Genomic DNA, 72089 nt, shown 5'->3' on the forward strand with positions numbered 1-72089 from the left:
TGAAAGGAAACGACAACAATGCTTGATTTCTAAGAATGTAACAACAAATCGTTTTGCTTCAAACTGGTCATTCGAATTAGAATAGTTACCAAGTCATAAAATGAAAGCATCTGATATGGTATCTCTGTTAAAGTTTACATTACTTAACATTTGAAGATGATCTTTATATTTTTTTTCTAAATAATAAAAAAAGGAACAGAGGTTGAAAAAATTTTTTGGCGCCCAAAGGCGTCAAAATCATATCATGGGGTTGAGATATGCGCATTTTCGAGTCCACCCACATGAAAAGAAAAGAAACAATTTGTGGTCCCACAAGGAATGTCCCATGCGGTGTAACTACTTTAATTTTTTACAACAAAGAATTACAAGGACTATATAATATTAAAAATATTAAAAACGATCACAATTAATATCAATCCCAATTTCCCAAATCAACTTTAATATAAAGTTTATAATTTATAAGAGTCATAATAATAGAAAAAATGACAGTTAAATTTTAAAAGAGAGGAAATAAATTTTTTTTAAAAATTAATTATAAATATTAATTCAAACAGTTATAATTTTAAAAATTTCAATTGCAAGTAAGATATTTAAGTTTCAACTATAACAATTAATTTATTTACAATTTATTTTATACAAAATTTTATCAATGACCTAGCTGTTGTTGATTTATTCTTTTTGAGACTTTATTATATTTTTTAAATAATACAATTATATAAGGCCTACTGGACCGTAACTAATTATGTTTACAAATTTAAAACTTTATCTGATAATAAAAATGTGCTATAAATTTTAGCAAAATTATTTTTAAAATATTCAAAAAGTAATCAAAAATATTTGTTTTAAATAAAATCTAATACGAGTCTTGCGTGTTGCAAATAGTATGAGAAACAAGCTGCTTTAATATAACAATGTGATAAACTTCTTATATTATTTAAACATTTCATCATATTTGGGTTGTTAGATGTGATTTACTCTTGCATTTTCTGTCAGTAGCTCTATATAATAGCTTTCGGGTCCTTTTGACTATATGAGGCTCTTTTCTGCCCTCTTCCTCTCGGTTTTCCCCTTCTCCTTCTTCCGTAGCATCGTCTTCATGTTGATGTGCAGGTAAACAAGTAATCAGGCGATTGAAGAAATGAAAGAGGGAGGAAGGAAGCAGGGTGCAGCGTCACCGTGTGCAGCATGCAAACTGCTTCGAAGAAGATGTGCCAACGACTGTGTCTTCGCTCCTTATTTCCCTGCCGATGAGCCCCACAAGTTCGCTAATGTTCACAAAGTCTTCGGTGCCAGTAATGTCAACAAGATGCTTCAGGTTTCTTCATCTCCTTCTTGTTTCCTTTTCTTGCACTTCATCTTTAATTCATGATCTCTTTCGGGGGATACACTGATATTGGTAATTGATCCCCACGCTTAACATCGGAGCTCTGTTTCTGCAATATGATGCCTTAAAATTAATATTACTTGAGGCATCAAATCATTGAAAGTTGTATGGCACCTGTGCCTATTTCTAAGTATCCATCAGCGACTTTGTGCTCTTGCTCACTTCTTCAAGTTATTTTGCTCAACCACGAAAAGTTCACTTTATTTAGTTCCCTACATATACATCTTTTATCAATAATTGAAGATTGAAGATATGGAGTTAGTTCTGCAAGCCCGAGGTAAACGGTGTAACATCTTTTTTTTTTTTTCTTTTTGGGGGATATCAAAACGGTGTGACTAATGGTTAGGAATATACTAGAACTATTGATGGGCCGTGGGCCGTTTCTTGCATTGGTATATGTTTATTGTATTTTTGTTGAGTGAGAAACAATACAGACTGGATGCATAGTGAAGAATTTGATAATACAAATCTAAAAACTGTTCTTGTCCTTTTGATTTGAGGGACATAATTAAACAGCAAAAAGATGCTTCAAGAAATAAAATTGTAATACTAGCTAGGTTTTGTATATTGGACGGCTATGGCGGGCCAAGAGAAAAGACAGATAATAACAGATACATTTGAAAGCAAAATACAGAGAGACAAAAGAGATGAGGTGTGATGTGAAGTTTGAACGCACCGTAGAACCAATAAATGTGTTTTCAGTCTTTTCTACTATGTCAAGGGTTACCTGAGAAAATGTCCTGTGTTAGTAACAATTAAAGTGCAAGATTGTTTCAGTTCATATCCGAATTTGCTGTGCAATTTTACCGAAAACTTTAGAAGATTCCATCCATAAAATATAATAGCATATATAATTGTGCCTTTTGCTAAAGTAAGAAAGTAGTCCATTCTGCTTCCACAATTAACTCACTCTCTTGTATTCTCTTTGAATAATTGCTTTCCTTTTTTCTTCATGTAACATGATGCATCACGTGAACCTTGCTCGTTCTGTCAAATTAACATGGTCCTAGTCCATTATAAATAGCCATTTCTGTTTCCATCACAGGAGCTACCAGTGCATCAAAGAGGGGATGCAGTGAGCAGTATGGTGTATGAGGCGAACGCAAGAGTGAGAGATCCAGTGTATGGGTGTGTTGGGGCCATCTCTTCTCTTCAGAGACAGATTGATTTGCTTCAGACCCAATTGGCCTTGGCCCAGGCAGAGGTGGTCCATCTTAGGGTTAGCCAATCTGCTTCACTTTCCAACCAGGGGCTCAGCCCAACTGGTAGTGACTCTCCGCCACCTTCCAAGCATTTTGTTGACATGGAATTATTGATGGACCATTCCACTTATTCTGATTCAATGTGGCACTGCTAGTTTTTTCTTCATCAAAGAAGTTGATTCCCCTCACTTTCAGGAATAGAAGAGACACAATATGCATGATGTGTTTGACCTCACATATTGTGTTTTTCTCTTTTACTGAAAGTGAAACCATCAATTTCTTCACAAAGTTTAAATGATTTAAATCAAATCTTTGCTAGTATTTTAGTGGTGGGGATTACAACAAATAGCCGTGGCGGAGGTGTTCGCCCGCTCAATTAAATTGATTTGGAAGAGCGGAAAAGGGTTTGTGGTTAGTTTATGATTAATATATATATATATATAGTGTAAATATATATGACTTAGACTTGATATGAAGTTTAGAAGCATATCTTGCAGTGGGATTGTGGACTTTTTATGGTAATTTTAGTGTTGTTTATCAAGTGATGTTATCATCTGCATTCTTGAAGCAGCAAGCATTTACCTTGTGTTCCCCCCCCCCCCCCCAAAAGAGATTGGCGTGCCTTTGTTCCCTGTCTATATTCTTGTTAATTCAAGGCAAAGAAAATGCCATTTTGAGGTCCATGAGTCAAATATTTGGGATTATCTTGTAAGGAAATTATGAAAGCACTTCATTCTTCGAGATCGAGACTGATTGTTTTCACAAAATATTCACGCATCCTATCTCTAGGTTAAACGCCTTAGAACTTTGGATGTGTGATTTTCACTACGACTCAATATTTATTTTTATGTTTTTAATATATAAAAATAAACCGCATTATTAATAAATGATTGACGATATTCATTCTCCACACGTTGTACAAAATCTCAGCCCTCGCATCTAGTTCACATTAGAAACAGATTCTTATGATCGCGCATATGTAAGGAAAAAGAATTAGAAAAGGCCATGGTGCACAGGCATGTGTTTTTATATCTATTATTTTTTATTTGGAGGCAATATTTTTTTAAAAAAAATTAAGCAGCATGGTGAGGTAAAATGTGTTTCAAAATTCATATATGGATTTTATGGGGTCTCCCTTTCATTCAAGGCAAGAAACCATAATTTAAGATCAGTTTGTGAGTTTCAGTCTGGTTCCCAGGCATTTCAAGTAGAATATACAAATCAAGCACAGAAACATGGCACCATCAATCTAATTTTTCATAGTAATTTCCACGGCATTATAGAAATTAAAAACGAAAGAAGGAGAAAAATCAGACAAACGCAAATGCGTGAAATTACGCCTACACGTCCTTGGCGACAAGTTCACCGTTCAACCACTCTCTGTAGGCAGCGACGGGCCAACTGAATCCTCTGAACACCAACCTGGTAGCGAGAGGCACGTCGATGATGATCTCCTTTTGAGTCGGTTTCTTTTCGTCCCGGATCGCAATCAGGTAGCTCCGACCCACCCATCCGATCCAACCCGCGATGTACAGAAACAAAATCCCCGGCGTGATGAACTCGCCCCAGTGCCTCTGGTCTCCGTTCACTATCAGGTGGGGCAAACCGTCTGACCCGCACAGAAGGCCCTGCTTCCCGTAGTTGTCGAACCTCCGCTTCGTCTTCTCGATCGTCGCCTTGATCGCCAAAGCCGGCGCGCTGTCCGGCGCGTAATTCTTCAACGCTGACTCCAGCTTCTTTATCTGCTGCTTCTCGCGCTTGGCGAACTGCTTGGATTCCTTGCAGGGGGTGAGGCCGGATATGTCGGCGGCGGCGGGGAGAGGGGCTGACAGGAGGATGGAGGAGAGGGCGAGCGCGGCAGAGAAAGCCTGAAGCGTGGATGCATCAGAGCTTTTCTCAGAAGACGCAGAGCAGACGATTGTGGCCGGTCTTGGTTTGAGGGAGGGTTGGGAGTTACCCAACTTGGGCTTGAAGGAGTTGAATTTGGAGAGATTGGTTGGGATCGTGAGAGACATTTTGTTTCTCTCTTGGGAATGAAGCGCGAAGGAAGATGGGGAAGAGGTTTGAAAAGACTAGGGAGAGGAAGAGGCAGTGGATAGAGAGGCGAGAGAGGAGTTTAAGATTCTCTGGTGAGAAGTGAAGGAGGAGGAGGTGGATAAGGTGATGCTGAACTGGCGAGCTGGTATTGGCTGTGGGCATATCGGAGTCTTTGTTCTGTTATCTGTGTGGTAACAGGTTGGAATTTTTAAGAGGGAAGGGTGGATAAGAGAGAGAGAGAGAGAGAGAGTGCTTGTAACTTGCAAGTCATAGGTTCACGTGTACAAAAATCTGATATCACATTTGTCCATAAGGTTGCATCCGCGTGCCATCCACGAGACCACGACCTACCCAGATTGGATATTTTACTATTATATTTTAATCATTACTAATAAATTTATACTACTCAAATTAAATTTGTATAATTTCAACCTCCTCTAAATTTATGCTCAACTGGGCAATGGGCACTAAAGTAGTAAATTTACTAACAATAGGAGGATGAAAAACAAAAGATACGAGTACTAGGAGGCTTGAACGCTTATTGCCAACTTGTTTCGAATATAACAATGCCATATTAACCATTCATAATTTAACTACACATTTCTTATGTTTCTTGCATTTATATTCTTTAAGATGAGCACCATCAAAGCCCAGGAGATCAGATTACAATTCTCAATGACTTCCATTTCAAGCACCATTCATCTATTAGGCAGGATGACTCTGAGGAAGCTAATTACTTAAATAATTAGCAACTGTGCATCAACCTTCACTGTCACTCCCAAAAATGAAATATCCAGGCTCCTTAGACATGAAATTGTACAACACATACAAAGGCATCAGAATCGTCACTTCTTTAGCAACCCTCTGCCACAATGAGCCTTCAAATAGAGGACAGACTAATTCTTCTCACCAATCGCTTTCCTCTTCTGCTCTTCAGCAGTTCCCCTCTTCATAAGAAACTCCACCCTTCCAGTTCACATCTTCTGCAACCTCATCATGATAACTTGGGTCAAGCCACTTTTTATCCCCGGGTTGCCCGCCTGGCGAATACATTGCCTTTCTCTTGTGCTTGTTCATCAAAGTTGAGGAATCGTCTGTTATCTCCTCTTTCAGTTTCGCTTCTTTACATGACTGCCGCTTCCCAGCCACAGCTTTCCCGTCATCAATTTCCTCATTTATCCTTCTACAATCTGCGCTATCGCATTCAGATCCATATGGTCTCCCCTCCCACTTATTTTTCTCATCCTCGGCAGCCAACTCTACACCATCCTCTAGCTCCCTCTCAATAAATTCATCCTCATCCATTACATCATCCTTCTTCAATGTAATTTCCCTTCGTGCTTTCCTTCTTTTTTCTAATGCAGCCTTGACCTTGTCTTTATCAATCATCTTAATTGCTTCTTTGGGTGACTGATCAATAGAGCCTTCTCGATACTCTAAATTTCGAACAACGCTGCAGGAATTGTGCAATGCCAAATCCTCCCTCCTTTGCAATTCTGCAGCCTCATTTGTATCACCAATTCTATCTTGGTCCCCTGCACCTATTTGCTGAGTTCCCATGTTTGATCCACCTGCCAATTCTCTCTCTTTATCATTCTGTGGCAACCCATCTGAAAGCTGAGAATCTCTAATTTCCACATCCAACTTGTGATCAGTAATTACACTTCCCATTTCTGCACTCCCATCATTACTTTGGTTTTCTGTGCTTGTTGGTGGAACCTCACATGCAGGTGAGTCCTGATGAGCGGAATGAGATGGTATTTGTTCTGAAACCTGCTCCTCACTCACAGCAGGTTCTTTTGCCGCAGCTCTTGTGCCTACTCCAACACTCCCTTCTACTTCACTTCCTTGAGATGGTGGAGCTTTATTCTGCTCATAGAGTTCCAGCATTTGATTGCTAACCTCTGGAAGAAAATACAAAGCAAGCAATTTATGATCCAAAATCATTCATGCAGCAAGACACAAAAGGACAGCCCATCATTTAACATCAAAAAACTACCCATGGCATGAAACTGAGATTTTTTTTTTTCCCCTCTGAATGCCTAACTTGATCAGGTACGAGGAGTGACTATTCAGATTTCAGTTCTTGGCAATCTGGTCACTTCTGTTTAGGCAGAATCAGTGGGAGGCATGAGATATATATGATGGCTAGAGACATGCTTACATTACAAGCTTTCAGAAAATTCAAGCCACACAGGAGTGACTGAAATTATCAAAATGCAAAAAGCCATGGGGATTTAAAAAGGCTATCCAGTTGGGTCAACTTGATTTGTGTGCAAACAAATTGAGGGGATGACACCGACCCTCCAATTGGCGTGGGGTGACATCAAACTCTTGCCACCAAACCTTCTCACCATCTGATGGAAGCTTCACTTTTAGGAACTTGGCAGCAAGGAAAATGGCACCTGCTGCAATATGATGTGGCTTAAATTGCAGGCAGAGCGATGTCCTCAGCCTGAAAGCCACTTTCTAGTGTGTGAACAAAATATAGTGGAAAATAATTAAAACACACTTAACAACGATTAAAAACAATGGCATCTTAATCATACCCATCATTGACAAAATTCCATGCAACTTGTGCAAGGGCACTCTTTGCAACATTGAACTTCTTTATGGCCTCAACAAGGGGCTTGTAGGGATGTTGAACATTGAGATCAAAACCTAACGTGGCAAGCACAGACCTCTCATTCAGTAAAATCAACTCTTTCTGCTGCTCGTATACTTCCTGCATTGTTTATGAACAATAACATGCAAATATAAATAGTATAACAGGCATAGTCAAATATGTGTCAAAAAGTGTGCTAAGGAAACTAAAATAGGTGGAATTCGATCAACATTCCAATAAAAAGGGTACAGAGAAAGAACAAATACTGATAGTAAATGATAGAATTCCTATCAAGCAGTAACAGGAAGGTGCATCAGTGAATATCAATCAAACGCTCTTCTGCTTTAATAACTTCATGACATACAATAATTTCAATAATAAGATGCATCAACCATGTTAGACCAAGCCAAGCAGTTCACAATAGAAAAAATGGATAAATACACTAGAACCTGACTTTTAAGGAAAGCCAGCCTTGCAGCACAAGGAAAACATAACTATTCCAATGTGGAAAATCAACAGGGAGAAAATAAGAAGAAAGAATGGCTTGGGTTAAGGGCAGGAACAAGATTCCAGAAAATTCATCAATTCAGAATGATTAGTATAGAAACGAACTGGCTATAGCATTGCCACTATTCCGTAAAACACCTTCTGTTTTATCCTCTGTGCAGCAGCAGGATCTTTTTTGTAAATAATCTCATAAGAAACAATAATGACATCCTTTAGTGGTCGAGGAGTCTCTTCAACTTTCCCAGCAAGGAACATACAGACGGTTGCAATAATCTGCAGAAAACTTTAATCAAGTGTGAGATTCCAATAAAGTACACTATCAAGTTTTTACTACTTTAACACATATTCTTAATGTAGAGCTGAATTAAGAACTATTATGAGGTCTGTAAATTTAAGAGAACATCTTCATTGCTCAAGCAGTATGCACAGATTACTATTAATACAAGTTATCGAAAGTTGCATGATGCTTCACCAGAGATCCAGTATCTAAATTGAAAAAGTGAAAATGTTCAACACCTTTTGCAACCAAAACAAGAATTTATAACTAAACCTACACCAAAAATGACTCTAGTGGTTCAGTATCTTGTATGCAAGATCACTGTCAATGTCAATGAGTCCAGAAATTAGCAAGATGACAACTATTACTAGGTCACATGAACATTTAATGAGAAGTGGAAAATAAACCCCAAGAATTAGAATGGATTACGGCTATACTTGATTTACATCAAAGTTACAATTTCCTGAAAGCAAATCAATAATTAAGGGATCCAAAATAATGATGAGGTGAAGATGTGTTAATGAATATCAAACTCAAAACTTTGTTTACGAGAACTGGAAAAATTGATTGTTCTTAACCAGATAATGCAACCAAAATACAGAATGAAAAATGATTTATTACAAATAATTTTTTTTTGTCATCTTTACCCATAAAGAATGAAATTGGATGCAATCAATCAGGAGATTTATTTCCAAAAAAGCATAAACTTAGAAAGCATTCAACAATTAGTTGAATGAAAAAGATCATCAAAATATTTTGTAAAGTTAAACAATTATATTAACTAAGCTGTCAACAAAAATGATATAAATTTGTGAAATTCAGAGTATATTTTGTCACTCTTCAGTATAGCAAATGACTTTCCTTCAGATATTGGTACCACACTTTTGGTATATTGACTATAATAGTAATTTCATATAGTATGAAAGATAGTTCTCTTTTTTCGAAAATACCATTTAATAACCATCCAGAAAATATTAAGCATCTGGCAGAAAGGGAAAGCAATGCAATTAATATGTATAAAAACGTTACAACTTAATATACAACATGGGCCGCTCACCAGTAAATGTATACCACAGACCTGTTACTCACTAAACCACAAGCACAAGCATGTCATACCAACATAAAGCACATGGTAAAGATCAGGAGAGGTAAAATGCACAGTATCAATTTGAGAGTGAAACAACCCACCCTTCTATCATTCTTTGCATGAGATTGTTGAAGAAAGAACCGATGACAAAAAACTATGGCTGTTGCTATAGTTACCTGAGGTCTGCAATGAACAAAATTAACACCAAAATGTGAGTCTCCAATCAAAATCCTAGAACTGGATATCAATATCCCCAACATGGCATAGATCCAAATGCACCAGCAAATGCAATTTCCAGATGCTACACCTCCCTTTGTCTAGGCAAAGACTCCTGAAGTTATATAGCTATCTCAGAATAAAGAAAAAAGAGTAAAAGAGCAACCTAGTTGGGGAGTCTAAGTGTGCATGTTCTTATGGGACTTCCTGTACATGCATGCAATCATAGATTGAATTAGCGGGTGTTTCAAACATTTAAACAGTCTTATTTGTTGAGAAAGGTTACACTAAACATTCAGAGGAAATTTGCAAACTTACACTTTAAGCCTCATGCCTTATGCGCAAATATTCATGATAATGTCTGTATCAGCGAACTTACACTTTAAGCCTCATGCCTAAATCTTGTAAGAATGTGCAGTAAGACCGGCGCAGATATGTCTCTTTCTTCAAGCCAATTCCATCTCTTCTGGATGGAGAATATTCCTCTATTTCTTTCCTAGCCATGTACCAGCGACCTGCTTCTTCCCCTTTCTTGGCCATGGTAGAACTTTCAAAAGCACTGCCATCAGATGTTCCATTATTCACTGACTCCATAGATAAGAATCCTGCCATATGTACCAATTTTCTTTGCACTGAATTGAATATATGTGAACAAGCAAGCTCTAATTGGTCCAAATTACTTCTTCAACACTGTGTAGCAAAATAATTCTGCAGATCAAGAGAATAGAACTAGATGAACATAATGTATCTGAAATTCAGAGTAATATAATACAACTGAAATCATATGATATAACATTTCTTCTATATTAAGTTTTAAACCAAAAAGCATGAGGGTAAAAAGAAGTCTAAGAAAGCAATATCTTAATGCTCAAATTAGTTTAGACTCTCTATAGTCTATACAGTTTCCTTGAGCAAATACTCAAGGTTATGAATGCAGAAATAAACAACTTCTCATTTTCATTAACATCTCCAGAGCTGATCCAGTATATCTTAAAGCTCCAAAGTCCAAATTCCAACATATAGCAACTTCAGGAAAAAAAGAACCCCACAAATTTAAAGGAAGCTCAAATATCAGTCTCTCACTAAAATAAGGAGAACCATAAAATAAGCACTATAAAATTGCAATTACAGAATGCTACAAACCAAACCTGACCAAACGTGAAAAGATCTAAACATCTACTAAATGATTCCAGCACTGAACTCCAGTCAAAGTGTCAAACACAACAAAGCAAATGACATAATGTGCATCTCCATTAATCTATATTTGATCCTTTTACACACTGCAGGGGGGATCTTTCTATTTTTCTACTCTAACTTTTATTTGTCACAATCAAGTTAGACTTTCATACTTGGATTTCCTAGAGTTTGCTTCAAGAAGAGCAGAGGAAGGCCAAAGAGAACACTTTTGGAAGTTATTAATCTAGACCTCTTAATTAATACTATTTATAAAAACTTAATAAATGATAGAGCATGATAGAGTCATATAATCTATGTAATTGACCCCACTTAGTGGAATAAGGCTTCTTGTTGCTGCTGCTGCTGCTGCTGCTTAATAATTTGAGCACTAATGTCAAGTTTTATGCAACCAATTGTCATTTACGTCAATAGTTCATGGCTTCTTGCATAATATGCATGAAGTAGTTGCCAATTAACTGAATAGCTGCTGCCTATTAGCAGCGCTGTCGGAGAACATGTTTTACATTTCATTATGTGCAATGTAAAAAGGTCAATTAATGACACACACACACTTCTACAAAAGACTTGATACATAATTATCAAAGCGTGAAATCTGAAATGTACAATATAATCTGAAATCTGAAAAATTAAAAAGGTCAATTAATGACACACACGCACTTCTATAGCTTACTTTTGGATAATTCTTTTGTTCCGTAAGTCATTCAAGGTTTATATAGCATGTCACAAGGAATTGGTTCTTATATCTTCTGATGGCGTCAAGGAAGTAACATTTCAATACACTCGACATATTATACAGTGAATGAAATGTATACCTTTTACGTGCACACCATGCAAGAACAAATTTCAGAAAGTCTCTTGATAATAAATTTTCCAGCTGTCTGAAGTAGTGTCATGGTGAGACTTTTAGGGAAAGTACGGTTCAGGATGAGATCTCTATGAAAAATAATTTTACCACTAAAAAAGAGTGGAAATAAAATCCTTGAGAAAAATTTGCCGCCACTGTATAGAGTATAGATACCCGCTTTATTTGAACAAAAAAAAAAGTGCAAATTAATCCTTCAAGCTCCCCCCTTATGAAGAGTATGATTATTAGTGTGACTGATCCAAGTCAAAAATCCTCTTTGCTTGGACCATAGTTTCCAGGGCATTGAGAAATTGATGGATACCGATATTGCATATACTGATATACCCTGCTTCATAGTATAGGATTTTGGCTCTAAGTTATTTTCTTTATTCCATTACTTCAAAAGGGAAAAGTAGATAAGAAGAAGACAAAATGCGCAATTTAAATTGAATCCAAAACAGAGAAAGCGGTGAGCGGACAGAAACAGCAAAAAAAATTGAGACCCTTTGTCCAAATGTAACTATAATCCCTTCCTTATAATCAGTGTTGATAATCAAATGATCTTATTTGGAAAACAACGTACGAAAGAGTGAACCCTACTTACAAAGAATCTCCATACAGTAGCCCATGCACAAGAGTAGGCATATCCCCTTGAATATTTACTTCATAATTATCACATAATCCTGAACAAATTCTCGCCTAAAACATTTCACTATTTCTGGGTAAGAAACGCCGACCCATTACCCAACCCAAAAGGATTTCAATAAATTGATTCATTAAAGACTAAGATTTCCGGGAAAAGATGAATAACCGGCCAATTTCAGATGGAAATGCGATGCATGAAACAAGATAAGTGATAGATCAAACGCTTCAAGCAAAGCAAAAAAATAAAGAAGTGGGAGAAATAGAGTGAAAGAAAAAAAAGTTCAGCAACTTACGAAGGCAGTAAAAGAGAGTCAGAAGGCAGAAGAAAGGTCATGTCCTGGGATGCGAGTTTCGCAGTCTTCGACTCTCACCGCCACTCCCTTTCCTCAGCGATCCTTGCAGCAACCCGAAGCTCGCAATCCCCTTGCTTTCGTTTCTTCACTCACTTTGTATTGTGCCTGGCTTCCAGACTTCCCGTTGTTTTTTTTTTTTTTCCTGGCTGCTAAATATTTCTTAGTTTTCATTTAGTTGTAGCTTGTTACTTGTTAGGGTTGCTATGCTATCAACGTACTCCCTGAAAAATAGTATAAATCATTTTCTAAATTTTACTTCTTTTAAAATATAAGAGTGTTATATATTTTTTAGTTTACACTTTTATTTTATCAAATAATTAATAAGGGTATTTCAAATAAATCAAATGTTATATTTTTTTCTTTCATAAACAAAGGCAAGCTGAAGCTTAAGAAAAGAAAAATGAATTACAATTAAAAAAAAGTCTGCAAAATAAACCTACACATATGGCAAACTTTGCTTATCATTAAAAAAAAAAAAACAGGGGTACACAATCATGTGACACAATCGAAACTAGTTCAGCATCAAACGCAAATCCATGAGCCTAACGAGCTAAAAAGTACGTGCAACTAATCAAAATCCTCCACGTGAATAGGATACGAACCTCCCACCTGCATACAGCAGTTCCCTAATCTCAGAAGTATCTTCCCTCAAGGGATGATCAAGGGGAGAATCTCATACCAAGAGGTTAATGGCATCAAGGGAGTTAGAATCAGTAGAATCTTGGAGAGGCCCAGTTGTCTACTTTACGTCAAAACCCGTTCTAATGGCGAAAACCTCTGCAGCAGTAGATCCAAAACAGCCCAAATTTCTCTTGAAACCTGTAACCCAAATGTTAGGAGAATTTCTAGTAAGTCCCCGCAGACAGCATGATCATGGGTCCAAACTGATCCATTAGCATCCTCCTTTACAACATCATATGGTGGGGGTTTCCACGAATGGTTACCCTTCTCAGCATTCTGGAAAATTTTATGTTTCCATTTGACATTTGCATCATCCTCTGATACAAGATGTAAACAGCTGTGGATAATCTCTTTTAGCTGATTCACTTTATCCCTCCAAAAAGTTGTTGGCTACCTTTAGGTCTAAATCATTCAACAAGCATAGCTAAAGACCTTAGCCCAAGTCCAAGACTTCACGAACCTACGCCTTGGCTTATGAGAAGCATTCCAACAAAGCTAACCCTGCAGATTGAGAGAAAAACACACCAAAATGATTAGAATTAGTTAAAGCTTTCCACATATCTCTTACTTTTATGTTGTCATAGATAGTATGAATAATAATCTCCTCACAAGCACACTCAAAAGGGCAAAGGTTCGAGGTTCAAAAGCTTCCTTAACCATTGCGCAAACCTTGCTTCCAATTACCTTTCCACTGGGAATCAATAGATGAGTCAACATTCAACATTTAGTATCTTTAATTCATTGCAGAACATTAAAGGATTGATGACTCAATTCAAAGCCAAGAAAATGAAAGAAGCCTTAAATTCATTAATAAGGGATGTCCTATATGATCAAAGAGTCTTAAAGACAAATGGAACTAGAAAATCCAAGAAAAACTCTTAGTATATTAAGTCTATTCTAAGATATTCAATTCCATGAGTCCAATTAGTTTAGCTAATATTTTTTTAAATTTAGGAAATTAGTTTATACCCTCTTGAACTTTGAGATAGTTGCATATAACTCCCTTCATCGTTAAAAGTTTAAAATTAACCCCCTAACTTTTAATTTTGTTTTTCAAAGCCCCCCACCTTTAATTAATTCTATTATATTATTAACATAATTTGCCATGTCAGATAATACAATACACATAAAAGCTTACATGGCATCTTATATATGCAAATAATAAATATTTAGAGATTATATTATTTTTCATAAGGGCTAAAATGTCATTCAACTTTAAAAAAGAAAAAACCCTCGCTGCCCTTTATCTCCCTGTCGTCGTCACTAATGCAAAACAAAACTCTTTCGGCGTCGCATCTGGCTACCCTTTCACTGTGGCATCTTGCTGAACAAAACCCTCACGACCTTTTTTATTGTGGCATCTCGCTGTCATACATATTCAATTCAAGAATAATCAAAAGACGTGCTGGAACTTCACTCAAAAATAGAAAAGACGTATTGGGAAGCTATTTGCAAACAAGGTAAAAGGTAATTAATTTTTATTTTTGTTCTTTTCCACTCCAGCATTTGGTTTATTTGTAGATAACTTTTTATATGTATTTTTATTTTTTCTTTTTTCAACTATTTACAATAAAAGGTAATTCATTTGGAACAGTACATTTTTGTAAAACATCATCCTTTTTTATTCTAGTTTGTTGGGGTTTTCTAAACTTGGAATATGTTACTGGTATATTATAAATGGAATGTGTGCTGCTTTAAGATAATAATTTTTTTGCTATTAGCAATTTATATTGATTTTGTTAAAAAGTAAAAAGAAAAAGAAAAACTACTTGTAAAATATTTCAGTAGGTAAATAAACTTTTAAAGCTTGGATAATTAGATATCATAGGTTTTTAATTTCCTTTTATTTTTAAATATATCAATTAAGTTATCATTTCCATCTCTATTTTGCATGGAATTTTTCTTTAATAATATACATGTTTTTTTAAAAAAATGTAGGTTAGGTTATTGAGATGATGACAACAATCTTGAAAGAGAATATAGTTGAAAGGCAAGAAGATCCAAAATATAGGGAGGATCAAAGAGTTATTGAAGAAGAGGAACAATATGAGCGTGATGAGGAGGAGCGGTTAAACACTCAAATTGATTTAAATGGGTGTGAATTTTTTGAGAGCGATAATGAGCAGTTTGACTTATTTTTTAAAAACATTGATAGAGATTAGCTGGCTATAGAAGTTAATCAATGGATGCATGATAACCAAGTTGGAGGGTCATGGAATAGAAGTAAAAGGAATGAAGATGCACTTATCATAGATGATGCACATAGTGGACCAAATTTTGATTATGATGATAGTGATGAGGTTTTAAGTCCAATTGGATCAAATGATGAACGGCAACTAATAAAAGAGCAATCATATAATGAGTTTAATGAGAAGACTGATTTTAAGAGACCTATCAATCTTCAAGTTGGTATGAGGTTTGCAAACTTTAAAGTTTATTGGCAAGCATTAAAGCAATATGCACTTGAGAATGGAATTGAGTTCAAGTATATAAAAAATGAAGCATCACGAATCAAAGCAAAGTGCAAGCATAATTGTGGATGGGCTATGCAAGCATAATTGTGGATGGGCTATACAAGCATAACTGTGAATGGGAGAGGGAGAATAAATGGGTGACTGCTAGATGGTTGTCAAATAGGTACATTGAACACATTAGAGACCAACCAAATTGGAATGTTGATGCATTTTTAAATCAAGTGCGAAGAGACCACAATGTTGAAATTTCAAAATTTCAAGCATATTGTGCAAAAAGAATGGCATTAGATGTGCTTGAGGGTCATGATGCAGAGCAATTTTCCAAGGTATATGCATATTGTGGAGCAATAATAAAATTTAACCTTGAAAGTACAATGAGAGTCAAAGCACAATGGTATCTATTTAAGCGACTTTATGTGTGTCTTGATGCATGTAAACAAGGGTTTATAATAGCATGTAGGCCAATTATATACATAGATGGTTGTTTTTTGAAAGGTAGTTTTGGAGGGCACCTTCTATCTACAGTTGGAAAAGATGCAAATGATAACATGTATCCCATAGCATATGCTATTGTAGAATCTGAGTGTAAAGATAGTTGGAATTGGTTCATGACACTTTTATTTAAGGACATTGGCTCATACCAAGATAAAGGATGGGTTGTGATGTTAGATATGCAAAAGGTATAGTATTTATTGATATTAATAACGTATTTCTATTTTTTACTAATAATCATTGATTATTTAATTAATTTGCAGGGATTGCAAGAAGTGCTCAAGGGGATGGCATGTGAGCATAGGTTTTGTGTTAGGCATTTATATGCTAATTTCAAGCTCAAGTACAAGGGAAAGAATTTAAAAGATGAACTTTGGAATGCATGTAAGGCAACAACTAAACAAGAATTCAACCATCACATGAAACGCTTAAAGGAGCTTAATCCCAATACTGCTAATTGGTTAGATAAGTATGACCCTAAGTTATGGAGTAAGCATGCATTCTCAATAGATGCAAAGTGTGACATTGTATAAAACAACATTGCTGAAACATTCAACTCTTTTATATTGGTTGCAAGGGACAAACCAATTATCACAATGTGTGAAATCATTAGGAGGATGCTAATGAAGAGAATGGTTGCAAAGAGAGAGGGCATGGAGAGATCTCAAAATGCAATATGCCCTAGAATCATAGGTAAGCTTTAGAGATCAAAGAACGACTCGAAGAATTATATTTGCGATATGACAGGTGATGGGAGATTTGAGTTAGAGAGTCCATAGAAGAGGGAGGTAGTAGATCTTAACATTATGACATGTACATGCAAGGCATGGGACTTGATTGGCATACCTTGTGGCCATGCTGTGGCTGCAATTTATCAAATGAGAAGGGTACCTGAAGATTATGTTTCTACATATTATAGGAAGGACTCACTTATGAGAGCTTATGCTTTAACCATAAGTGCAGTGCCAAGTGAAGAGCATTGGCCACAATCTATAGTGCCTCCCTTACAGCCACCAAAATATAATAGAGCACCTGGTAGGCCTAAAAAGGCAAGGAAGAAAGCTCTAGATGAAAAACATAACCTATCAAGGATAAGCAAAAGAGGGGCTACCACAAAGTGTGGAAATTATAGGAAAATGGGTCATAATGCGCGCGGTTGTAAGGCTCCATGTAATTCCAACAAAAGGATGTATAAGAAGAAACCAATTGCCACGGAGCAATCAAGCCAAATAGAACACACACTGGTATTCTTTTGTTACTTACAAAATTGATTTTATTTTACATTTTAATTGAGTAAAGTAATAATTATTTCTTTGTTATTTATGCAGGATAGCCTTCCTATTAATACTCAAGGCTCTAGCTCATCCTTACTATAAAGAAAAATAGAGTCTCATGTTGAGTGCCGATGAATGCTTTTAATTATGCAAATTATATTGTAGAACTATTTATAAACAATTTTTTGTATTTTTTATTTGGATAGTTGGGGCATTGATAGCCAAAACATGTTATTATCATTATGAAATTTTAAGTATTTTCTTTTGTATTAGTTTTATCCATTTTTTTGTTATCAATAATGTTTAATTTTCTTATATTAAAACATAAATTTTTATTTATATAATTCTTATCAACGACATCTTTTAAATTTTTTTCATTTATTTAATATAAAAAGCTATTTTAATTAATAAAATTAATTTGATTGTGTTAAATAAATAATAAATAATCTCTTAGATTATACTAATGTAATTAATATTCATATTTTGTCGGTCGGATTGTGTTAAAAAATATTCCATAGAAAATGTCAACAACTCCCATATGAATATTAAATTCTGACAAAAAAAAAATATTTTATATGATACTGGAAAATAAATGAGCATAATTACAATTTTGTCCTTCTTTAGATTGTGATAAAAAATATTCTTGAATTGAGTGAATTTCCAACACATCTTTTTATTATTCTTGAATTGAATATGTACGACAGCGAGATGCCACAATAAAAGGGCAGTGAGGGTTTTGTTCAGCAAGATGCCACAGTGAAAGGGTAGACAGATGCGACGCCAAAAGAGTTTTGTTTTGCATCAGTAACGACAATAGGGAGATAGAGGGCAACAAGGGTTTTTTCTTTTTTAAATTCGAATGACATTTTGGCCTTTATGAAAAATAATATAATCTCTAAATATTTATTATTTGCTTATATAAGATGCCATGTAAGCTTTTATGTGTATTATATTATCTGACATGGCAAATTATGTTAATAATACAATAGAGTTAATTAAAGGTGGGGGGCTTTGAAAAACAAAATTAAAGGTTAGGGGGGTTAATTTTAAACTTTTAAAGATGAGGGGAGTTATATGCAACTGTCTCAAAGTTTAAAGGGATTTTATGCATTTTAGCCTAATTTTAATTTCAAATGTAAATTTAGGAAAATTAGTTTATTTTATTTTAATTTCTAATAAGGATAAAACATATTCATTAAGAATGTGATATATCCATTTGGAATCCTAGATTAGCTGGGATTATGTTATTCAGATTTTTAGAAGTCTATTTAAATAGTTAAGCCATTTGTCTATCTAAAGTAAACCATTGAATATCATAACCTTTTTTTTTTTATAAACTTCTTCCAAAGATATATGCTTTTTTTTCCTTGGAATGGAAAATAATAAATTAGTACCAAAACAAATTAATGATTCAAAATTAAAAACTAAAAAAAATATCTTTTTGAATCAGATGGTAAGACTGGTGTTGACGAGCAATGTAGTCCTTAGTATGGAGAGCTTTGAAGAAGTCATTAGCCATTTTCTTTAAAAGGGAGGGATCTAAAACTCAAACCCCATTATCATTCTTTAAGGAGGTGATCACCTGGCGCTTCTTTTTTATAGTGGCATATGCATGAAAAAATTGAGTATCCTTATCACCCAATTTAGCCATTTGCACCTTGATTGTTGAAACCAAAAGAGCTCTTCTTATAGCACAATTTTATGGTATTCCTCCTAAAGTTTTTTCTCCAATCTAAATAAACTATTTGCTAGATTGAGGTCTTTATATTTGGCAATTCCTTCCAAGCATTGCAAAATACTTTGCTTCTATTTTGTGAAACTTCCTATAGAATTCTCACTTCGGATTAAGGTTTCAAATTGAAACTTAAAGACACCATATAACTAACTTTTTTCCCAACCAAGAATTATTCACCACATCCTTAAAATCATCTTCCAATGTCTAGGTAGCTTGTTATTTAAAATGTTTCACGTGAAGAGGTCTAAAAGGGAGAGGCTCATAGATCACTGTAATCACCTTATGATCAGACTTAAAAGAGAGGCCATGAACCATCTTAGTTGAAGGAAAGGAAGCAACCTAGGTAAAGTTACAAAAAACCTAATCAAGTTTCTCACAAATCCCTTGCTTACACAAATAAAGTAAAACAACTACCAAGGCTCTAAGTTCTAGAAGACTTGTATCCAAGATGCATTCAGAGAAGTAGACCTCTCGTCTTTATCTGCTAGAGAAAGTAAGGAGTTGAAATCACTTAGAACGATCCATCCCTCAACAATAGTATCAACAATAGCCTATAAAGCATTTCACAATTGACCATGTTTTAGATAATTTATTTCTCCATAAATAAAAGTAGGGAAGAAATATTCTTAATATGACAGTAAAAAATTTTGTAATGCAGCATTTAGGCCGTAGATGATACATATTGAACAATAAAGTCACAGTCATTCCAAAGGAGCCAAATGCCCCTAGCAAACCCTATTGCTTCAACTCATATCCAGTTATTGAAACCCAATTTTTTGATAATTTGATCTACCCTAAATTCTCTACACAAGTCTCATATAAGTAGAAGAGATCAATACAATTTTTCTTTAAAATATCTTTTACAAAAATTGGGAAAGCACAACTACCAGCTCCCTAACAATTCCATGATCCGAAAACTTTAAAAACAAGATAAAGAATAAAAAGTGAGAATAAACTAACTTAAATATGGTGCAAACCAACATTACATCTGCGTCCATTGATAGCCTTACCCAACAAGTTCAGGGCATCCTCCATGTCCTCTTCATCATCATTGTTAAGGGGGAGTATAAGGTCAAGGGGTTTCAAATTTAGTGGTTTGGACTCCACACTAGAAACTGGTCCTTTCAATTTAGACTTTGGACCTCCTTCAACAATATTCTTCTCTAGGCCCATTTCAGGTATCCTATTATTTAAAATGGCCTTATTGGGCACCACGCGTTTCAAATGCCCGCTGACCATAACATGTGATTGTTTGGCTTGAAATTGGGCTTAGATGCTTAATCTCCTTGGACTGGATAATTTTGGTCATTAGTCTTACAAGTAAACTCAATTTGGCCCTTACTTTACAATAGATTCACCATGAGTTTAATTATACACCAATTTGTTTTTTAACTTTTTTCCTAACTTACTTTTCGAGTCCCTTCCAATCCCTCCTTTTGAGGCGTATCTTTCCTTTCTAGGTAGATTACTAGCTTCTTACGAGGATTTTTTATAGCCTCTCTTACCTTAATCATGCCAATGGTGGGCCCTTTACCCAAAAAATTCTCATCCTCTAGATTCATCTAAACCTTAAACCTCCAAAAGGATGGAGTTGGGGCTTCCTTCTTAACAATCTACTACACATTTTGTTCATACTTCTGCCAATTCCATCTCTGTTTGTCGATAAGTTTCTTTTTAATGGCATATGATAAAGATTACATTATTCAACACCCTTCTGCCTATGGATAAACTCCAAACTAGTACTGCTTTTCCAAGGACAAATTTCCCAATGGTGACCATATCTTCCATAAAGAGAAACATATGACATTTAAACCTTCATATTCAACATTGAATAGGTTACCTGTAGTAATGATTTTAAGGCCAAGTTTTTTCTACAAGTCCAGTTTTACACACACCCGAGCATACCTTCCACATTCAACTTTTGCATCATTAGCCATTAAGTCAACCAATGTGTTTAAGTCCACTTTTAGGGTTTTTCTCGATCCTATCACCCAATCTAAAGATAAATCTACTATTATAGTAATGTATAGGTACATAAGTAATATGAACCCAAGTTGCAATATTACCTAGTGGATTTAGAAATGGATCAAAGTAGGGGGACCATCTTTGAACCTATATATAGTGTTGTTTTATCATCCAAAGACCCCTATATAACACCTTCTTATAGTTCGTCTGCCAATTATCCTTGTCCGTAAACCTCACTACAAAATAGTTGTTGGGAAGATCTACCAATTCAAATTTTGTGAAGCCCCAGAGTTGTTCGAGCAAGTCTTTTAGCTTGCACACATTAAATCTCACACCCAAGACAATAATAATCAGAGCATATTCTATGGTCAGTACCATTCATTAAACTCTTCTTGTGAGATAGGGACTTTGGGATAAACGTCCCTCAACTTTTTAATCTCCTCAGATGGTTCAAGGAGTTTCAACATTATTTCCTCTTCCTCCATTAATAAATCTTCATTATCTAGTTTCACAAAGCCAACATTGGCTACCCTATTGAAACCTAGAAGAGATTCCTTATATGAGAGTGGCTTCATTTCACTCTTCATTAGAGCATCTTGCACTGACGGTGGGGTTTTGTTTTTGGAACCCCCTTCATCTTGTTCAACACTTTTATCCTCCATACAATAGTCTATAATGGCTAGAGGAGGGTTTTCAATTTTCTTCTTCTTTTTTCCTACCATCATTGTTAGGGATAGAAGGACAATCTAGCAAAGGTTTCTATTGACTAGCATCGTCCATGCAAGCTAAGAAGTTTGAGGCACAATTTTAAAGAGAGAGAAAGTCGTAACCTACTCAAAGCTTTTGAAAGTTCATATTATATTTATTATATTCAAATGCACAACTAAAAAAATATAAAAATTTTTATAAAATCAAGATTTTAACTAACTTCTTTTTTAAAAAATATAAATTAATTAACAATAATTTATATTGTAATCTTGGGGAGTATCTATTATTAATTAGTTTAGTTGAATAGTTAATACTAGTTAATGTAGTTTTAGCTCTTCCAAATAGCAATTCACGTTCTGACACTTTTTTTTTTTTCAATTTTGTTTATAAGAGACAAATAATTAATTTTCAAGTAAAAAATACAGTTAAAATTAGTTAGATTAATAGATACTTGATAAATGAAAAATTGTTTTTCAAAATATCCCTATTTAATAATAAGTAAAATAATAATTTGATTTTTAAACTATAGGTCAAACCACCTAGAATCATCTAAGACCCACTTTTTTGGTGTATTTTCACCGTTGAACATTTAAAATTGTAATAATCTTCCCCTACCATTAACTTTGAATGTTAATTACTTAAAAAATTATAGAAAATAATTTCAAAAATTATAAAAAAATTATTATACAAATTACATTAAAATATCTAAAAATTATAATTTTTTTATCATTTTCTATAATTTTTATTTATTTTTTATGAGTTTTTGGTCCTTTTCAAATTTTTGAACTTTTTTTATAATGTTTTAATCAACTAACAATTAAAGTTAATGATAAATAGGAGATTACCACAATTTTAAATGTTTAAGAGTAAAAATACACTAAAAAAATTTCACGTTTAAATATTTCTGAATTTATAATTTAAGAGTTAAATTATCATTTTATATTCTTTAATAAGTGACTGGTAATTTTTAATAATTAATCTCTTTAACAAATATGTATTTTCACTGAGGATATAAAAAATTTAATGAATGCTCTAAATAATAGGTTATTATTTCTTAAAATATAATTAACAAAATCCTCCGAAAAAAGTAATTAAAATTTAATATATATTTAATATTAATGTGTTTGGACAATAAATTCGAGTAAAGAGGAGCACAATTGCTGAAATTAAGAAACGCATCAGGAGCCGAATAACTGCATGGCTACACAATAAAAAAGTACCTCGTCTTGGTGCAGTCAATGAAATGGGCTTATACATTTATATGAAAAATGGTAATAGTGACCATACCTTCCAGTAAAACTTGAATGTTTTTAATAATTAAAATTGATATGAGTGATAGATACTTTTATTATTTAAGTAAGTGGTTGAATTTTTGAATTATAGCCTTTATATATATATATAATAATTTAATTAGGAGAGATATACTATTTGTTTTCAGTATATTTAGAGAGATAATCTACATTATTGGTAGATTTTACTCCTTATACTATTAAAAAAAAAACTTCAATGCCTTTTAGGCTCTTATTTTCATAAAATAATCTTTGATCCAGTCAAATTTTATTTAAATTTTTAATTTTATTTATTTGGATATTTATTATTTATTAACTCTTCTATTTTTGACAGAATATATTTTTTAACTCTTCAAAAAAGTAAATATAGTTTATTCTTGATATCAAAATTAAATTATTCAGATTACATGCTATTTTTTAAGAAGAGAAATTGCATTCTTTTTAATGATGATTATTTTGAACTCTTCCCTTTGACAAATAATGGAAACAATGCTATTAATTTTTTCAGAATCTTTTTTGTAAATCCTATGAAGAAAAAGCAAAATATTCAATCTCTTTTCAAATTGATAATAAAAAAATTAAGAAGGAACTTGAATTTTTTTAACCAATTTTTTTGAACACTTGCATCTTTTATAGTCTGGCATTGTTTATGTAATCTATATATATAATCATCAACATATATATATATATATATATATAATAAAATCTATAATAAACTGCTGTAATTATATGTAGTGTGCAGAAAAATGCATCTGATGAAAAAAAACACATCAAAAATTGAGAATGGGTACATGAGATTCATTTTATTTTATTTATACCGGATTTTTTTTCTTTGTTTATCTTCAATTATACCAGCTTCGACCAAATTTATCAACGATCTTTAAAAAAACAAAAAGCAAGCCAAAAAAAAAAAGACTACATGCAAACTGCAGGCTTCTCGGTTTTCATTTATATTTAAAAAAAAAAAAACTCAATTTTTATCATTTTATGTGTGGGTGGCAAGTATACAACGATATATGCAGCTCAACTGTAATTACAGAATCCTTGAAGAAAAACAAAAAATAAAGCAAATTCCTTCTATAAAAGAGATGGACAGTTTAAATTCTTCCTCCAAAGACCCATATCAAAATCTAACTTTCATATGGCGGTTATCAAAATTCTTAACTAGATGAAATACCAAAAGCCATCCAAGTATCAGCGATGTCTACAAATTTCATTCGCACTTGGATTAGTCACCTTCTAGGATGCCAAAAATCATAACAGTGCTCTTCAAGGTTCAGGGAGAGGCCTCCATCCACTCAGGCTTAGATTTTGTGACATTCTCACCATGTTAACCATTGAAGGCGTGTCATACCCGATTGAACCCGCTTACCGTAAGGTCTCGGACATCGCCACTGACAAATGTTTTGAGTTAAAGAATCTCCCCTTGTTGTAGATCTCTGCCATGAATGTGAGCTCAATCCTGATAGAACATAAGCCCTTCCAGTATGTTCATATCATTCCCTGCTTTCCATCTTCTCCCTAGTTTCTCTCAATTCAGCATCAAGCCAACTGCAAGTAAGATCCCCTGCTGATGCTGAGGCAGAGGACAATAGTACTGATCTTTTTGCTTCCAGCAAAGCTTTTGCGCCCCATAAGTCTCCCCTCTCAGCCAGCCTCCATGCTTCTGCTATACTATCATCCACAAAGAGTCTATTTCTATGTCTATCAACCTCTAAGGACAATGTCATGTCATTGGGCTGTGGCGAACCATCTGGTCTTCCAATCTCTACTCTCACCCTCAACCTTAACTAGCTCTTCCCTAGATGTTGAATCCTTGTATTGGCATGTAATATCCAATAAAGAAGTCTTCGTCTCTATATTGTCTCGTTCACTGGCTGGGATTGCAGGAATTGATAGGTATAGCAGAAATCCCTTCTCCTCTTTTGCATACATGTTACCAACATCAATGACACATTGCTTACCCTCATCATGAATTTCATTAATGTAACTCCCCGAGCGTACTGAACTGATTTGCAACCTTGGTGATAGAGCTTTGACGATGATTTGTAGATCTTGAGCCACAACACTCAGAAGACCCCCAATGCACCTTGCAAAAGCATCTTGCACCATGCCTACAAATTCAGTGAAGGAAAACGTGCCACCAGATACATTAGAGGTGGTGTATAGGGCAGTGTCATCGTGATCCCTACCAAAGCCAAATGTGTGGATGGGAATAAAATCCCCATTTGAATTATGATTAGAGGAAATAGAAGCAGGCAATTGGCGTCCCAATGGTGGAGTTATAATAGGCTGAGACCTGCCATTCAAGAGGAGCATAATGCCAGCGATTGGGTTTCGCTCTCGCCGCTCCTCAAGTACACGAGCACCTTTTTTTAGCCCACTCAGAATGTCAGTTCCACCATCTATTGAAAGAGAATCAACGACGATGGTTGTATCAGATTGGCCACTATCAGTCATCCTATAAAGTGGGAAAATCCTTAGCGCAGTGAAGGAGAAAACAACTATAGAAAGCCTGTCAGATGCCCCCAAATTTTAAGTGACAAAAAGAACAGCCTGTTTAACAAGTGCAAGCTTTGAACCAGCCATGCTATCACTGATGTCAAGCACCGTAACCAGGTCCACAAGAACACGATCACGTTGAGAAAGCGTTAGTGCACAAATACTGGCGAGAACAGCAAAATTTGGATGAGCTTCAGATGCAGAGAGAACAAGATACTCTGCAAAGGACTTGATAGCCACAACATTAGGTGCAGGTGAAACATGTTTTGCAAAGGTAGCAGGAACAGGGAGTGGCTCATCATCAGAGAAGTGATGAGGCTCAATGATAGCCGGGGGATCTAATAGTCGAGGTGGTGAAGGAGCCAATGGTCTGTGCCTACTCCTGACACGTTGAGGAAGTGGAGGATGAAAATTACTTGGAGCTTGATATGGGATTTCTTTCCATTTGGCACGACAGATGGGACAGAGATGGTTTCCATGCCTGACATTGGAAGCAATACAATTGAAATGGAAGGAATGAGCACACTCGGCAATAAAGATAGCTTGACCTTGACCTATCTTTAAGTCGCCCAAGCAAATGGTGCAAGTCTTCTGCACACGGTAACGCAACCCCTTACAACAATTCATGATAGAATGGGTCCCAAAAAAATGCATAAGCATCCATAAACAAATAATAAAAACAAGAGAAAATGATTCAGATCATTGAAGATTTCGTCAAATTTTGCTTTCTAGAATAAAAGTAGGGCGCTACTTCTCAAAAACTAGGAGCCACGCCCGAACCCCATCTATCCCAACTTTGACAATCTCGATTGCCCACACTAACCAAACACAAAACAGGGCCAAAAATAACGGGATAATGCTTCTTTAAGAGTTTGGATTCTCTACTACCCCAGATAGTAAAAACCGATGCGTCTGTCTTCATTATAGCCGTCTGATGTATCTAAAGACTCTTCTTCTTCTTCTTCTTCTTCTTATTGAATGAACTGAAGACTCTTCTTTAGTCACATCATCCAGCAAAATGAAACGGACAGTTTGACTCATTTTCTCTACTTTCCTTTTTCTTCTTAAAAGAAAATATGATGAAAACTCATAAAAAATACAGTAGTTCCTTTTCATGCAAGCATGCGTAAGTATTCAGATTGGCAAACTCTCATAATGGGCCGCAAGCTTTGGGTTGTTGGGCTTAAAGCGTTATCCTTGTAGAGGAACCACAAATAAAAAATCAAAGGCAATCTTTCCTATTCTTTAGCATCCCAATTCCCATGAACATATAAAGAATTTGAGAAAATGGAAAATAACCGGCTGATATAAGAAATGTGAATCTTTCTAACTTTCTTGATAATAAAAAGCGTCATCCTTCTCATATAGGAAAAAAAGAAAAAGAAAAAAAGCGTCATCCTAAAAATGAAATTGAAAATAATAATCAGACAAATCAAGTAAAATAAACCTGAGAAAATCAAAAGAAGTTAAACCAAACAGCCATATAGCTTGCAAAAAATTGATAGAGATCGCAAATATAAGAGGAGGAAGCCCATACATTTGAGGAATAATTACGCATACGTAAGCATCCAGCCCTTGAAGAAATAAATTCTTTTTCTTTCATAGCTAATGAGAAGAAATGAGTTTGAAAGGAATGGTTTTAAAGACAATGATCACGAAAGCTTAAACTCGATTAAAATAGACAGAGAGTTGTAGAGTTGTAGTAAGGAACTATATGAGTCATTTTGTTATTAAAAAAAAACTCAGAAAATGCAGTGAAATTAGCTTAATCCGCAGGATGTGACGGTGGAAGCAAATGGTGGGAATTGCTGCAGAAATTGGCAAACAAATATTCTGCATTTTCAACTCAAGTCGTTCCCTTTGATTTGTTACTAATTTTGTTTTTCTGTGCATTCCGTTTTCTATCAACCAATCGGACGTGAACGCGATGCTTCAACAAACTTCATGTAATGCTTTTGGAAAAGAAGAAGAACAAGTTTAAAGCGGATGAATTGTACATGTTTGAGTCTTGTACACCTTGGACGACCCACTCAAATTCAAAAAAGAAAAGAAAAGAAAAAGCGAGCATATATATATACACATATACATTTAGCCAGTTAATCTTACATGTTTAATATATTTTATTCAATTAAATTAAAAAAATAAATTTTAGTATGTTAATAATATTAATAACAAGAATTTATTATAAAATAAATAATCTAAAAATAAAGGTAAAAAAACAAATATTTTAAATATATAAATTTTTGCCATATATCTATGCCAAAAAGGGTGGTAGGGAAGCAACTAGTACAATTAGCCGTTGACCAGGGCATAGAAACCTTCTGAATGCTCATATTATGAGACATTATATTTGAAGAATAATAATACAATAATGTCTTGAATTAACCCTATAGCTTGATGAACCTCGTGTGCGTTATTTGGGGTGGGGATATTTATTACTTATCAGTCTTTGATATTGAAGTCAGAAAATGCAGGTAAACTTCAGGTGATTGATATTTCAAGTGTTACCGAGATATTTCTGTTTATTAATATCGTTAATTAATAACTTTCTATGAACTTCCCTTGCATTATTTTTCAGTTTTGAGACTCTGAAAAAACACCCAGTCGATTGTGGCACAAGTAAGCTTGAATTAGCTTCTCTATCTTTTTTTCCTTCCCCAGCTTAAGGACTACAATGGTAATTAACTAATTAATAGTGTAGAATATATAGGTTAGGGTACTCCAAGATTTTGTGCTAAGACAATAATGATACCACAGCACTATATCATTATTAATTTAATAACCATTAGTAAAAAAAAAATATGTTATCAAGAAAATGAGAAAGAAAAAGACTTAGCTTGTGCAGTTTTTTCTAGACGGTACCCAAAAAAAAGTTCTAGATATTCAAGGGTTACATGCCACGCGGGGTTCAAAACCATTTTTTTCTCTTTTTTTTTTGTTGCCCTTTTGGAACTGTTTTTTTTTTTCAACCTGAGTTTATGATAATCATTTTTTATTTACACATCCATTGCTTTCACAGTTTTCTAAATTAAAAGTCAAATAAATTCGAAAATAAGTCATGATCAATTAGGTCTCTTAGAATTACAGGTGAAACTAAGGTTGGTCGTCAACGTTAAAAGTCAACTCTAATTAATTTCAGTTTATTTGTGAAAAATAATATTTTATTTTCATGGCATATGGTAGACTAATTAAATGATCCTAACACGACAAACATGGTTACATTTTTAGCCAATAACATCCGAAATGTAAAACATGTATTGATTTCCCCGTTGAAGAGGATTAAGAAAGTTTACACCAAACTTCATTTATTTATATATTCCAACGATAACATGACATGGAGCAAAACGGAACAACAACATTAACAGGATTGTTTATAAATCTCCTAGGACTCGAATATATTTATTCATATATAAGATAAACAGACTCTAGGTAAAGAACCGAAATGTAGCTAGCTGGCTAACTTCATTTATGGAAGCCAACAAGGAGTTAACCTTGCTAGCTAGACGCAAAATAGATATTGTTTCAATGAGGCCCAACAGTGTCCTACGTGTTTGCGAGACGAGTGCCACCCGCCCTTGGAGAAGCTTTAGAGCGTCGGTGTGACTTTGCTGGGGATGTAGCCACCTGTCCGTCTGGGCAATGAGTGCCACCACCAGCCCCTGAAGGAGCGGAGTTAGAGGCGTGGGATACAGCACCCTGTATGTCTGGCATATCAGTGCCATTAGAGGACCGCGTCTGTGACTTTGACCTATCTTCCATGTTAGTGCCTCCACGGTTTGAGCCCACCTCACTCTCTGAATTATATTAATATTATTCCTTCTCTCAGATAAACTAATGCTGTCGATTACATGGTACCCTTCAAGATATTTATACACAGCAGGCCAGGTAACATGTTCTATTGAAACTTGCAACCATGTGTCAAGTAAATTTACACAGAAATTTTGGGCAACATTCTGAAGCTAGCGTACGCGTATACGATTATGAACTGCACAGATAGAGGGGACTATGAACTTGCGTGAATGTTAACCAGGGAAGTGTGAAATTTACAGACAAATGTACATACTACGATGAGTAGTTTCTAACAACATTCTCAACGTAAAAAGAAAAAAAAACTTTGGAAAATGCAGTGAGCTTCATTTAATTGAGAGAGTAGAAGAAATCGTTAGGAAATTTGCAGACAAATATAATCCAACTTCATCATAAGCCATTCCTTTTGATTTCCGCGGCTTGCTTTTATTTTCTTCTTCCATGTGTTATTTTCAAGCAAGCAATCAGACGCCAACAACCTTCACCTCAAACTTCATTTAATCATTTCGGAAAAGCAGCAGCAGTTTAATGCGTCACTTTTTTTCTTGTTTTTTTTTTTGGGGGGGGAACTGAAAACTGAAATTCATTCGAGAAAACTGAGAGTGATTAATCATCATAGATGAGGAAATAGTCAAAGATGCCAAAAGGACTCTCTATCAAATGGGCTTTCTTGGCAACGTAATAAGCATGACTAATAACATCTTTAAAGATAAAATTAATACACAAAGACCACCTCCTACGAAATAAATTACAAGCAATATTGAATAATCTCATGATACGGAACTGTGCATGTTGAGTCATGTTCGTATGCTGCGGACGATGCATTCAAATTCAAGTTAGTGTCTAAACTGAATTAATAGACCACATTGGTTAGGTTTGATCATAATTTGACTACAGTTTTGATCACTAACCCTTAAATTAATGTTTTGACCAATTCAATGATCGATACAATCTTCAATACTTTTTTTATGGCGAGCAGTGCTTTGTCACTCAAAAGATAGCATATTTGTGTGTCTATATGTACCTAATCCTTGATTATAATAATTGTTCTGTTAATTAAATAGTTTGTAACAAACCCAGTGTGTATTAAACTACATTCCCAAGCAACTAATCAAAACAATTTATAAAAAATTGAGGGTCAAAAAGCATATTTACTTTTAAACTATTTGTCAATGAGCATTGAGTGTCCTATACTATGATATGATACAAAATAATTAATAAACTAACAAAAAGTAGTAAATAATATTATTTTGAAATTCAAAAATTGTAAAATAACATATAAGTAAAAATAATAATTTTAAGAATGACATTTATATAAATATATATAAATAAATAAATAACCACCCTTACAATTACACACACCGGGTTTTGTTTGGAATGGCTTCACAAGTCACGAGACTGTGCTTAAACGGTGGAAATGCGAATGACTATGGAAGCTAATTGGCCAAAAAGTTCGTAATATGGCTATTGAGAAGATTATCATCAAAGAACTTCCTTCATAGTAAACAAAACTCAAGAGGATCAATTTGACCATGAATATGATAACCTGTGGGGTTAATATTTTTTCCTTATTTTTTTTAATTCAAAGAGATACCATTAGCCAAGTAAGATTCTGGATAATAATACATGGAAGAAAATCCCCTCTTATCATCATCCACTGTCTTCTAACAGCAAGGTGGGAGTTGATTAAAAAACATAAAATATTCTAATAAACTGCCCTGTTTCAACTTTAGATTGCGCTTCACTCTCTTGGACTAGCATATCTAGGTCCACTTTTAATGTCTTTCCAATACGATTCCCCAACTGTGTAAGAACTCCAACATCATAAAAGTGCAAAGGAAGGTATTGGGTACTCTAATCCATATCACTAACTTGCCTTCAAAGAGAATTCTTTTCCAGTTTGATGAATCATCAAAGCACACGACATAGTAGTTATTATCCATATCTATCAACTCATAAGCCGACGAACCACCCTAGGGTGACATGAAATAATCATGCATGGTCTTGCTTCCTAATCTTCTTCCAAGAAGAGTTATGACCAATGCATTCATTCATGGCAAACACAGATTCATCCAATCCTCATTGTTTATATCCACCGACGGTAGTTTTTCAATGATCGCCTTTTGTTCCTTAATTTTTTTAAGGCCATGTCTTCATTTTCTCTCTATTACTCATATTTTTTTTATTGAAGGCAATTATATTTGAGAAATGATTAGATATTAAATGTGAGTATCTCTCTCAGTGAAGATTCTAATATTAATTCGTCATGTTATAAGAGACTAATTCATTTTACTAAACTTAACTCCTATTAGTATCATGTGTTCATTTTTATGTTTTAAACTATATGGATTCAAATACAATGCATGAGCCTAGGGTGAAAGCCATAACCATTTTTAGAAACTGCCAAGGGTATTGGTATTAGCTGGCCCATAATGTGCCTTCCTTAGCCCCATTGGATTTGTAGGCTAAATGGCCATTTTTAAATTTTAGCGATTACCCCGGGGGTGGTCTATTTGATTCCTGATAACTATGATATTATTTTTAACTAACAAATTAGTTGGAAAAAAAATCAAATCATTCCCTCCTATAATTGAGTTTATTACTAGGAAGTATGCTAAATTAAAGCAAACTTACCTTTTAAATTACGAGTCTCTAGCTTTGGTCGAGTCAAGACTTGGGCGTGAAATTGGATTAGAACTTGTCCTTGCTCGACAATTTTTTGAAAGTTTAAACATAATTAAAATAAAAATAATCAATTGATCAGTTAATTTTATAAGTGTTTTGTCAATATATCATTATTTAAAAAATTTTTGAATTATCCCAAAACAATGTTATTTCATTAGATTTGAAAAAAGTGCCTGTTTTATTTAATTTGATCTCTTCCCCACACGCATCCAACTTTTGCCTTCTCTATCGAAAGCTCTAGCTAAGTGTCTATTAAATCTAAATGCATGTTAAATAATATTAAAAAAAACTTATAAGCCGCATTATTATTTATAAGCAATTAAAAATGTGACTCATACCCAGTGGCAAAGTCGGAACCTTTGATGAGGGAGTGCAAAATCTCAAAACTTAGGGACGTGCTTGCAAAATATTATAACCTGGGGGCAAATGGGTTAAAATTCCAAGAACTTCATAAACCAAATTTATAAAAATCCCAGGTGTATTTGGCCCCTCACCCCAATGCGCAGCTCCATCACTACCTATACCGACAAAAGTTAAATTTAACGAAATAAATTAGTTTCTCACAATGACATGATAAATTAATGTTTGATTCATCATTAAGAGAAGTGTTTAGGTCTAGTGCACAAATGTACTTTGAACAAAATTACATTCAATAAGAGAAGAACTACATCAGGTGAAAAAGAATGCAACTTCTTCGTTCAAACATCATACATATATTACACGATCATACTATTACACTAATATATATGTATTGTATAATAGTATGAATTAGAGTGTGTGATATAAAATATAAAAAGATGAAGGTGAATGAAAAATAGATGAAGCCAGTCGCTGCTAAGCAATATTAATTAGGAACACAGAACCTGGCGATATAAGAATGGACCGACAAGAGGCGAGCCTAGACACCAACTAACTAGCACGCTATGATGATCCATGGTCATAATTTTGATATTGTTAATGATTTTCTATGAGACTTACAGCCCATTTGATTCAATTTCTCGCTGTTTTGAAAAGATACAATGCAATGTAATGAGATGCAATACAATTTTAATATCATTTTAGAATAGAGATATGGTAACGGAATGCAATGAATTCATAGTCATAGGGGGAGAAATGAATGAGTATTACTGTTATTTTAATAATAATGTGTAATGGTTATTATCATAAATCAACTTAAAAAGCTAATCACTCTTTTAATGATAATGCAATGCTTGCATATGTGCAACGATATTAAACCAAACTGGCGGGGTAAGAGAGGAAGGAGGATGGCGCCAGTGTCGGCCTCTCATACTACAAATCTCTTTTAGCTAGGAAGTCAGATACGACACTTGCAGGAAGGTTGGTTGATTTTAAAAAACATTATTTTTCTTAATCTTACCGTACAAACTTCTCCTTCATTTCTTCCCCAACACATTATATTTTAGTTTACAATATTTTCCTCACACATGCTCGTTTTATAAAACTCACTATCAAGTTTTTGTGAATCTACGTACTACATTATGAATAATGTGACTTGATTAAGTAGGAGCGTGTGCACCGTACACACATGGGACTGAATTAATTGGATTGGCTCTAGTTTATATTTCTTTTGTTGTGAATTATAAAATATTTTTAAGAAAGATTTGACGTCACAAAATATACAATATTTTGATTAAAATAACATTTATTAATAATATTTTTTTAATATTATCTTTCCTGTTATATTTTCTCTCTTTAATTAATACTATATTTTTTCATAAATGGAATATTAAATGAAAGGAATTTTTAAAAATTTTGTATTTTTATTTTAAAAAAATTGTGAATTGTATTTGATAAGTTCTAGCAGTATATATAATTTTGTTTGCAAATGTCTTATAACTTGAGATAGATGGAATATTAAATAAGCAATGTGACTTAAGGCAAATTGATCATCATACAATGAAGTGTCAAGTAAATTTACACAGAAATTTTGGGCAACATTCTGAAGCTAGCGTACGCGTATAGGATTGTGGACTGCACAGATAGAAGGGACTATGAACTTGCGTGAATGTTAACCAGGGAAGTATGAAATTTACACCCAACAAAAAGTTCTTTTTCCAATGTGATTCAATAAGAAAGCATTATAAAAGTCTTATTATTAATAGTAAAATCAAATATAAGACCATATCCTAAGTCCCAGCTTCTTCCACGAGAAAATTATTTTTTATGCATCAAACCAAACCACACAAGTCGAGAATAAAAGATGGTATGATAAAAATTATTTTATTATTCTATGTTTTCCATGATGACCTGTTCAGGAACACTAGTCAAGAGAGAATAAGTAACACTCAAGGGGGTAAAATGGACATTTAAACACTCCTCAATTCAGTTCAGAGAAAAGCGATAGTCCTTATTTATTTAGGAAAAGGACAGCTGGCAACTTGCCAGTGCCGAATTTTCAGCTTCCACCTATGCCTCATCAAGAAAATTAGTTTTAACGCCGAAGAAATCTCTCTCCGATGATGGACACAAGATCCGAGAATCAGTAAACATGCCACCATACAAACAATAGAAATTCAACAAAACTAACATTGTTTGATGAAATCTCACAAAAAAATCAAATACACAGCTGGAATTGACCTTAGTGGATCGCATGCTGAGAACACAAGAGAGGCGAGAAATTGAAGAGGAGGATCGAGACAACATGGAGCTGGAAGAGGTGATGTTGGTGTTGGAAACGAACCTGCGATGAAGCAGTGGCGGCGGTCGTTGGTCATTGCAGGAATTGGTGACATTGTCAGAAGGAAGCCGAGACGACGAATCTGATTTGGAGGAAGATGACAAGAGAGAGGTGAATGAATGTTTGAGCTTGCATATTTCGAACACCTTGGTAGCTTCGGTGCATGTGACGGAGATTTTTTAGAGAAAATATGAAGAAATTAGGGGAAATAAAATTAGGGGAGAAGGGTTTGCATCAAGCATGGTTCTATATGGAAGGAGAAGAAAAAATGGGTGACATTTTGAGCAAAGAGAGAGAGGGTCACGTGGCCAAATCTTCAAATGATTCACTTACATGTGTAGTTATCAACCCCTATAGGCGAAGCCTGAAATATGGGTTCTGAGAGGGGAGGGTGGAAGTTAAGGAAATGTAATCATCTAATGCTTATTGATATTAATATTAATAAGCTGAGCGTAGTAATTTAGTGTTAATTCTGTGTTTTTACTATATTTAAGCACAACTTTCATTGTCTTGAAACTCGAAATGAGAGGCTTTCAACTTTTTATAGCGCACGTAAAGGTGTGTTTAAATGCAAAGGTGTGTTTTGATTGAGCTTGTTGTTTTTAGGTTAAAATATAATCTTTTTTATATTTTATTTCAAATAGTATTGGACATTTTATACTAATAAGTGAAATATTTTTTTAAAACTATTTTTTAGAGAAGCAAAAAGCTCTTCCATTAGTAATCCATTGATAGAAAGGGAATTTTGCTCATTTGAAAAATGATTTAGGACAAAAAATGCCCTATTATTAATAAGGTACCCAACACTTCTCAAAAGAAAATATGAGACAACAATATTTTCAAATAAAATATAGACAATAATCTTGTAAGAAAATTAATAATGATTAAGTCCTTTACATCTTGTAGGTCATTCTTTCTATTATTTTTTTTGATGACTAATAATCTTTCTCCAAAATATTGCACCACCTAAATTTAATGTTTTTAATATTTTATAGCTTTGCATTAAAAAAGGAGGGAATGAACCTTCAAATAAATAGATAAAATTGATATTATTTTGTTGAATTTCCAACTTGTTTTGCCAATTTTAATATTTAAAGTTTATTGCATTATATGAAAATACCAATTAAAAACGAGTGACATTTCAATTCTAAATATCCATTAATTTAATTATTAATTGACAAAAAAATTATAAAAAATGACTAGAAAATTTAAGAGATTTAATCAATACTAATTTTCTAAAAATGTTCTTTTCTTAATAAATATTAAATATTTAAATAATGTTTAATAAATTTTATTGTAACAAAAAATCAAAGTGGCCAGTGCTCCTTGAAGAAAGCTTTAATAAATATGAAAATTTTAGAAATAAATTAGCACTAATGAACATGTCACATCAATAGAAAATGACAGAGTTAATGGATTACTAATAAAAGAAGATTTTTGCTCTTATAAAAAATATTTTAGAGAAAAAACATCTCACTTATTAGTGCAGGATGTCCAATGCTCCTTGAAGAAAAGTACAAATACACTTTAATCCCTTTTTTTTATTAAAGCATGTTTTAAAAAAAATCCCACTTGTTTTTATAATGTGGTTAATAATAGGGAGAACAAAGGAAAAATACTCATAAAATTTACTGATGATAATTAGACACCGTGAAATATTATAATTATTTGTACTTACATGTCAATTAGTTTTAATGTGAAAAATGCTTTTTGTGGCTATTAGAACTTGTAATTTTTTTTATTATGTTATAGTCATTTTTCCAAAAAAAAGTAATAACTAAATTTTAATTGTTGAAGTTTCAATAATAAAAAAAAAAAAGCAAACAGCTTTTAATTTGGCGTCCTGTTCTAATAGTTTGCCCTTGAAAAATATTCATTCCCAAAAAAAAAAATTAATTTTTAATTGTTGGATTTTACCGATAAAAAAAAAATTCATGGCTAGAAGAACTTGTAATATGTTATTCCATTCCAATCATTGTCCAAGAAAACTGTTTATTTTACCAAAAAAATAGAAACTGAATTTTAATTATTGGACTTCACTAGTGAAAGAATTATATAAAATAATTTATAATTTAATATTCCATTCTAGTGTTTTTTACGGGAAAATTGGTCATTTCTCTAAAGAAAATAGTAACTAATTTTTAGTTGTTGAACTTTATCTTGATATCCCATTTTAATTACTTATCTAAGAAAAGTAATCATTTCTTAAAGGAAAGTAATAGCTAATTCGTAGTTGCTGGACTTCACAATAGACAAATATATCATTTTATTAAAAAAAAGTATCATGCAAGTTCTTAAGAATTTAAAAATAATTATCATATTTTTCCCTTAATAATAATTAAACTTCATCGAAAGAGAGGCTCTTATAGCTGGGCATCTATAAATTACAACTAAATCCCATATTACTATATAATTTATTAGTTGTTAATGACTTTAATTCAATTGCCAATTATAATAATATATTTTTTTATACGAGACTTCAATATATTTTTTTAAAATATTATAGGTCAGAACTTTTGTGATCTCTGAATTGATTGATATCTTGTAATCTTGATATGTTGTTACAAATGTACCGACACTACTCTCTTTATTTAATAATTAATATCAATTGACACTTGACAGTCCATCAATAATATTTATTTATATCTATTTTCACACTTGACAAAAGAAGCATTTTAGTTATTGAAAAGGCTCAATGGAGATAATATTGTTTTTCCATTTGCGATATATTTTTTTAATAAAATACAACTTTATTAAGTTAACAGTCCATTTGTAATAACCCAAAAATTTAAATAAGATTAAATTTTATGATAAAGGATTTTGATTATATTTGGTTATATTTTTATTTTGGGAGAGTTTTACTATGAGTGAATGGGTGGCTCTATGGAAATGAGTATGGTTGAATGTACTCAAGTCCCAAGTTCGAATCATTCAAGACCACTAAGAAGGATTTTCATTTTTACTTCATTATGAAATTACTATTATGCCCTTAGGAAAAAAAATCGATGGCAGAGAGGAAAACACACGCATCGTTTGTTTGTATTCCTTTCCCAATGTCTTCTTTCCAGCAAGAGATCTAGGAGCTTCAAACAGAACCGCCATCCTCCTTCTTCTTCATTTTTTTCTCGCATTTATTCCATCGCCATCCATGCTGTGTACACAAGCTCCGCCTGCTGCTGCACGCCGTTGCAAGAGGTGGAATCACGAGCTCTTCTTCTTCGTGCACCGTCGCTCATCTCCCTCCTCTCATGGTTGCGATATCATCCTGAGTATGTGTAGGCTTTAATTTCGGTTCTCTTCCTCCTTCTCTGTTTTACTATCACAGTTACTCCAGATGCGCCGGCGACAGCAGCCAGGGGAAATCCTCGATCTTCTCCGTCTTCTTTGCGTGCGGTGCTGGTTTCTATGAGTGTGAGCAGAGAGTTTTGCTTCTCTTCTCAGCATCGGACTATTCCTCTTCTTGGTTCAACGTTATTGGCTTTGATGGTTAGTGAATCTTACCTCTCTTCCCTCCTCCATCTGGTTGTGCATGTTGTAAAGGTTGTGACTGTGGAATTTTTCTTGCTTTTCTACTGTCATTTACTCATTTATTAATATAAAAGGGAATTTCATTTAAGTTGAAGCTGTTTTTTTTTTTTTAAGAACAAACATACGATGGTGTGGATTTGAGTTTTAAATGAACTTGATTTGTTTATACATGCTAATAAATTTTTGAGAAGTGAAATTGATAAGGAAGATGTTGGTATTAGTTTAACGATTAGTGCCCACATGGTAGAAGAGTTTTGCTTAATTGTGGTATTTTTTTAAAATTTCACTGATTATTGTAAGAAGTATATTTTATACGGGTGTTGTTGGTATATAAATTTATCTTGAAGGTGGTAAAGGAAATTTGATCATGAAATTAATATGCAATTATTTGAATTCTTGGGAGTTGATGGTTGTTGATAAATTATTTGGTTAGAGGTTTGAATGTTGGAAAAAAAAAAGAAGAAGAGAGGACCAAAAAAAAAAAACATAAAAGCCTTATGAGTAGTTTGGGAAAATGTTGTTTACTTGGTATTCTAACAAAAGCAGTAAGAGGAGATGGTATTAAAAGTAGAAGAGAGGAACTTTTATTTTTTTTCAACCTGAGTTTATGATGACCATTTTTTATTTACACATCCATTGCTTTCACAATTTTCTAAATTAAAAGTCAAATAAATTCAAAAATAAGTCATGATCAATTAGGTCTCTTAGAATTACAGATGAAACTAAAGTTGGTCGATAACGTTAAAAGTCAACTCTAATTAATTTCAGTTTATTTGTGAAAAATAATATTTTATTTTCATGGCATATGGTAGACTAATTAAATAATCCTAACACGACAAACATGGTTACATTTTTAGCCAATAACATCCGAAATGTAAAACATGTATTGATTTCGCCGTTGAAGAGGATTAAGAAAATTGACACTAAACTTCATTTATTTATATATTCCAACGATAACATGACATGGAGCAAAACGGAACAACAACATTAACAAGATTGTTTATAAATCTCCTAGGACTCGAATATATTTGTTCATATATAAGATAAACAGACTCTAGGTAAAGAACCGAAATGTCGCCAGCTGGCTAACTTTATTTATGGAAGCCAACAAGGAGTTAACCTTGCTAGCTAGACGCAAAATAGATATTGTTTCAATGAGGCCCAAAAGTGTCCTGCGTGTTTGCGAGACGAGTGTCACCAGCCCTTGAAAATATGTTAGCGGCGTTGGGCGGTGGGGGTGACTTTGCTGTGGATACAGCGCCCTGTATGGTTGGCATATCAGTGCCACGAGCCCTTGAAGGAGCGTAGTTAGAGGGGTGGGATACAGCGCCCTATGTGTTTGGTGGGAACCGAGTGCCATTAGAGGACTGCGTCTGTGACTGTGACCTATCTTCCCTGTTAGTGCCTCCACGGTTTGAGCTCATCTCACTCTCTGAATTATATTAATATTATTCCTTCTCTCAGATAAACTAATGCTGTCGATTATAGGGTACCCTTCATGATATTTATACACAGCAGGGTAACATGTTCTATTGAAACTTGCAACCAAGTGTCAAGTAAATTTACACAGAAATTTTGGGCAACATTCTGAAGCTAGCGTACGCGTATACGATTATGAACGGCACAGATAGAGGGGACTATGAACTTGCGTGAATGTTAACCAGGGAAGTGTGAAATTTACAGACAAATGTACATACTACGATGAGTAGTTTCTAACAACATTCTCAACGTAAAAAGAAAAAAAAACTTGGAAAATGCAGCGAGCTTCATTTAATTGAGAGAGTAGAAGAAATCGTGAGGAAATTTGCAGACAAATATAATCCAACTTCATCATAAGCCATTCCTTTTGATTTCCGCGGCTTGCTTTTATTTTCTTCTTCCATGTGTTATTTTCAAGCAAGCAATCAGACGCCAACAACCTTCACCTCAAACTTCATTTAATCATTTCGGAAAAGCAGCAGCAGTTTAATGCGTCACTTTTTTTTCTTGTTTTTTTTTTTAATTTGGGGGACTGAAAACTGAAATTCATTCAAGAAAACTGAGAGTGATCGATCATTATAGATGAGGAAATAGTCAAAGATGCAAAAAGGACTCTCTATCAAATGGGCTTTCTTGGCAACGTAATAAGCATGACTAATAACATATTTAAGGATAAAATTAATAGACAAAGACCACTTCCTAAGAAATAAATTACAAGCGATATTGAATAATCTCATGATACGGAACTGTGCATGTTGAGTCATGTTCGTATGCTGCGGACGATGCATTCAAATTCAAGTTAGTGTCTAAACTGAATTAATAGACCACTTTGGTTAGGTTTGATCATAATTTAACTACAGTTTTGATCATTAACCCTTAAATTAATGTCTTGACCAATTCAATGATCGATACAACCTTCAATACTTTTTTTATGGTGAGCAATGCTTTGTTACTCAAAATATAGCATATGTGTGTGTCTATATATACCTAATCCTTGATTACAGTAATCATTCTGGTAATTAAATAGTTTATAATTAACCTAGTGTGTATTAAACTGCATTCTCAAGCAACTAATCAAAACAGTTTATAAAAAATTAAGGGTTGAAAAGCATATTTACTTTTAAACTATTTTTCAACAAACATTGAGTATCCCATACTATGATATGATACAAAATAATTGATCAACTAACAAATAGTAAATAATATTATTTTGAAATTCAAAAATTGTAAAATCACATATAAGTAAAAACAATAATTTTAAGAATGACATATATATATATATATATATATAACTAGATGGCATGACCACCCTTATAATTTACACAAGCCGGTTTTTGTTTGGAATGGCTTCACAAGTCACAAGACTGTGCTTAAACAGTGGAAATGCGAATGACTATGGAAGCTAATTGGCCAAAAAGTTTGTAATATGGCTGTTGTGGAGATTATTATTATCAAAGAGCTTCCTTCATAGTAAACGAAACTCAAGAGAATTGATTTGACCATGAATTTGATAACCCGTGGGGTTAATATTTTTTCCTTATTTTTTTAATTCAAAGAGATTAATTAAAATTTGATACCATTAGCCAAGCAAGGTGGGAGTTGATTAAAAAACATAAAATATCTTAATAAACTGCCCTCTTTCAACTTTAGATTGCATTTCACTCTCCTGGACTAGCATATCCAGGTCCACTTTTAATGTCTTTCCAATACGGTTCCCCAACTCTGTAAGAAGTCCAACATCATAAAATTGCAAAGGGAGATATTAGGTCCTCTAATCCATATCACTAACTTGCCCTCAAAGAGAATTCTTTTCTAGTTTGATGAATCATCAAAGCACATGATATGGTAGTTATTATCCATATCTATCAACTTATAAGCTGACGAACCACCCTAAGGTGACGTGAAATAATCATGCATGGTCTTGCTTCCTAATCTTCTTCCAAGAAGAGTTATGACCAATGCATTCATCCATGGCAAACACAGATTCTTCCAATCCTTATCGTTTATATCCACCGACGGTAGTTTTTCAATGATCGCCTTTTGTTCCTTAATTTTTTAAGGCCATGTCTTCATTTTTTTCTCTATTACTCTTTTTTTTTATTTGAGGTAGTTATATTTGAGAAATGATTAGGTATTAAATGTGTGTATCTCTCTCAGTGAAGATTCTAATATTAATTTGTCATGTTATAAGAGACTAATTCATTTTACTAAACTTAACTCCTATTAGTATCATGTGTTCATTTTTATGTTTTAAACTGTATAGATTCAAATACAATGCATGAGCCTAGGGTGAAAGCCATAACCATTTTTAGAAACTACCAAGGGTATTGGTATTAGCTGGCCCATATTGTGCCTTCCTTAGCCCCATTAGATTTGTAGGCTAAGTATGTGTTTGGAAAAGCTCACGTTTACATTCCAAAAGTGAATTTTAAGTTTCCAAATGTGAAATGTTGTTTGGGTCTCTTTTTTAATATTTTAACTCTAACTCAATTATGGATTTTTACTCCTAAAATTTCATTTGTATTGAGAATATGATATTTTGATAGTAAAAATGAGTAAAGAAAAGGCATTATGGACTACCGAAGAGACCGAATTGTTCATTAAATTAGCTCTCCAGCAAGTTAGGAAAAATGAGCGTAAAGGCTCTACCTTATCAAAGAAAGGTCGGGAGGCACTAATGCAACAGTTTAATGGTTTGAGCTCTAGAAGCTATGATAAGAAGCAGTTGAAGAATAAATGGGACAATTTGAGGAAAGATTGGAATATATGGGACAAGCTGTTAAACAAAGAGACTGGTTTGGGATGGGATAGTGAAAAGAATACTGTTTCAGCACCGGAGGAGTGGTGGAATCAAAAGATTAAGGTATATAATTATATATGGCATGCTATACGTTTGATATTTTATTTATAAATATACTAGACTCAGTTCTTGTAAATGTGCAGGAGAATCCTATGTATAGGAAATTCAAACATAGACCACTTCCATATGCACAAGAATTGACACAGTTGTACTAGCCAGTTGCAGCACGGGGCACTTACATGTAGACATCTGCGACTGATGATCCGCAAGATGTGTATAGGCCTTAATTAGATTTGACCGAAGGATCAGGAGACAGTGATGATGTAAGAAACATTAATGGAGGAGCTTTCCCAAAAATTGGGCAGGTTAACTTGAATAATGCGTACAGTGATGGTACTAATTCATGAAGCAAACGAAAGAGAGGTAAAAGTAGTCAAAACAAGAAGGAAAAATGTCTTGCAACGGTGATGGTTGATTCAGTGAGTCAATTGGTGTCCACACAAGAGGATAGGGTTTCAACAGTGAAGTCAATTCTTAATTCCATAGAGGGTGGAACAAAACCAGTTGACCAAAATGTGTTGGATGTTGCAAAAGAACTTTATGGAATCGAGGAGATTGCTTGTGATGAGGCGCTTCTTAGACAGTGTATTGTGGCCTTACTAGATAAGACTGTAAGGGACATGTATATTGGGCATAGGGATAACGGAAGAGTATTAGTGACCTTTTGAAGTGCGTGGGTAAAAAAATCAAATTAGATCAATCTTAGCTTGCCTTCTAATGTTTTAAATTTAGCTAGTGTCGTTCATGTTATTAATTTATTTTAAAACTAACTGTGTTATTTGACTCTTGTTTTATGCGTTTCTTATGTTAAGTCATGAACAATGGTGTAATGGTTGTTAAATTATGTTATGCAGTTTTTATGGATGAAAGTTCGTAGTCTCGCTTATTACAATTACTTGTACATGCGGAAGACGATGAGGTTGAGGCTATTACTATAATAGTATCTAATTACTCAATAACTTTATTGAAAGAGCCTTGTAGAATCCATTCACAATCAGGTCATGCATGGGTGCAAGAAATTTTGCAAGGGCATTTGTTAACATGTTTCGTATAAAAAAAGATATTTTTATTCAACTTTGTGACAAACTAGTGCAACATGACTTACGTCCAACCAGAAGAATAGGGATTCATGAAATAATCGATATATTCCTAAATATTGTTGGACATGGAGTGGGGAATAGGATGGCACAAGAATGATTTTAACATTTAATAGAGACTATTCACAAACATTTTAGAAATGTATTGCATACTTGTAAGAAGCTAGCAAAGGAATATATCTAACTAAAAGATCGCACTTTTCAAGATATTCATCCAAAAATTTTAGGTGATCCATGATATTGGCCATTCTTTAAAGATGCTATAGGAGCAATTGATGGAACACATATCCCGTGTGTGGTCAATGTTGAAGAGCAAAGGAAATATATTGGAAGGAAAGGTATTCTAACACAAAATATAATGGCCATATGTGATTGGGATATGTGCTTCATTTATGTCATAGCTGGATGGGAAGGGACTGCTCATTATGCTCGTTTGTTTGACTATGCACTCACAAGGCCGGACATGAAATTTCCACATCCACCCCAAGGTATATTTCATATTTATCTAATTTAAAATTTTTTTAATATTTTTTGGGATCTTACAATTTCTATTTTTTTATTGGTAAGTAAATATTATTTGTTAGATGCCGGCTATCCAATGCCACGTGGATATTTAGGTCCTTTTAGATCTCATAAATGTCATCTCCCAGATTTCAGGCATTTATCCAGATTTGCAAACAATAATAAGATTTTCAATTATTATTATTCAAGCTTAAGGACTATGATTGAAAGGACTTTCGGGTTTAAAAAAATAGATTCGCAATCTTACGACACATGCCTAGCCATCCATTTGTGCAGTAAGTTTGTATTGTTGGTGCAACAATGGCTATACATAATTTTATTAGAAGAAAATCTATAACTAATTCTAACTTCAGGCGTTTTGAAGATGAAAATATGGTTAACACTAACGATGACACTGACGAGCCTGCATTTTCATCAACAATTCCAAGTGTAATTTCAAGCATAGCTTTTGATAGAGAGATGAATAGGGTTCAGGATTCTATTAGAGATCAGATTGTATATTATAAATCGAACCGTTAATCATGTAACTATTCAATATTAATGAATGTTTAACTATTTATTACATATTTCTTTCCAAAATTAAATTTTATTTTTTTATTCTTATTATTTAACATTTTAAATTTTATGTTATTTTAAATTTGTTTCACATTTTTTAAACATTTTTAATATATTACATTTGTATAATAAAAATCATAAATTATCATAAATCAATGTCCTTTTTAGTCATTACATATTAAAAAGTACATTTCAAAAGCATAAATTTTTATTAATCCAAACAACTTTTAGTTTGCCAAATTGACTTTTGAAAAAATATATCCAAACACAAATTTCATTACAACAACTGACTTTCACCGAACTGACTTTTGCCAAATGAACTTTCAGCAAACTGACTTTTGACAAACTAAAAACCAAACGCACCCTAAATGAGTCTTAAAACGGGCTATTCACTTAAGGCCCATAAAATGGGCTAAATGACGATTTTTAGATTTTGGCGATTACCCCAGGGGGTGGCCTATTTGATTCCTGATAACTATGATGGTATTTTTAACTAACAAATTAGTTGAAAAAAAAAATCATATCATTCCCTCCTATAATTGAGTTTATTACTAGGAAGTATGCTAAATTGAAGCAAGCTTACCCTTTAAATTACGAGTCTCTAGCTTTGGTTGAGTCAAGACTAGGGCGTGAAATTGGATTAGAGCTTGTCCTTGGTCCACAGTTTTTTGAAAGTTTAAACATAATTAAAATAAAAATAATCAATTGATCAGTTAATTTTATAAGTGTTTTGTCAATATATCATTATTTAAAAAATTTTGGAATTATCCCAAAACAATGTTATTTCATTAGATTTGAAAAAAGTGCATGTTTTATTTACTTTGATCTCTTCCCCACACACATCCAACTTTTGCCTTCTCTATCGAAAGCCCTAGCCTAAGTGTCTATTAAATCTAAATGCATGTCAAATAATATCAAAAAAAAACTTATAAGCCACATTATTATTTATAAGCAATTAAAAATGTGACTCATACCCAGTGGCAAAGTCAGAACCTTTGACGAGGGAGTGCAAAATCTCAAAACTTAGGGACGTGGTTGCAAAATATTATAACCTGGGGGCAAACGGGTTAAAATTCCAAGGACTTCATAAACTAAATTTTTAAAAATCCCAGGTGTATTTGGCCTCTCACCCCAACGCGCAGCTCCATCGCTACCTATACTAACAACAGTTAAATTTAATGAAAGGAATTGATTTCTCACAATGACACCAACTAACTAGCACGCTATGATGATCCATGGTCATAATTTTGATATTGTTAATGATTTTCTATGAGACTTACAGCCCATTTGATTCAATTTCTCGCTGTTTTGAAAAGATACAATGCAATGTAATGAGATGCAATACAATTTTAATATCATTTTAAAATGGAGATATGGTAACAGAATGCAATGAATTCATAGTCATAGGGGGAGAAATGAATGAGTATTACTGTCATTTTAGTAATAAAGTGTAATAGTTATTATCATAAATCCACTTAAAAAGCTAATCACTCTTTCAATGATAATGCAATGCTTGCATATGTGCAATGACATTAAACCAAACTAGTAGGGTAAGAGAGGAAGGAGGATGGCGCCAGTGTCAGCCTCTCGTATTACAAATCTCTTTTAGCCAGAGAGCAAATACGACACTCACAAAAAGGTTGGTTGATTTTAAAAAACATTATTTTTCTTAATTTTACCGTACAAACTCCTCCTTCATTTCTTCCCCAACACATTATATTTTAGTTTACAATATTTTCCTCATGCGTGCTCGTTTTATAAAATTCACTATCAAGTTTTTGTGAATCTACATATTACATTATGGATAATGTGACTTGATTAAGCAAGAGCGTGTGTACCGTACACACATGGGACTGAATTAATTGGATTGGCTCTAGTTTATATTTCTTTTGTTCTAAATTATAAAATATTTTTAAGAAAAATTCAACATCACAGGATATATAATATTTTGATAAAAATAAAATTTATTAATGATATTTTTTTAATATTATCCTTCTTGTTATATTCTCTCTCTTTAATTAATATTATATATTTTTATAAATAAAATATTAAATGAAAGGCATTTTTAAAAATTTGTAGTTTTATTTTAAAAAAATAAAATTGTGAATTGTATTTGATAAGTTTTAGTGGTATATATGATTTTGTTTGCAAGTGTCTTATAACTTGAGATAGATGGAATAGGCAAATTGACCATCATACAATGAAAACGAAAATTATTTACCAAAATACTACTCCCTCCGTTTAAAAATGTAAGGCATTTTTTGAAGAGCTGGATGTTCAAAAATGTAAGGCATTTTTAGTCTTTCAAAGTGTAATCATTATCTTTTTTTCAAAAGTACCCCTATTAATAATAACTTTATATTTATTATAGGGTGTTTAATAGGGGTAAATATGAAAAAATAAGGTTAGTTGGAAAGTAGGTAACTATTTTATTAAAAAATAAAATTTAATTAAAAATATTTTATATTTTTAAATAGAGAGAGTATATTATTAAAAATATTTACCGTGATACTAAAAATTGAAATTTGGTTTCATAGGCACCAACTTCTTCTTCTTTTTTTTTTTTTTTTTTTTTGGTGTTTGCCTTACATAACACGTGATGTTTATGAGACCAACTCTTGTATCATTATTAAAAAAAAACATGTCAGATGATAGAAATGCACCTACCACTTTTTCTCTTCTGCACACACCGCCATCTGTCCCGAAGCACACTCGGTGCTCACTAGGGATGATAAGCACTTGACCCTTAAAATAATTTGGATTGTCCAAATTTAAGCATGTTTTTTATTTTTTTATATTTTTTAAATAAAAATTCATAAAATTTGGAATAAATCTATGAATTACTAACATATACAATTCATATTTAATTAGATTGATCCAAAACTTTTAACTTATCATATTATCATATTTAAAATAATTTAAAGTAAGTCTGTATGATCAATTTATAAAAATTGTAAAAAAAAAGTATTAAATTTAAACTAATCTCATTAAATATGAGTTATATATATATATATATATATATATTGATAAATAACAGATTAATTTAATTTTATAAATTTTTATTTAAAAAAATGAAAAAGTATTTAAATCTAGACAAACAATATAGGTTGTTTCAGCATCCCTGGTGAGCACCGCATCCGTCCATTACCTTCTCCTTTTCCATTGCGGCAACAACCTCCCCCAATCCCTTGTGCTTACAATTCCTCCTCCCTCCACCCTCCTCCCCTTTCTCTCTCATACATACCGTGCAAATGTAATATAAATTATTTAGATAAAATTACATATTTACATATATAAATTCTAAATTTTAACTAAATACTTTCTAAATAATTATAAATATGTTGATAAAAATTATCTATATTTTTAAAATTTGAGATTTAAATTGATAAGATATAAATAAATATGAATACCTGTTTTTTTTCTGTATAGAATATTTTCTTGAATTTTTTCAATAATTATATACAGGCTTTGAGAAAATAGGCCTTATTATTAACAAAAAAAATATGACATAAAGATATAAAATACCTTAAAAACAGTAACTTGTAAAGTTTAGATCATATATGTTTAAGATTTTTAAGAATTAGGTGATATATTTTTAATTATTATTTAGAGGTTTTCACATTTTATGATATTCCAACATTTTATATTTTTTATGAGAGAGAAAGGGGAGGATTTCATAGCACTTTTATATCTTTAATTTTTTTTTACCTCTCCTGACTTATTAACCTTGTCTTATTTTTCCTTTTTCTGTTAATATAAGTTGAACTATTTTGAATATAAAAAAATAATAAATTGATCTTTTTCTCAAAAAATAAAAAGAGAGAGAGGGGAGGAGGAATTGTTTGCACAAGGGGTTGGGTAAAGTTGTTGCTATAATGGAAAAGAGGAAGGGGATAGACGGATGGTGATATGTGTATGCAGAGAGCAAGTGACAGGTGTATTTTTTATCATCTGACATGTTTCTTTTAATAATGACGTAGAAGTTGGTTTCATAAACACCAAGTTCTATATAAGTCTAACACCCAAAAAAAAAAATTAAAAACTTAGCGTCTCTCAAACCAGTTGAGTTTGTAGTTAAGATAAGAATAAGAATAATTAGCATGATTCAATAATGGCTCGGGTGCTTCTTGTTAATATGATGATGATGATTCCCCTCCGACAAGCGAGGCATTATCTTAATCATCCCAACAAAACACACACCTACACATTATCATTCTCCTTATATTCTTGTTTCTTGCGGTTCCGATTCTTGATTATGCGTGTCTTCCTCTTCACCCCAATAATGCTGACCCAACCATATTGCATAATCACGCTTTGTTATTACATATATACATACTTGCGCTCGTATTTTGCAACCCTCATTGCTTATAATTAATAAGCTTCGTCCCCATTTTTATACATATAAATTAATTAAATACGCCACAGCTTTAGTCAACATTTCATGGCAGCTGGTTAGTATAGTAGAGTTTTTTGATAAAGATGGTGACCACGTGCGGCTCTTTTACTTGCCTCACCATGCTCGGAAAAATTAATATTTTAGGTTTCATTTTCAAACGTGTGTCGTCGTCGTTGCTGACTATATATTGAAACACAATACGGTGTGTGAAAGAGATGGAGGTTCACAGTAACGAATTAATTAATTGGCAACAAAAAGCGTTTATTTCCTGCAAAAGCACTGGTTGATGCAACGATTTCAACGAAAACGACAACAACAACGACAACGACTTGTTCATTCCTATGTAGTAGTAGCTGCTGACAATGAGTGTTATTTATATTAAGAATTATGTTGTTGTTCCAATGTAATTTTCGCTGATGTTATATTAAGGACACGAGAATTTCCTCAATATTCTTGATCTCCAAATAAACATTTTGGCACCCAATGTTGGCTGCTACTATGGGCGTAGAATTTTTAGGCTCAGATATTCATAATACAAGAGAAAATGTTTTTTCCCCCTAGTTAAGTAGTGCTCCGAGGCTAGTCTTTGTCAATTTGTCATCAACTACTTCAACATCTCCTATCTTGATTGATCAATTATGTTGAGAGAGCTACTTTCAATCATGTTTGATGATATGGCTTAATTAATTAGCAGATACTTCATCATGTGCTAATTAAGAAACATTAACAGGATTGTTTATAAATCTCCTAGGACACGAATATATTTATTCATATATAAGATAAACGGACTCTAGGTAAAGAACCGAAATGTAGCTAGCTGGCTAACTTTATTTATGGAAGCCAAGGAGGAGTTAACCTAGCGTGCTAGACGCAAAATAGATATTGTTTCAATGAGGCCTGAAAAGAGAGGTCTGCGTGTCTGCGAGACCAGTGCCACCACCAGCCCTTGAAGAAGCGTTACGGGCGCGGGTGTGACCATGAGGGCCATTTGCTGGGGAAACAGCGCTCTGCATATCTGCCATGTTAGTGCCTTCACAGTTTGAACCCATCTCACTGGACTATATTAATATTATTCCTTCTTTCAGATAAACTGATGCTGTCGATTACATGGTACCCTTCATGATATTTATACACAGCAGGGTAACATGTTCTATTGAAACTTGCAACCAAGTGTCAAGTAAATTTACACAGAAATTTTGGGCAACATTCTGAAGCTAGCGTACGCGTATGCGATTATGAACTGCACAGATAGAGGGGACTATGAACTTGCGTGAATGTTAACCAGGGAAGTGTGAAATTTACAGACAAATGTACAGACTACGATGAGTAGTTTCTAACAACATTCTCAACGTAAAAAGAAAAAAAAACCTGGAAAATGCAGTGAGCTTCATTTAATTGAGAGAGTTGAAGAAATCGTGAGGAAATTTGCAGACAAATATAATCCAACTTCATCATAAGCCAGTCCTTTGATTTCCACGGCTTGCTTTTATTTTCTTCTTCCATGTGTTATTTTCAAGCAAGCAATCAGACGCGATCAACCTTCACCTCAAATTTCATTTAATGCTTTCGGAAAAGAAGCAGCAGCAGTTTAAAGCGTTACTTTTTCTTTTGTTTTTTGGAGACTGAGAACTGAAATTCATTGAAGAAAACTGAGAGTAATCAATCATCATAGATGAGGAAATAGTCAAAGATACAAAAAGGGCTCTCTATCAAATGGGCTTTCTTAACAACATACTTCTCCCGTTCTTATATATAAGGTATTTTTTATAAACTTATTTTATCCTTAAATATAAGGGATAGCAATGATATTTTTAAATAATTAGACAATTTTACCCTTGTAATGAAAAATGGAATAGATCATTAATTGTATGTTTTCTCTACTACCATCATGATATTAATTATGATATTATTAGGGGTAAAACTGAAAAATCATTGTGTTTTTATGTGAGTTCAACAAAATAACAAACCTTTATTGGTATGCAGGATTCGGTTAAAAACACCATATATATAAGGACGGAGGGAGTAATGAGCATGACTAATAACATATCTAAAGATAAAATTAATAGACAAAGACCACCTCCTAAGAAATAAATTGCAAGCAATATTGAATAATCTCATGATACGGAACTGTGTATGTTGAGTCATGTTCGTATACTGTGGACGATGCATTCAAATTCAAATTAGTGTCTAGACTGAATTAATAGACCACTTTGGTTAGGTTTGATCATAATTTAACTACAGTTTTAATCATTAACCCTTAAATTAATGTTTTGACCAATTCAATGATCGATACAATCTTCAATACTTTTTTTATGGTGAGTAGTGCTTTGTTACTCAAAATATAGCATATGTGTGTGTCTATATATACCTAATCCTTGATTATAGTAATCATTCTGGTAATTAAATAGTTTATAATTAACCTAGTGTGTATTAAACTGCATTCTCAAGCAACTAATCAAAACAGTTTATAAAAAATTGAGGGTTGAAAAGCATATTTACTTTTAAACTATTTTTTAACGAACATTAAGTATCTCATACTATGATATGATACAAAATAATTAATCAACTAACAAATAGTAAATAATATTATTTTGAAATTCAAAAATTGTAAAATCACATATAAGTAAAAACAATAATTTTAAGAATGACATATATACATATATATAACTACATGGCATGACCACCCTTATAATTTACACAAGCCGGTTTTTGTTTGGAATGGCTTCACAAGTCACGAGACTGTGCTTAAATAGTGGAAATGTGAATGATTGTCCAAGCTAATTGAATTCCGAGAGAGACATCATGTCTAGCGATCCCATTGACAAACAAAAACAAATGAATTATGTAATCACGTGGTTAAATTTTAAAGTCGCACCAGCCGGCTGCTCTCCAAAAAACACCCAACAAAAAGTTCTTGTTCCAATGTGATTCAATAAGAAAGCATTAGAAAAGTCTTATTATTAATAGTAAGATAAAATATAAGACCATATCCTAAGTCCCAGCTTCTTCCACAAGAAAATTATTTTTTATGCATCAAATCAAACAACACAGTTGAGAATAAAAGATGGTATGATAAAAATCATATTATTATTCTGTGTTTTCCATAATGACCTGTTCAGGAACACTAGTCAAGAGAGAATAAGTAATACTCAAGGGGGTAAAATGGACATTTAAACACTACTCAATTCAGTTCAAAGAAAAGTGATAGTCCTTATTTATTCAGGTAAAGGAGAGCTGGCAACCGGCCAATGCCGAATTTTCAACTTCCATCGATGCCTCGTCGGGAAAATCAGTTTTAACACTGAAGAAATCTCCCTCCGGTGATAGAAACAAGATCTGAGAATCAGTAAACATGCCACCATACAAACAATAGAAATTCAACAAAACTAACACTTTTTGATGAAATCTCACAAAAAATTCAAATACACAGCTGGAATTGACTTTAGTGGATTGCATGCTGAGAACACAAGAGAAGCGAGAGATTGAAGAGGAGGATCGAGACAACATGGAACTGGAAGAGGTGATGTCAGCATTGGAAACGAACCTACAATGAAGTAATGGCGGCGGTCGCTGGTCATCGCAAGAATTGGTGACAGCTTTGGTGTATGTGACAGAGATTATTTTAGAGAAAATATGAAGAAATTGGGGCAAATGAAATTAGGGGAGAAGGGTTTGTATCAAGCATGGTTCTATATTGAAGGAGAAGAAAAAATAGGTGACATTTTGAGCAGAGAGAGAGGGTCACACGGCCAAATCTTCAATTGATTCACTTACATGTGTAGTTATCGGCCCCTATAGGCGAAGCCTGAAATATGGGTTCTGAGAGGGGAGGGTAGAAGTTAAGGAAATATAATCATCTAATGTTTATTGATATTAATATTAATAAGCTGAGCGTAGTAATTTGGTGCTAATTCTGTGTTTTTACTATATTTAAGCACAACTTTCAATGTCTTGAAACTCAAAATGAGAGGCTTTCAACTTTTTATAGCACAAGTAAAGGTGTGTTTGAATGCACAGGTGTGTTTTGACTGAACTTTTTATTTCTAGGTTAAAATACAATTTTTTTTATATTTTCTTTCAAAAAGTATTGGACATTTTATATTAATAAGTGAAATATTTTTTTAAACTATTTTTTAGAGAAGCAAAAAACTCTTCCATTAGTAATCCATTGATAGAAAGGGAATTTTGTTCATTTGAAAAATGATTTAGGACAACAAATGCCCTATTTATTAATAAGGTACCCAACACTTCTCAAAGGAAAATGTGAGACAACAATATTTTCAAATAAATTATAGACAATAATCTTATAAGAAAATTAATAATAATTAAGTCCTTTAAATCTTTTAGGTCATTCTTTCTTTCTTTCTTTTTTGCTGACTAATAATCTTTCTTCAAAATATTGCACCACCCAAATTTAATCTTTTTGATATTTTATAGCTTTGCATTAAAAAGGAGGGAATGAACCTTCAAATAAATAGATAAAATTAATATTATTTTGTTGAATTTGCAACTTGTTCTACCAATTTTAATATTGAAAGTTTATTGCATTATATGAAAAAACCAATTAAAAACGAGTGACATTTCAATTCTAAATATCCATTAATTTAATTATTAATTGACAAAAAAATTATAAAAAATGACCTAGAAAATTTAAGAGATTTAATCAATATTAATTTTCTAAAGATGTTGTTTTCTTAATAAATATTAAATATTTAAATAATGTTTAATAAATTTTATTATAACAAAACATCAAAGTGGCCAGTGCTTCTTGAAGAAAGCTTTAATAAATATAAAAAGTTTAGAAATAAATTAGCACCAATGAATATGTCACATCAATAAAAAATGACAAAGTTAACGGATTACTAATAAAAGAAGATTTTTGCTCTTATAAAAAATATTTTAGAGAAAAAATATCTCACTTATTAGTGCAGGGTGTCCAATGCTCCTTGAAAAAAAGTACAAAAAAATTACACGTTAATCCCTTGTCTTTATTAAAGCATATTTTAAAAAAATCCCACTCGTTTTTATAATGTGGTTAATAATAGGGAGAACAAAGGAAAAATACTCATAAAATTTACCGATGATAATTAGACACTTTGAAATATTATAATTATCTGTACTTACATGTCAATTAGTTTTAATGTGAAAAATAGTTTTTGTGACTATTAGAACTTGTAATTTTTTTATTATGTTATAGTCATTTTTCCAAAAAAAAAAGTAATAACTAAATTTTAATTGTTGAAGTTTCAATAATAAAAAAAAGAAAACAGCTTTTAATTTGGCATCCTGTTCTAATAGTTTGCCCTTGAAAAATATTCATTCCCAAAAAAAAAAATTAATTTTTAATTGTTGGATTTTACCGATAAAATAAAATTCATGAGAAGAACTTGTAATACGCTATTCCATTCCAATCATTGTCCAAGAAAACTGTTTATTTTCAAAAAAAATAGAAACTGAATTTTAATTATTGGACTTCACCGGTAAAAGAATTATATAAAACTATTTATAATTTAATATTCTATTCTAGTTTTTTTTACGGGAAAATTGGTCATTTCTCTAAAGAAAATAGTAACTAATTTTTAGTTGTTGAACTTTATCTTGATATCCCATTTTAATTATTTATCTAAGAAAAGTAATCATTTCTTAAAAGAAAGTAGTAGCTAATTCGCAGTTGCTGCAATTCACAACAGACAAATATATCATTTTATTAAACAAAAAAAATATCATGCAAGTTCTTAAGAATTTAAAAATAATTATCACATTTTTTCCCTCAATAATAATTAAACTTCATCGAAAGCGAGGCTCTTATAGCTGGGGATCTATATATTCTTTCAAAAAATATCAAGAAAAATTACAATTAAATCCCATACAAAAAAATTAATTACTATATGATTTATTAGTTATTAATGACTTTAGTTCAATTGTCAATTGTAATAATATATTTTTTTATGTGAGACTTCAATATAATTTTTTTAAAATATTATAAGTCAGAATTTTTGTGATCTCTATATTGATTGATATCTTGTAATCTTGATATTTTGTTACAAATGGACCGACACTACTCTCTATATTTAATAATTAATATCAATTGACACTTGACGGTCCATCAATATTATTTATTTATATCTATTTTTACACTTGATAGAAGAAGGAGTTTAGTTATTGAAAAGGCTTAATGGAGATAATATTGTTTTTCCATTTGCGATATATTTTTTTTAATAAAAGACAACTTTATCAAGTTAACAGTCCATTTCAAACCCAAAAAAAAAAAAAAAACCAATAGGATAGGCCTCAAACTAAAGCAAACAATAACAAAAGCAACATGAAAACATAAATTAAAAAAAGCCTAAAGACAAATCCAAATTGCCATCAGCAATTTTTGCGTCAAGCATCAATCTAGCAATGTAGCATCTGTTGGAATATTATAAAATATTTATATAGTATAAATTTGCATTACTTAATTATTGAGCTAGAACAAATTAACTTTTTATAATCTTGTGTGGATTGTGATAAATGAACCATATGAGTAAGTCCATTTGAACAGAAACCCAACCTATACCCTTTGTTTGTCAATTATTTTTATTATCTTTTAGCTAACTACGTCAAGAAGATTTGAATGGGTTAAAATTAATTAATTAATCATATACATATAAGTGCAAATAATCCTAGTTTTACAAGATCAATATCTCACTGTCTCCACAATCTCATATTTCCCTATCCTTTCAAAGCTAAGAGAGTCTAATAGGTTGTGAATTTGTTCAGTCTCAAGATAGTTGAAATCTTTACTCATAGCTAATTAATTTTTCTTTAGATCAATGAATCTATAAGTGCACTCTCATTGAACTCAGCACTGGTTATTTTATTTAATTATCAAGATGCTTTCAACATCTGCAAAGTGTAAACTTCATCTGCAAGTGAGTTAGTGCCACGAAGGCACAGACAGCAAGAGAACTGAAGGTTCTCAAAGTAAGGCCATGAAGGCCAAAGAGGAGCAGTCTATGTGAGAACTCCATAGAATCCAACATCTTCAAGGCAAGGAGAACAATAAGGATGCTCTTTAGGCTACTGACAATCATCTCCTAATAATAACAATAAAAAAAAAAAGCCCTCAGAATCAGATCCACTATGACACCTCCAACGCTGCAAGACAAGCTATTGCATGATGAAGCAACAAGCCAACAATGATGATATCCTATGGACAATGTCACCACTAACAGTTGAAAAATCATTTGAGAGTTGAGCCAAGTACAGAAGCTAACAAACTCTGCAACACAAAGGGAGAAAAACAACACACTAACAAGAGAAAACCAAACCAGACACATGGGGGAGAACTTGAAATGGCACAAAGCCATAACAAGAAGGAACAGAAAAAAAAAACAAGAAACGAAGTAGCCTAAGAAAATAACCAACATCTATAACACTAATCATTTTATAGATGCTAAGAAAGGAAATAGGGAAGAGGAATTGTCAAAAAAAAAAAGAGGAGGATTGAGAAAAGTAACAAACCCCAAATTGAATTTCCTACAAGACAGCAACAAGAGAAGAACCAAAAGAGAAACTAGAAAACAAGGGCAAGGAAAAATAGAGGTAACTAAAAAAGACGATCGAAGAAAGAAATAGAAATACATCAAAGGTGTAGAAAAACCAACAAGAAAAAGAAGATGAAGAACAACCAAAGGAAAAAAAAAAAGAAAAATCGATGGTGAACAGTGGAGAAAGAGGCGGTGGGGTAGAATAAAGAGGAACAAGAGAGACAAGCTCTCCAAAACCGAAAAGAACTACAAAATCAAGGAAGGGAAGGAAAAGAGAACAATGAATAAAAGCAAATAGAACCAGAAGAAAACCTGCAATGAAAGGCAGTGGCGAAAGCAAAAGAGAATGAAGAGAGACCCAGAATCTATTTCGCTACCTTAGACACAGCGACACTTCAACCAGAAGAAGAACAGACACGGCGGCATGGCATTGTCATGAGTCTCACATGTTGAATGGACTTTCCCACCCAACTAGTTAGTGTGAGCTCACTTTTTAAACTTATACTCCGTGTGGCAAAATACAGTGAAAAAATGTGATAGATTAAAAAAGACAATTTGGGAGGATGAGATTGGAGTGACAGGTCTTGAAGAAGCATCGGAGACGTAGGGGTGATACCCATGTGCTTAGGAAGCAACTTCCTGCATATCTGGGGTTCAATGCCAGCTCTTGATGAAGAAGCGTGAGAGTTCTGCCACGTCATCTGCAACCTAGCTATTTGGTAGAGAAGGAATGGCATCCTTCATCATTGGCAATGGAGTGGCATCTCTTGAAGAAGCCTGATGAAAGGGTTGTGCCCGTCTCAACGCACCCTTCATATATATCTGACATTTCAGTTTGAGCCCATCACAAGCCTGATCGCTCTCACAACTCATACCTTCATAGGTATTTATGCTCACAAGGTGCACATATAAATTGAAAAGGCAAAATATTAAGTAAATTTACCCAGAAATTTTTGGCAACATTCTGAAGAAGTGTCATACGAACTTGCATGAAATTTATAGAAAAATGTTACCGGTGCTTGTATATGAGTCATTTTGTTATTAAAAAAACTTGAAAAATGCAGTAAAATTAGCTTAATCCGCGGGCTGTGACAGTGGAAGTAAATGGTGGGAATTGCTGTGGAAATTGGCAAACAAATATTCTGCATCTTCAACTTAAGTCATTCCCTTTGATTTGCTGCTAATTTTGTTTTTCTATGCAATCTGTTTTCTATCAACCAATCGGACGTGAACGCAACGCTTCACCAAACTTCATGTAATGCTTTCGGAAAAGAAGAAGAACAAGTTTAAAGTGTATGAAATGTGCATGTTTGAGTCTTGTACAACTTGGACGACCCATTCAAATTCAAAAAAAAAAAAAAGAGGGCATATATATATATATATATATTTAGAACAACATTTAGCTGCTTAATCTTACATTTTTAATATATTTTATTCAATTAAATTAAAACAAATAAATTTTAATTTGTTAATAATATTAATAACAAAAATTTGTTATAAAATAAATAATCTAAAAAATAAAGGTAAAAAAACAAATATTTTAAGTATACAAATTTTTGCCATATATCTATGCCAAAAAGGGTGGTAGGGAAGCAACTAGTACAATTAGCCGTTGACCAGGGCATAGAAACCTCCTGAATGCTTATATTATGAGACATTATATTTGAAGAATAATAATACAATAATGTCTTAAACTAACCCTGTAGCTTGATGAACCCTGTGTGTTATACAGGGTGGGATATTTATTACTTATCAGTCTTTGATATTAAAGGCAAAAAATGCAAGTAAACTTCAGGTGATTGATGTTGAAGTTTACTGAGATATTTCTGTTTATTAATATAATTAATTAATAATTTTCTATGAACTTCCCTTGCATTATTTCTCAATTTTGAGACTCTGAAAAAACACCCAGTCGATTGTGGCACAAGTAAACTTGAATTAGCTTCCCCACCTTTTTTTCCTTCCCCAGCTTAAGGACTACAATGGTAATTAAGTAATTAATTGTGTAGAATATATATAGGTTAGGGTACTCCAAGATTTTGTACTAAGAGAATAATGATACCACAGCACTATGTCATTATTAATTTAATTACCATTAGTAAAAAGGAAAATGCCATCAAGATTTTTTTTTTTTTTACCTGAGTTCATGCATGATAAACATTTTTTATCTACTCATCCATTGCTTTCACGGTTTTCTAAATTGAAAGTCAAATAGATTCAGAAATAAGTCATGCATGATTAACTATGTCTCATAGAATTACAGGTGAAATTAAGGTTAGTCATTAAAGGTGAACTCTAATTAATTTCAGTTTATTTGTGAAAAGAAATATTTTATTTTCATGGCACATGGTAAACTAATTAAATCCTAATATGACAAACATGGTTACATTTGTAGTCAATAACATCCGAAATGTAAAACATGTATTGATTTCTCAGTTGAAGACGATTAAGAAAATATACACCAAACTTCATTTATTAATTCCCAACGATAACATAACATGGAGCAAAACGGAACAAACAAACTAATGCTCCATTTGGTATGCTGGAAATGGAGATATGAAAATGGAATTGCAATTCACTTTTTTTTTTTTGTTTGGTATGCATGAAATGAATTTCCATGTGGAAATAAAATCCATCAAAATAGGTTGAATTGAATTTCATAATAAGACCCATGAAAATGAGATGGGTTCCATAGAAGTGAATTTTTTTGGACAAAAATAACTTCAGTTACGAAATTATTTGACAGATTTGCCCCTTCATCAATCATTGAAGTAAATCAAAAGTTTTTTTAGTAAATATGCATATATTAAATAAAAAATATATCATAATTAAAAAAATTGGCAGGGGTATTTTAGTAAATTAATTATATAGATGCATATATTAAATAAAAAAGTATATCATAATTTAAAAAAATAGATAGGGGTATTTTAGTAAATTGATTATATAGATGCACATATTAAATAAAATAAGTATATCATAATTAAAAAAATTAGATAGGGGTATTTTAGTAAATTGATTATATAAATGCATATATGAATTAAAAAATATATCATAATTTAAAAAATAGATAGGTGTATTTTAGTAAATTGATTATATAAGTGCATATATTAAATAAAAATATATCATAATTAAAAATATTGACAGGGATATTTTAATAAATTGATTATATAGATGCACATATTAAATAAAAAAGTATATCATAATTTAAAAAATAGATAAGGGTATTTTAATAAATTGATTATATAAATGTATATATTAAATAAAAAGTATATCATAATTAAAAAAATTGACAGGGGTATTTTAGTATATTGATTATATAAATGTATATATTAAATAAAAAGTATATCATAACTCCATGTACATACCAAACATATTTTTAAAACTCACTTCCACCTTCATTTCTATTTTCATATCCATTTTTATTTTCATCAAAAACATTTCCAAGATACCAAACGAGACATAAGTAAAATTAACAGGATTGTTTATAAATTTCTTAGGACTCGAATATATTTATTCATATATAAGATATAATGCCATAAACAGACTCCATGTAAAGAACCGCAATCTATCTAGCTAACTTTATTTATGGAAGCCAACAACGAGTTAACCTAGCTAGCTAGACGCAAAACAGATATTGTTTCAACGTAGCCCAAAAATGTCCTGCTGTGTTGGGAGATCAGTGCTATTATCTGGTGGTCTTGAAGGAGCGTTAGAGGAGTTGGTGTCACGCCCATTTTCTGTGGGCCCAATGTCCTGCGCATTTGGGAGATCAATGCCATCACATGTCTGAGAGGGCTGCGTCTGTGACATTTTTCCTGGGGAAGCAATGCTCTGCATATCTGTATACCGTGGATGACCCATTCAAATTCAAACCACTAAATTAGCTTCTAGATTGAATTTATAAACCACTTTGATTACATAATTCGAATACAACTTTGAACATTAACTTTTAAACTAATGTTTTAACCAGTTTAATAATCAATTTAATTTTCAGTACATTTTTATGATAAGCAGTACTTTATTACTCAAAAGATAGCATTCGTGTGTGTCTATATATACCTATCCCTTGATTATAATAATTGTTCTGTTAATTAAATATTTATTAATTAATCCCAATGTGTATTAAACTACATTCTCAATCAACTAATCAAAACAACTTATAAAAAAATTAAGGGTTAAAAAGCATATTTACTTTTAAACAATTTTTTAAGGAGTATTGAGTATCATGTACAATGATATGGTGCAAAATAATTAATCAACTAACAAAAAGTAGTAAATAATATTATTTTGAAATTTAAAAATTGCAAAATAACGTATAAGTAAAAATAATATATAGTTTTAAGAGTGACACACACACACACACAAATAAATAACTAGATGGCATGACCACCCTTACAATTGCACAAGCGGGTTTTTGCTTGGAATGGCTTCACAAGTTAGGAGACTCTGCTTAAATGGTGGAAATGCAAATGACTATGCAAATTAATTGGCCAAAAAGTCAGTAATATGACCGTTGAAGAGATTATTATCATCAAAGAACTTCCTTCACAGTAAACAAAACTCAAGAGAATCAATTTGACCATAAATATGATAACTAATGGGGTGAATATTTTTTTCCTTAATTTTTTTCTTTTGAATTCAAAGAGATGCCATTAACCAATCAAGGTTTCAAGTAATAATACATGAAAGAAAATCGCCTCTTATCATCATCCATCACCTTCCAATAATAAAGCAAGGGTTGATTAAAAGACATAAAAAACCCTAATAAATTAGGACCATGTCTGACTAGTAGATGGACACAAACATTTGCCTCTCTAAGCATAACAGACAGCGAAACATAACTGCTATTACACAAAAGAATCCTAGTATAGTAAATTACATCTCCAAAGGATGATTTGCTAACTCTGCACAAGTAAGGAGATTTATTGCTTCCGCACAATCTGTGAACACATTAACACTTTGAATCCCCTTCTGTGAGCAAAGTTCCAATCCTTAGATCATAACAATAATTTTAGTTATATAGCAAGAGGAAAATTTCCCACATTTGAATTAAAACTGAAAACCCAATTAGCTTTACAATTTCTAGCTACTCCATCACATCTTGAAACTCCCTCTCTAAATGAACCGTTTACATCAAGCCTCATAACAGCATCATTTGGTCTTGACCAATGACTATTCTTTCTTCTAGCATCATGAGACATACTAGAAGATATATTTAGCAACCTAGTGCATTTTGAACCCTCTAAATAATATCTAGATTCTGTTTTACTTCTTCCTCATCATCATGTGAAAAATAAATTTACATCTAGAACACCATAAATTCTAGCAAACATACTCAAACAAGACATCCCATGGTAAATGTTTTGACCTCTTGTTTCCAACATCATGCTTCAAATTCCACAACACCTAATCAGCTCCCTCTAGCTCCTTGAAAACACTCAACTCATGTGCTCTAACTACTACCAGACTCTTCCATTATTCCTCCGCTGTTGGGCAATCTTGCATTATGTCTTCATGATTACAACACCACAAACACCGTTTAGAATCCCTAAGCCCTCGCTAGATTCTCAAAGCCGTTATGTGTAATCAGCCTTGAGCTACTAGCCATAAATGGATCTTGATCTTCTCTAGATCAGTCCAGTACTAAATTTACTCTAAATTTCTCATGCTATAAATGGTGTACCTACAATAAGAAATCTAAAGTAGAAGAAATGTTAAAGTTACCATCTGAAGATGGTTTCCATATAAAAGAATCCGCTCCTCTCTTATCTCTCAGGAAATGAGTACAAGCAATGCTATCAGTGATGTTGCTAGGCAACCAAACCCTCATTCTTTCAATATTCCAATCACCATTCTCAAAAGTAAACTCTCTCAAACAAGCTTTAGGATTTATAGTTATTTCCCCTTACAAGATAGGCAAGAGGAATATCAAAGGGTGACCACATATCAATTTAGAACTTAGTGCTTTGGCCATTACCAATTCTTCTTCCCACTCCTTTTGGAAAACTCTCTGAACTTTTTACAACACTCCTCCAGGTCAAGGAGGCATTAGCTTCTTTCTTGACTTTTGGAATTATATCATCTGCACATTTATACTTTGACTTAAGAACTTGAACCCATAGAGATTTGTCATTTTTTAAGAGTTTACAACAAATCTTGAAGATAAAGGCTCTATTATGTAAACTAAGACCTTTGAGACCCAATCCCCTCTTTTCTTATCCTAAATGACATCCTTTTAAGAAATTAAATGCAATTTTCTATTATCATCATTTTCACCCTATAAAAGTTGTGACATTCTTTCTATAACTCATAAATCAATTTTTTAGGCAATAACATTGTTTGCATAAAGTAACTTGGCATAGCTGAATAGACAGACTTGATAAGAACTGTTATACTAGCCATGTTGAGGAATTTTCCTTTCCACCCTAACAAACGATTCATGGCTTTTTCCAATATAGGAGCAAATAACCTATAAGAATCCGTTGATGAAGCAATAGGATCCATAGGCACTTACCAAGATCCCCAATGAACTTAACTTGGAGTCTATTACTTAACTCTAATGCTCTATTAAAATAAACATTTCTAGAGCAACACATACGAGTTTTATTTCTGTTCATTTTTCATCCCCGAATAATGGCAAAACTTTTGAATATAACCATTAATAACTTTAACCTACTCTAAGGATGGTTTGGTAAAAAGAATAAGATGATCAGTAAAGAATAGATGAGTAAGATAAGTTTATCCTTAATGAGTTTAATCGGTGTCCTCTCTTTTCTATCCACTACATCTGCTATAATATGGTTCAATTTCTCCATACACAAAGTGAAGAGATAAGGAGACATGGGATCACCTTGTCTAAGTCCTCTAGACGATAAAAACTTTTCAAAACTTTCTCCATTCCATAGGACTCTAAAATTTTCCACTGAAATGCAAGCCATTATTACTTTAAAAAAGTGTTCGTTAAGACCCATTTTATAAAATTATAAGATATAAAGTTCCAATCAACTCTATCATAAGCCTTTTTTAGATCCACTTTAGTAGCCATGAAACCTCTCTTTTTCCTAAGGCTCTTCATCAAGTGGATAACTTCCTGTGCAACAATGATATTGTCACTGCTTTATCAACCAGGTATGAAACTGCTCTGATGAGGCCCAATAACCTTATCCATAATTGGCTTCAAACTGTTAGTGATTACCTTTGACACAATTTTATAGTTAAGATTACAAAATGATATAAGTCTAAACTCTTTAATGGTAGCCAGATGATCAACTTTTGAGATTAATGCTAGATGAGTGCTATCAAGCTCGGACACTTTCCCAGGATCATTAAAAATACTTTTAACTATCTCACAAATAGATTGGCCAATAACCCCCCAGTAATCTTAAAAGAAAAGGGCTTGGATGCCATTCGAGCGTGGGGCCTTGAATAGACAGCTTTAATCTCTAAATCACAAACTTCATGATGAATGTTACTCAAATCAACATTACTAAGGATGGGGAAGCTCCTAGAGGTGATTAGCCTTCTATCCTCCTCAAACTCTCTATGGAAGAGCTCTTAGTAATATTTTTAGGCTAAGAGCTTGAGTTTTCCCTTCTCAACAACCCACTAATCATTATCATCCTTCAGAGCATCAATACAATTTCTCCTTCTTCTAACAATTGTGAAAGCATGGAAGAATTTACTATTTCGATCACCCCACTTTAGCCATCTATACCTAGGCTTCTAAAACCATAGGAGTTCTTCTTGGGCACATACCTTATTATATTCAACCCAAAAATATTTTTCCACCTGCTATAAATACAGATTATCATGTTTTGTTCTTGAAATATCAACCCCTTCTAGCCTTCTAAGTAACTTCCTTTTCTTTTGAGAAAGGTTACCCACTCTATCCATATTCCACCTACAAATGGTATCAATAAACTTATCCACACATTGTGCCCAGTTACCACCATCCTAAGATTTCCAAAACAATATTAATAAAGTTAGGTTTTAAATTCCACACCACTTGACATTTAAAAAGGCTTTTCCTCTGCTTCAGCATAGAACTATTAAGAAATTTGACATATAAAGGCCTGTGATCAGAGCTAAATTTACCTACATGAAAGACCTTAGCCTCAGGGAAGGAAGAGATAAAGAGAGTATTAGATGCAGCTTAATCAATCCTTTCTTTAAGCATATTTTTTTGCAAGTAAAGCAATCTCCCACACACCCTATGCTCAACAAATTGAAGGATTCCACATAATTTCTAAAAAGATGCATAGAAATTTAGAGTTGCTCTACCATACTTATCCTCAAGTGCCATATAAGCATTAAAGTCCCCAACAACCAACCATTTTCCAAGGATCATAGAGCTAAGATAGGTAAGATCATTCCATAAAAAAATTATGTGACTATATACAGGCTCACCATACACTGCAATAAGATAAAAGGATTCACCATGAACTAAGCTATTAACTTTATAATGGAGGAATTTAATAGATGAAGTAATATAATTTATATCAATAGCACTTACATCCCAAAGGACCCAAATACCTCCCGCAAAGCCAATAGATTCCAAACAGATCCAATTAGAAAATCCCAATTTCCTTGTGATAATTTTAGCTTTTTTCCCATTCATCCTTGTCTTACTTAAGATCAAGATTTTAGCCGAATAACTTTTAACAAGATCTCATACTCTAATATGGAACGTTTTTGCAGCCACTCCCTTACAACTCCATGAAATTATATTCATAAAAAACACAAATGAGAAGGAAAATGAGAACTTAGTCACTTCATAACCACTGTATCCTCTCCATCCACACGCTCGACATACCTATCCTCTGCTCCAGCTTCCTCAAGCGCCAACAATAATTCACTATTAAGGGCCCATTTGGTATCATGGAATTAGAAATGTGGAAATGGATATGGATATAGATATGGAAATGGAATTGAAAATTTATCCTATTTGGTTGGCTAAAATAGAGAATTGAGTTTCCACATGGAGTTCATTTCCATCAAAATTGATAGAAAACATATTCATAATAAAAACCAAGTTTTACAATTCCATAATGCATTTTTTATTTTTTACTCCTCCCTCTTGATTTTTTTCTTCTTTGTATTAGCCTTCTCTTATCTCAACCTTCTGATGATCAACTTGCCGAACTGGACGAAGACAACGGCGATGGTGACAACCTCTTCTCCATCTCCTTCATCGACTGTAATGGCAAGCACCAGATTTGGAGAGAGAATACAGCTAACACTTGTTCTTCATCCTCCTTCTCCGTCAACAGTGACGGCAATGATGACGATGATCTCCATCAATAGTGACGGCAAGCACCAGATCTGGAGAGAGAATATAGCTAACACTTGTTCTTCATCCTCCTTCTTCGTCAATGGTGACGGCGATGATGACGATGATCTCTATCAATAGCAACGGCAAGCACCAGATCTGGAGAGAGAATATTTGCGTCGATCTCATCGCCTGTATCTTTTGTATATTTGTGTCTTTCTTCCTTTCTTTGCATAGATCATCAATTTGTTCCCAAATCTGGGTTCTAATTTTTCTGGATTGTTGCTATTGGTTGGATGGAGATTTGGCCAATGGTTTTTCAGGCAAGTGGTTGAGGGATTTTTTTCCCCTAATTTTGGAAGGTACTTTAGTATTTTTACATTTAAAAGTATACATATTAATTAAATATTATATCAAAATTTCATGAACATACCAAACATATTTTTAAACCTCATTTTTATTTTCACTTCCATGTCCATTTCCATCTCCATATCTATTTTCATTTCTATCAAAATTATTTTTATTGTACCAAATGAGGTATAAGATTCTTGGGCACCTTTGTTTTTTTGAAATCTTCTTCTTTAGAAATAGTGTCAGTAGGCCACAAGTAAGGGGGGAGATTTTTTGGTTGAGCCAGTTGCTTACTCATCACCCGCATCGATCGCTGTTGGGTGCTCGACCTTTCCACCACTGGCATCTCTAACTTTTTGGCTTGTAAGGTCTTTTGAGATTTACTCTCCAAAGAGCCCATTATAACATGATGGGCTTGTATTCTTTGTAGTGTTTTATGCAAAGGAGAAAGAATTTTTGGCGTCGTTGTAAGGCCTCTTTTACCATCAATCTGAAGAGCTTTTTCTCTTTTTCCTCCAACTTGGCTTTTTCTATCAGCACTTTGGGCTGGATAATTAAGCATGCTATTAAAAACTCTAAAGGAAACAAAGCCAATTTGGGGCTCCTTATTTTTAATTCTTGAGCCCACTTTAGGTAGCCCCTTCTCTCCACTTGTCTTCTTTCTTGATCTGCTACTCTCTCCTTTTTCTATTACTTTAGCATCAGCCACCAATTAAGAAAACAAAAGGGGTCGGTGACCCTCTATTCTGATGAACTTCTGACAACAATTTTTTCCTTCCCTTTATCATTCCCCCTTCTATCTTCTTTCACTCTCTACTCCATTTGTTGACTCTTGCTTCCATTGACATGACCCCCCATCCTTTTCAATCTCTTCTCTATCTTCATCAAGTACTGCAAATCTTGACACAGTGATCTTAACGTGTGTTTGATTTTTAACTTGCTAAAAGTTTATTCATTAAAAATTCATTTAATAAAAATTAATTATTATAATAAAATTTATATTTAAATATATTTTTTAAAAATTAATTTAATATATTAAAAGTTGTTTAGTTTGTGATAGTAAAATATATTTTTAAATATACAATTATTAAAAAGGACATTAATTTATAATAATTTATAATTTTTATTATACAAATATAATATATTTAAAATATTTAAAAAATGAGATAAAGATTTTAAATAACATAAATTTTAATTTATAATATTAAAAATTGATCTAGTTATTGATATTTTTCTTTTAATTTGTAATTTTAAAAAATGTAATAACGATTTGTAGTTTTTATTATACATTAATGTAAAAAATTAATATAATTAATTATTTAATTTAAAATGCTAAAAATGTGATGTCAAATTATTATTATTGAAATAATAATTATATTTTTAATAAATTAACTATTTTTTAAATAAAAAATAAGAGATTAAATTTGGGGTAATATGGTCAAATAACATTTTACTTTTTAAATTCACTTTTCAAAAGCTTTAAATAGTTACGTTTTAAAAATTTACTTTCAGTTATTTTGGAATGTTATATATTTTTTATAAAATATTTTATTTAAATAATTTTTAGTTTTTTAAAAATAAAATTTAATTATTTAAATATGAAAACTGAAAAAAACAAACGGACTCCTAGCCTCTTTTGCTACAAACTTACCTTGCTTGTTTTGCTCGAGTCTGACTGTAACTCGTCTTAGGCCTAGGGACTCAGCCGTTAATATCTCTTTGGGAGCATCCAACCTTCATGCTCCTCCTCGAGCGGCACACCCTGTCATTTGCAGTCATGTTTATCTCCGATAATGAAGAATCAGAGATAGCCGGCGTCGATGCTGCTTTGGCCGTTAGGTAGCTAGTTGTCGAAGTTTCAATTAGGGGGCACTCTCCATACTCTCTGCACTTAAAACAAATTATATTCAAACCTTCAAATTCAACAAGAAACACCTTTCATTTCACTACCACTCTTGGATTTAAGCTCTTGCACAGGTCAATCTCAGTACTTATTCGTTCAAACTGCACTCTTTCAACTTTAGATTGTGTTCACTTTTAATGTCTTTCCTATGCAATTCCCCGACTCTGTAAGAAGTCCAACATCATAAAAGTGCATAGAAGATTAGGTACTCTAATCTATATCACTAACTTCCCGACTGTGTTGCACCCGGGATTAAAATTTGGACTCCACCTCTAGATGGGTAGATAATGTCGCTGTATCATCTATGGGCCCTCAAAGGGAATTCTTTTCCCATTTGATGAATCATCAAAGCACACGACATACAGCCTGTTTGGATAGCCGATTATTTGGGTTAAATAATCGATTTCAATCAAAATTATCTAAACAGTCAAAAATGATTAAAAATTGATTATGAGGCAAGGCGCCAGTTTTTCTGGAAGCTCCCTCCATCCGTTTTTTGCTAAAAGTTTGTCAAAAATGTTGAAAAAAATTATAAAGACAAGCCCAAAAAAAAATTATAAGAAAAACATATAATTTAATAAAAATAAAATTAAACTCTCTTCTTTTTTTTAATAAAATTTAAACTTTGTATCTTCAAAAAATTAATATGTGGTATTTAAAAATTAAATTATATAGTAATTTATATAGCTAAAAATTAATTTTGATTAAATTATCTCAATATCTTTAATTCTGTTAAAATCAATTTTAGAAAAACAGTATCCAAACACGTTGCATTATAATATAATTAATTATGATTAAAATTTATCACTTAATTAATTATTTTCATAACCTATTATACCCAACTGAAATTATTATCCATATCTATCAACTCATGAGCCGATGAACCCTAGAGCAACATGAAATAATCATGCATGGTCTTTCTTCCTAATCTTCTTCAAGAAGAGTTATGACCAATGCATTCACCCATGGTAGACACAAATTCATCCAAGCCTCATCGTTTATATTCACCGACGGTAGTTTTTCAGTGATCGCCTTTTGTTTCTTAATTTTTTTTAAGGCCATGTCTTCATTTTTTTTCTGTATTACTCATATACTTTTTATTATTGGAGACAATTTTATTTAAGAAATAATTAGGTACTAAATGTGAGTATCTCTCTCAGTGAAGATTTTAATATTGATTCGTCATATTATAAGAGACTAATTTATTTTATTAAATTTAACTTCAATTAATGTCATGTGTTCATTTTTATATTTTAAACTGTATGGATGCGAATATAATGTATGAGCCCAGAGTAAAAGCTATGACCATTTGTAGAAACTGCCAAGGGTATTGGTATTAGCTGGCCCATAATGTGCCTTCCTTAGTCCCATTGGATTTGCAGGCTAAATGGGTCTTGAAATGGGCCATTCACTTAAGGCCCATAAAATGAGTAAACGGCCATCTTTAGATTTTGACGATTGCCTGAGGGGGGTGGTCTATTTGATTCCTGATGACTGTGATGTTATTTTTAACTAACAAATTAGTTGAAAAAAATCAAATCATTTCCCCCTCTAATTCAATTTATTGCTAGGAAGTATGTTAAATTAAAGCAGGTTTACCCTTTAAATTACGAATCTCTGAATTTCGTCCTCAAGACTTGGGCGTGAAATTGAATTAGAGCTTGTCCTTCGTTGACAATTTTTTGAAAGTTTAAACATTATTAAAATAAAAATAATCAATTGATCAGTTAATTTTATAAGTTTTTTGTCAATATATCATTATTTAAAAAAATTTGGAATTATCCCAAACAATGTTATTTTATTAGATTTGAAAAAAATACGTGTTTTATTCAGTTTGATCTCTCCCCCACACGCATCCAACTTTTGCCTTCTCTATCGAAAGCCCCAGCTAAGTGTCGATTAAATCTAAATGCATGTTAAATAATATCAAAAAAACTTATAAGCCGCATTATTATTTAGAAGCAATTAAAAATGTGACTCATACCCAGTGGCAAAGTCGGAAACTTTGGCGACGGAGTGCAAAATCTCAAAACTTAGGGACATGGCTGCAATATATTAAAACTTTGGGGCAAATGGGTTAAAATTCTAAGGACTTTATAAACCAAATTTTTTAAAAACCCCAGGTGTATTTGGCCCCTCAACCCAATGATACCAACAAAAGTTAAATTTAATGAAAGGAATTAGTTTCTCACAATAACATAATAAATTAATGTTTGATTCATCATTAAGAAAAATGTTTAGGTTTAGTGCACAAATGTAGTTTGAAGAAAATTACATTCAATAAGAGAAGAATGAAAAAGAATGAAACTTCTTTGTTCAAACATCATACATATATTACGCGATCACACTATTACACTAATACATACATACATACATACATACATACATACATACATACATACATACATATATATATATATATATTGTATAATAGTATGAATTAGAGTGTATGATATAAAATATAAAAAGATGAAGGTGAAAGAAAAATAGAAGCCAGTCGCTGCCAAGCAATATAAATTAGGAACACAAAGAACCTGGCGATATAGGAATGGACCGACAAGAGGCGAGCCTAGACACCAATTAACTAGCACGCTATGATGATCCATGGTCATAATTTTGATATTGTTAATGATTTTTCATGAGATTTACAGCTCATTTGATTTAATTTCTCGCTGTTTTGGAAAGATACAATGAAATATAATGAGATGTAATATAATTTTAATATCATTTTAGAATGAAGATATGGTAATGGAATGCAATGAATTCATACTTCATAGTCATAGGGGGAGAAATGAATGTGTATTACTGTCATTTTAGTAATAAAGTGTAATAGTTATTATCATAAATCCACTCAAAAAGCTAATCACTCTTTTAATGATAATGCAATGCTTGCATGTGTGCAATGTCATTAAACCAAACTAGCGGGGTAAGAGAGGAAGGAGGATGGCACCAATGTCGGCCTCTCATATTATAAATTTCTTTAGAGAGTCAGAGACGACACTTGCAGGAAGGTTGGTTGATTTTAAAAAATAATATTTTTCTTAATTTTACCATACAAACTTCTCCTTCATTTCTTCCCCAACACATTGTATTTTAGTTTACAATATTTTCATCACAGATGCTTGTTTTATAAAATTCACTATCAAGTTTTTGTGAATCTATATATTACATTATGAATAATGCGACTTGATTAAGCAGGAGCATGTGTACTATACACACACGGACTGAATTAATTGGATTGGCTCTAGTTTTATGTTTCTTTCTTTCTAAATTATAAAATATTTTTAACAAAAATTTGACATCACAAAATATATAATATTTTGATAAAAATAAAATTTATTAATGATATTTTTTTAATATTATCCTTCATGTTATATTCTTTCTCTTTAATTAATATTATATTTTTTATAAATAAAATATTAAATAAAAGGCATTTTAAAAATTTATATTTTTTTTAAAAAATAAAATTGTGAATTATATTTGCTAAATTTTAGTGGTATATATGATTTTGTTTGTAAGTGTCTTATAACTTCAGATAGATGGAATATTAAATGAGCAATGTGACTTGAGGCAGAATGACCATCATACAATGAAATCGAAAATTATTTACCAAAATACTACTCCCTCCATTTTAAATTATAAAACACATTTAAATAAAATCTCACATATCAATAAATTTTATTAAATACACCTAATAACTTTATATTTCCAAAACAAAAATATAAACTTCTCAAAATACCCATCATTTAATATAATGAAAAGAGAAGTGATAGAAATTAATTATAGAAAGAGAAAGGGTAATATTAAAATTGGAGCATTTAATAAAATCTTAATCTATTCAAAATGTTTTATATTTTAGGACAGAGAAATTTCTTTAAAAGTGTCTTATAATTTAAAATAAAGGAAGTATATTATTAGAAATATTTATTATGAT

At 32.7% G+C, this 72089-nt stretch overlaps 4 protein-coding genes across 5 annotated transcripts; 2 read left to right on the forward strand and 2 right to left on the reverse strand.

Annotated features, from left to right (window-relative positions):
• The first annotated feature begins 1026 nt into the window (after window positions 1-1026).
• Window positions 1027-3272, forward strand: LOC129286715 (LOB domain-containing protein 4). The gene is made up of 2 exons (XM_054922719.1): window positions 1027-1315; window positions 2430-3272. The coding sequence occupies exons 1-2, from the start codon at window positions 1139-1141 to the stop codon at window positions 2739-2741; spliced, it is 489 nt and encodes a 162-aa protein (XP_054778694.1). The 5' UTR covers window positions 1027-1138; the 3' UTR covers window positions 2742-3272.
• A 529-nt stretch (window positions 3273-3801) lies between these two features.
• Window positions 3802-4688, reverse strand: LOC129285528 (photosystem I reaction center subunit III, chloroplastic). Its single transcript, XM_054921266.1, has one exon. It carries the CDS (start codon window positions 4599-4601, stop codon window positions 3927-3929), a length of 675 nt encoding a protein of 224 aa, XP_054777241.1. The 5' UTR covers window positions 4602-4688; the 3' UTR covers window positions 3802-3926.
• Window positions 4689-5153: 465 nt separating this feature from the next.
• On the reverse strand, window positions 5154-12515 carry LOC129285527 (cyclin-T1-3-like). 2 transcript variants are annotated; one of them, XM_054921264.1, is made up of 7 exons: window positions 12295-12515; window positions 9695-10023; window positions 9201-9282; window positions 7874-8008; window positions 7173-7348; window positions 6927-7078; window positions 5154-6527 (listed from the first exon to the last, which is right to left on the reverse strand). In XM_054921264.1, exons 2-7 carry the CDS (start codon window positions 9925-9927, stop codon window positions 5557-5559), a joined length of 1749 nt encoding a protein of 582 aa, XP_054777239.1. In that variant the 5' UTR covers window positions 9928-10023; window positions 12295-12515; the 3' UTR covers window positions 5154-5556. The 2 variants fall into 2 exon arrangements, with proteins under 2 accessions (XP_054777239.1, XP_054777240.1); XM_054921265.1 differs by lacking the exons at window positions 9695-10023; window positions 12295-12515 and adding an exon at window positions 9634-9668.
• A 29707-nt stretch (window positions 12516-42222) lies between these two features.
• Window positions 42223-43199, forward strand: LOC129286051 (L10-interacting MYB domain-containing protein-like). The gene is made up of 2 exons (XM_054922092.1): window positions 42223-42534; window positions 42891-43199. Exons 1-2 carry the CDS (start codon window positions 42223-42225, stop codon window positions 43197-43199), a joined length of 621 nt encoding a protein of 206 aa, XP_054778067.1.
• Window positions 43200-72089: the final 28890 nt, after the last annotated feature.

This window comes from Prosopis cineraria, unplaced genomic scaffold (genome assembly GCF_029017545.1).
Source record: "Prosopis cineraria cultivar Desert tree isolate PC_DT_omini unplaced genomic scaffold, ASM2901754v1 PC11, whole genome shotgun sequence".
Classification (NCBI taxonomy): Eukaryota; Viridiplantae; Streptophyta; class Magnoliopsida; order Fabales; family Fabaceae; genus Prosopis; species Prosopis cineraria.

Coding starts and splice junctions, on each gene's coding strand:
- LOC129286715 (XM_054922719.1), top strand. CDS start 1,139: ATGAAAGAGGGAGGAAGGAAGCAGGGTGCAGCGTCACCGTGTGCAGCA. Junction 1,316..2,429: donor ATGTCAACAAGATGCTTCAG/GTTTCTTCATCT, acceptor TTTCCATCACAG/GAGCTACCAGTGCATCAAAG.
- LOC129285528 (XM_054921266.1), bottom strand. CDS start 4,601: ATGTCTCTCACGATCCCAACCAATCTCTCCAAATTCAACTCCTTCAAG.
- LOC129285527 (XM_054921264.1), bottom strand. CDS start 9,927: ATGGCAGGATTCTTATCTATGGAGTCAGTGAATAATGGAACATCTGAT. Junction 9,283..9,694: donor TTAGGCATGAGGCTTAAAGT/GTAAGTTCGCTG, acceptor TGTTCATTGCAG/ACCTCAGGTAACTATAGCAA. Junction 7,079..7,172: donor TGGAATTTTGTCAATGATGG/GTATGATTAAGA, acceptor AGTGGCTTTCAG/GCTGAGGACATCGCTCTGCC.
- LOC129286051 (XM_054922092.1), top strand. CDS start 42,223: ATGAGTAAAGAAAAGGCATTATGGACTACCGAAGAGACCGAATTGTTC. Junction 42,535..42,890: donor GGTGGAATCAAAAGATTAAG/GTATATAATTAT, acceptor AGCAAACGAAAG/AGAGGTAAAAGTAGTCAAAA.